This window comes from Ascaphus truei, chromosome 1 (genome assembly GCF_040206685.1).
Source record: "Ascaphus truei isolate aAscTru1 chromosome 1, aAscTru1.hap1, whole genome shotgun sequence".
Lineage (NCBI taxonomy): Eukaryota > Metazoa > Chordata > Amphibia > Anura > Ascaphidae > Ascaphus > Ascaphus truei.
This window is the reverse complement of record NC_134483.1, coordinates 343,799,012-343,870,065: the sequence shown is the minus strand read 5'-3', so window position 1 is coordinate 343,870,065 and position 71,054 is coordinate 343,799,012. Positions and strand designations below refer to the sequence as shown.

General features: G+C 44.4%; 2 protein-coding genes across 3 annotated transcripts in view; one reads left to right on the top strand and one right to left on the bottom strand.

Moving 5' to 3' along the window:
* Positions 1-10,326: 10,326 nt before the first annotated feature.
* Positions 10,327-42,271, top strand: HADH (hydroxyacyl-CoA dehydrogenase). The gene is made up of 8 exons (XM_075608468.1): positions 10,327-10,571; positions 22,414-22,542; positions 23,254-23,411; positions 24,727-24,853; positions 32,743-32,832; positions 33,561-33,633; positions 39,820-39,936; positions 41,627-42,271. The coding sequence occupies exons 1-8, from the start codon at positions 10,452-10,454 to the stop codon at positions 41,743-41,745; spliced, it is 933 nt and encodes a 310-aa protein (XP_075464583.1). The 5' UTR covers positions 10,327-10,451; the 3' UTR covers positions 41,746-42,271.
* A 28,345-nt stretch (positions 42,272-70,616) lies between these two features.
* The window catches only part of LEF1 (lymphoid enhancer binding factor 1), a 130,167-nt gene continuing 129,729 nt past the window's right edge, over positions 70,617-71,054 (bottom strand). For both annotated transcript variants that reach the window (XM_075608380.1, XM_075608391.1), the window contains one exon: positions 70,617-71,054. This exon is cut by the window's right edge and continues 143 nt beyond it. The gene's annotated coding sequence lies outside the window, so the exon portion shown is untranslated.

Genomic DNA, 71,054 nt, shown 5'->3' with positions numbered 1-71,054 from the left:
AAATAAACACACTTTGATGTGACCCTTCTTTGGGAGCCGGGCAAGCAGGGGTTACATATAGCTATATGCTATAAGTTGGGGCAGACATAGAGACCTGTTAAAGATGGCTTATACTAACACGAGTGATTATGAACAACAATAGTCAATCACCAGCTGTCCGTCACTTCCCAGCATTTAGACAATGTACAGCGGTGGATTTGGAAATCTGCCGCCCCTAGGCACTTAGCTGTGGCGGCTGTCTCCTTGCTGCCGCCCTCCTCCTGAATCGCAGCGTCAAATGATGCCGTGGACGTCACCAGTGTGACGTTGCACGGCGTTGCGTTGCCAGGATAATGAGACGCCGTGTGAGATCACGGTGGTAACATCCGCTGCGTCATTTGACGCTGCAATTCAGAAGGAGGAGAGCGGCAGCAAGGAGGCGGCCGCCACAGCTCATTGCCTTCCTATCAGGCCCAAGAGTGCGTCAAATGTAATAGGGGGGTGCACATTTTTGCAGACCCCAATTTTGCCACCCTAGGCCCGGTACCAACAGGCTTAATGGGAAATCAGCCACTGGCAATGTATTAGAAATATATTTTCCAATACTTGAACATCATCCTATGGCAGCGACAAAATGCGTAGTCAGTCTTTTTGGATTTGTGCTCTGGGAATCCTTGCAACAATGGGTATGAATGAGGATAACAATTTGATTGGCTTTTTATGCAGTTATTACTATGAAATAGGACAGTGACTTTTCAACATTTTTGTGGTTAAGGAACCCTAGAATTATATTGTGGAATTCTGGGGAACCCCAACCCTCTCTTCCTCCCGCACCCCCGCATCCGTCTTCCCCTCTTATACTCTCCCTCTCTCACTCCCCCCTCTCTCTCTTGCACTCCCCCCCCCCCTCTCTCTCTCTCTTCCACTCCTCCCCCTCTGTCTCTTACATTCCCCCCCCTCTCTTCTACACTCCCACCCCCTCTATCCCCCCCGTCTCTCTCTTAATACACACACACACACTCTCTTTAATACCTTGTACAGGACCCGCCACCAGGTCACCACTGCTGTGTGGGGTGCCACCGGTCCTGGGACAGTTGTCCCAGCTCCCCACACCCTGTCGCCCGCAGAACCCCGGTTGAAACTCCCTGAACTAGTGGTAAGACTGGGCTCCTTCTAGATAGGGAAGCTGTAATAAAAATGGCAGACAATATTAAGTATTTTAACCAATTTGGTGCTTCAGAGGTTAATGTGCTTACAGTTTGTCTTAACAATACAATATCTTTGTTTGACAGGTCAAGACCCTTCGTGTTTCTGCACTAATCTACAAAGAGAGCTTAATTGGGGGGTATCATGCATGGCTCACTAAAAGTGAAATGTGTAGTTTAGAAGGCATGGGGCGATAGCCAGATCCTGGGATGTTAGCCTCAAATAAAACTGTAACAGTCTTGAATTATCACTTGTGCATCCCAGAGAGAGGTGACAAACAGGTCACCACTTAGTTAAATATAAGAAATGATGAGCCTGACAGCATTAAATATAAGAAATGATGAGCCTGACAGCATTTCATAACTGTAACAAATGGATATATGTCACTGTTGCGATTCGACAAATCAAATGATACCACACACTGCAGGCGTAAGAGGTGCAAAAGACAGATAACTGTTTCTCCTGCAAAAATAGACGTTAGGCCTGCAAGTGGAGAGCACAGACGCAACCGTGAAGATGGCGTCTGCCTAAGTCAGCGATGCGCAAACTGGGGGCGCGCAAGATTAACTGCGGGGGGCGCTGGGTTTACAGAGGCCCTTCGCGCTTCCCGAAATCTCTTCCTGTCAATATTGCGGCGTGGCATCAAATGGCGCCACATTGCCATGACAACAAGAACGCTATATGACTTCACAGCGTCATGTGACGTCCGTTTACATGAGAACGGGACGCTACGTGACGTCACCCGGCACCGCGTTGCCATGACAACGTGACGCCTTGGCGCCATAAGGCGTCCCGTTGTCATGGCAACGCGGCACCATTTACCGCCGCACAGCCATACTGACTGGAGTTACAGTGGGAGATGCCGGGAGACGCCGCTGCCGAAGGTAATCGCTAAATGTAAACATTGTATCTCCGGGTAACCCTTCAGTAGAAGGTGGCGACCCTAATTCCTGTACCTGGACATGTCACCATATTTATGATAATATACACATACATGTCTTGATAATGACAGTACGCAGTCCTTTACTTTAAGGACAAGGTGGGTGAGGGAATATCCCTAATTGGCTCAAATTGCTCAAATACTGGTAATACTGTGGAAAATCAAGTCCTTATCATATATAATACGAGCAGGATCCAACTCCCCTACTTTATACTGACACAGTCTAATATTGCACAGTGACTGTAACCAATTTAGCAAGTGACAGGTATAGCCCATAAAATCAATGGTAATGATAATGATAAATGTGTGGTACGGAGCTCCAAAATGTCATGAAACTGTAGACCTCTGACCTGTCCGATGAGTGGTATGCTCTTCTTCGGTGGTCCCTCTCTGGGTGGGTCTTCAGTGATCCCGTGGCTCCATGTAATCTCCACAATTCTGGGGCATCCCGCACTGGCTAGGAAGTAGTCACATAAGAAAAAATGAAGTTAGAACATACTCACACTACCGGCATATGTTTCCTTCTCCGGAGTGTGATTGTTGGGGGAGGACCCTGCTCCGTCGCGTGCTTCCGTCCCGAGCAGTGTAGAGAATCGCAAGGCAGGGATGTGGGGAGTGAGCACAGCAGGAAGATCAGGCTGGAGGCAGGTGCATCGCCGAAAAACTTTATTGCGGCATATAAACCAAAAGGATTAAAAACACGTGAGGAGAATCCTCTGACGCGTTTCGTCCACAGAGGGACTTTATCAAAGAGTGATTCTAGATCATAAAACCACGCAATGTATAGCCTCCTCTCTTGAGCACAGGCGCACCGCAACTCACCTCTAATCCCGAGTAGCACCTGGTGTAAACCGACACCAGTCCAATCCAAAGGGAGAGCGCCGTGCACCTGCGCACTGCGAGCAGGCCCCTGAATCATCTATAATGTCTGCGTTCTAAATACTCTGTTCTCCTTTACATGGGCTGCCAGCATGCCACCTTGGGCCCCGCCAAAGGTAAGGCTGGCCCTGCACCATAACCATTAACCAGACCGTAACCATTTATAGGGACCTCAGGCCTATTTTCAGTTTCAATAGAATATACAACACATATCATCAATACCTTAATTATTATGTCCCTATATATTATTTTGAATAAATGACATACAGTAACGTGATACTTCAGATTCCTGTACCTCTGGATTACGGACATATTTTATTTTCTATATTTTCAGTCTTTCCTTCCTCAGTCTTGCCATATAACAATTATAAAGAACACATGAGCACATTCACAGCTTATTTTTAGGGAAATATGGCTGCTCAGGTCATTCAATAGGAAGCTGCAATGCCATGCTCGGACATACAGGTGCCCTGTGAGAGTGAGGCCTCGGTGGTGGCTATATTGATTTCCAAAATGGACTAGATCTACCAGCACATAAGAAAGAATATATTTCCAGAAGCAGGGGATCCCAGAGCTAATAAAATAACAGTCCAGCTCTGGAGAGGCACGTGGTTCAAATTCTGTATAAACTATAGATATATCATGTATATATCAACTACAACACATGGTTGGGGTTTAAATAAAGAAATGGGGTATAAAAGGCAAGTATTCGTTTAGTGCCTTTACTTTATTCATCTTCTAGGCCAGGGGTGCGCAAACTGGGGAGTGCGAGATTTTTTTGGGGGGTGGGGGCACGTGGCGGTTGCAGAGGCCCCGTGCTCTTCCCCAGGGCTATTAAATAAAATCTCAGGGGGACCGTGCGAGGCTTCTGCAACTTCACTTACCGTGACTCAGTCGGCTTTGGCGACAAATGGCGCCATGGGGTCACGTGACATTACATGACTCCCACTGCGTCATTTGACGCTTCAGACGAGGTAAGGGGGTCGCGAGCAGTGGGGGAGAGCAGGCAGGGGGGCACAAAGCAAAAAGTTTGCGCACCCCTTTTCTAGGCTTCAAGGGCCAACAACAGGTCAGGTTTTCAGGCTATCACTGCTTCAGCACAGGTGGCTCAGCCTTCGACTCAGCCACTGAATGAGCCACCTATGCTGAAGCAGTGATAACCTGAAAACCTGACCTGTTGGTATCTCTTGAGGACAGGAACAATACAGCTGACGGAGGTCACGGCTCCGGACATGCTTCATCTACTATGCACCATCCCGACTCTTGCGTTCTGCTCAAGGAAGTCTTCTCTCTACCCCCTTTGTATCTAAAGCCCTCTCCCGCCATAAACCTTTCTCACGGACTGCCCCACAAATCTGGAATGTCCTTCCCCTCAATACCCGACTAGCACCCTCTCTATTCACCTTTAAGGCCGCGTTTATAGTGCCGGCGACCCGACCGATGATGTCACCCGTCGCCACTGGCGAAAGTTAAACTTTCGTTTTAAGCGACGTCGCTGGCGGCAAGGCCAGTGACGTCATCAAGGAGGAGGGCAGCGTGATTGGTTTAGAGACAGTCACATGTAGCAACTGTCTCTAAAAAAATCAAATTTCACTGGCTTACAATTTTTTTGTCGCTCTGTCGCTGTCGCGCTTACTATAAGCGCCTGCGACGGATTCAATGGATTTGTTTTGGAGCAACGTCACGTCGCCGGGCACTATAAGCCCACCGTAAAACACACTTGCTTAAAGAAGCATATGAGTAGCACCGTGGCTAATACTATACACGATACATAAAGCTTGTCCCCCTGCAGACGCACTTACCAGAATGACCTCCTCCTGCCTCTGTACATTATACCTACCAATTAGATTGTAAGCTCTTCGGAGCAGGGACTCCTCTTCCACAATGTTACTTTTATGTCTGAAGCACTTATTCCCATGACCTGTTATTTGTATTATGTTATTAATGATTGTCACGTGTATTACTACTGTGAAGCGCTATGGGCATTAATGGCGCTATATAAATAAAGACATACAGTACATGCATACATACATACATCTACTCTGTCAGCTGCCTTTCCGGATCTCCCATTCCTCACTCGCACTTTATTTTACCAGTTGTAAGTGTAATGGTGTTTCCCGCACCCAATCGCAGATAGGGGCCATTACAGGGTGTATGGTGCATATATCTGCTGGCAACAGGAGGGCTGAGTCGTCCACCGATGGTAGTGGGGGCACTGGAACAGGCTTCTGGGGTTCAGACCCCACATATCTCCTTAGCAGTGCAGCGCCTCCATCTGCCATAGGCTCCAGGAACTGAAGGTGATCTCCCACGGTATAACTTATTACCTCTCCCCCCAGTAAGGTCATGCACCAGGCAGGATGTACAGTATATTGCAAAACAGGAACGGTTTATTACTATACTCTGCAGTAACAGGAACAAGGCAGGATCGGCCCAATACAGTCTCTCGGTATTCACTGGATGATGGTCCCTGGACCGTCACTACAGGCCAAGGGCACCCGCAGCCGTCCTAGCTCTTTCCCACCTCCCTAGCGGAGACAGAGGTAAGGTCCACACTCACTCTCCCCCAAGGGGAAGAGGGATAGAGTAGGCCCAATACCCTGCCTCTCCAATTTGTGACCTGCCTTCCTCAAATGGGGGAAGGAACACCTAATTCTAGGGTGGTCAGGCCCTTAAGTACGGCCACAAGGCGGGCACCCCATTATCCCAGCTACAACAGGATGTACCGCCCTCTGCTGTCTCTCAAATGCAGTACCAAAGGTGTGGGGGAAAACCCCATACCAACTACTGGCAACCTGATAGTACCAGGGTTTACTGCCACGCTCGCCCAAGCTTGGCGTTTGAGTAAACAAAAAAAGTGAGTTTGACGCACATTCAACTTGCCCGCAACACCCCCTACCCGCCCCACGCGCACTTGTGAAATAGCCAGGACACCCGGCGCTCATGCTTGGAGAGCTGGTGACATCACCGCTCTCAAGCAGGAGCGCGTTCAGCGCCAGCGGGGCCGCAGCCTAAGTCTATATTGATTTATTTTGTGCATATGGTGTAGTTTGCACACTTTATGTGTGGTCCCCACGCAGGACCTCTTTTAATGTATATTCCTATGTATTTTCAAAAATAGAGAGGTTTATATCGAAAACCTATCTCTGGCAAGAAGCACATCAATGGAGCACACCTAGGCTGTTAAAACGTAACATTTATTTATACCATAATTAATATAATAATTAATAATAATAATAATTAATATAATGTTACACATGCAAAATAAATTTGTCGTCAAAATATATTGTGTGTATTGTATTTTTTAAAAACTCGATATCATAGGAGGGTGCGGTGAATACACTCTGAGCTATAGATATATACCCATCTAGGGATAGGTAAAATATTTAACTGCAAACTGATAGCTGATCTAGAGTAATTCACAAGGGGGTTGGTAAAAGTCTCAATGCAGCAATACAATGATTATCAACAGTCAATAGCATAACATTTCAAATTGTTTACCAAGATAAGGTGATATATAGTTGGTTAAGTAGAGGAATAGTCAGCAACGCAGCATACCTAATGTAGCCATGCTGTAAAATGGCATACAGTTTTCTCTCATGCTGGCAGTAAGCCTGGTAAGTTACAGGGTTGCCAGCATCAATCATGGAGGTTTGTCCTCACACCCTGGTGAGGTGTCAAATGTATTGAAGGGGAGTGTTTGTCATGATAGAGGGGGTTTGGCCCGGGATTAAAGGGGTTTCACCCCATTTGGCCACCCCCTACTCTCACTTGGGAAGCAAGGGGTTAACTGGACTTCCAGTAATGTGTTTTTGCCTTACTTCAGTATCCAACTGTTTATTCCCCTGTGTAAATGTAATGTCTCATCCTGGTGTTTGCACTCACACATACACTAGGGTTGATGCAGGAGGGAAGGGAAAGGGTTAAGGTTAATTTAGTGATTATAGCCCTTTGTTCCCTTTTCCCGCCTTTTCAGGCTCCATTTTGCAGCCTTCCATAGGTCGCCATTGAGCCTCCATGCGTTCTAATGGCAGCAGTAGCGGTTTTGGACCTGTTTTCCAGCGACGACCAGCAGGTGGCGTCCGAGAGGAGGAGCGGCAGTTTCCCATTGTAAGTCAATGGGCTCATTGACTTCAATGGAGATTCCTCAACGCCGGCCTCGAGGAACAGGTTGGCAGCCATCCAAACCGCAGACCGCAAAAGCGGATACAATGTCTTTGAAAAGAGTTTAATCACTTCGGTCAAGTTCAGAGACAATTGGTGTGGGAATCTTAGGTTCTAGGGCCCCTGGGAATAAAGTTCTTTTTGTCCCTAGCTCCTAGGAACCCCCATACACGATCCACACCGGGTCCAGGAATGAGAGACCCCCGTAAGGGGTCGAGCGGAGGAGGGTCGCGCCATTGATTTCAATGGCGGAGCGGAGGTCCCATTGAATCTAATGGCGGCAGGTGCCATGCATTGTCAATAGCGGCGCCGGCCATTGATTCCAATGGGGAAAAGCCGCGTAGTGTAAAATGTTGAAATGTGTAAGTCCATATCTCCGGTTCTGGAATGCCCAGGGGGATGGGATTTGGGTGGCATGTAGCCAAGGTTCCGGGTTTAATGCATGACCCTTCCCAGCCCCCTCCGACCAACCAGACGGAGTATGGACAACAGTAAAGATTTGTGGTTTTTCTCATAGGCTTCAATGGCAGCCGTCCCCCCATTGACCTGCTATGGCGGAGAAGCCCCATAGACTCCAACGGCGGCGGATTCCCCGTTGTAAGTCTATGGCGGGAGACTCCCATAGCCGCCAATGGCGGGGATTCCCTGTTGAAAGCCTATGGCGGCGGAGCCCGTTGTTTTCAATGGGGATTTAGTGAAAAACTGATATTTCTTTTTAGCGGAGATTTTCATAATAAAATATGAAACGGTTTATATGGTATTTGTATATCTCCGGTTCCGAAGGTCGCAGCGGGCTGAAACTTGGACCCTATAGTGTACCACTTCCGGCATTAAGGTCTGGAAAGTTTGGACCCGCTGGACATACCAGAACTGGGTATTATAATATGTGTAGATATTAAAGTGTATATGGGATTTTGGATCTGCCCTGAAAATGCAGACTCCATCTGCTATGCTAAATAGGGCAGGAAGGGCATCCTGAAGAATTAGCATAGCCCTGTGATCAAAAGTTAACTGCCCTGATTGTTTATACTAGGGCCAGGAACAAAGGGATTGAGTGTTTTGCAAGTGGCCCAGTTCACACCTGCAGGGGAAGGAAAATCTCCTTCAAGGAGATTTTTCTAGCCAGTTCGGCGCCTAGGGTGTAAGAGAGGGGGTTGAAATGGTATTTAAACCAGAGTCAGGCCTTACTCACATGTCTTCATGCATGGTCTTCATGATCTTCATGTATTGTCGTGATGTCTACATCTGAACCTGAATTATGGAAGAAATGGTCCATCCTGTATCCTGATGGCTTTCTTGTCCAAACCTTTCAGTAAGTGTCCATATTTTGTCTGTTATTTGTATAATCTGTTGTGTTCACCTTTTTCAAGGCATAAATTATATTTTATCATATCTAAGCCTCGTCCAGTTCAACCAAGTTATATTTTTTTGTGTATTATTAATAGCCTGTTACAAAGTTACCGTCACATTGGTCACATACTCTGAGTCCACCATTAGTGACATCAGAGATGTGCCTGTTTCCTGAGGTATAAAAGGCACCGCACTGCCCAAAGTTAGAGGTTCTACAAGTTTGAGCAGAGCAGAAGGCCAGAGTGTACTAGTGAAGTAACTAGTGACACAGCTCTAATTCAAAGGCCAGCAGCAGCAAGGCTGGCTGGGTCTATACTATGTCCAGGAGGTGATCTCCCTGTGGGGAGAGGTGATTCCACTTCATTAAGAGAGCAGACCTTTCAAAGGAAAGTACCAGCCAAGATGAGCGGCTGAGTTGCTGGCTGTGAGGGGCAGCTTGCCCATACTAACTGCAATAAAGATGTCCAGTTCTAAATCAACTCCACTGTGTGAGGCTGAAGTTACTTTCCAGCGGAAGGCACCACCAGGAAGGAGGTCCTCACCAGGACCATCTCCATGCGGACGCAGAGATCCTGATGAGGTGGAGGCGCTGCACTGTATGTAGGTAGGACTCTAGCACACTCAGCTGCCTGTCTGGGTTGGCAATCCCCAAACACCATCATGCGGGAGACTCAGGAGTCCTGTTGCCAACAGGTGCACCACCAGACACCACCATGTAATGGGGACTTGTTAGACCACAGGGGCCAATGTGAGATTGGGTGGGTCAGCCCTAGCCAGAAAAACCGTTACACTAAGTACTCACCATAGATTGCACTATTATGTGAATACACCCAATTTGTTACTACTCTATTAACACCAGATTATTACATTAAATCCTTAACCACTTGGAATAAAGGATTACCAATACTAGTGGATGAAGTAGCCAGTGCCCTGTAGTGAGTGTATAACACAAAGCAATAGGTGGTGAGAGGCAAGTGGATTGATTCTGTGCTGCCGGCCCACTATTAAACCAGCTATTCAATGAAATATCACCATACACTCAAAGGCAAAGAATTCACCAAAGTTAACCACTCAGATAGTGTGCTATACTGATGTTACGTATTCAATGACATTTTTATACACAGTTATTGCTGCACCGTTACAGTACCCAAATGTGACAGTAATTAAGCACTGGAGACAATCGTACACTCAATGGTACTCAATATTAATATGTTGCAAGCAGCTAGTTACTGCATCAGTGTGCTTTCAAAATGTAGCAATATATAAGCACTATATTTAGTTATTAGAAAGATGACTATATTGTGTCGATCCCTCAGAAAGACTTTAGTGGCATTTACTTTATTCATCTTCTAGGCCGCCACGGGCGCTCTACTCCAGTCCTAAAGGGCCACCAACAGGTCAGGTTTTCAGGCTATCCCTGCTTCAGCACAAGTGGCTCAGTATTCAACTCAGCCACTGAATGAGCCATCTGTGCTGAAGCAGTGATATCCTGAAACCCTGACCTGTTGGTAGCGCTCGAGGATTGGAGTTCCGAACCCCCATGTTCTCTTCTAGGCAATCACAAAATTCTGTATCATACAGCTAGTGCGCGCGCTACACACTGTCCAGCACGCGCTGCTTATTGGACCAGCCAATGAGAACACTTGATTACAACAGAACGCTACATTCAACTAGCCAGACTTTGGAGGCGGCATCGCGCATTTTCGGTGGCCATTTTTGATCCTGGCATTCCATGTGTCTCCATTCACGGCACGTATAGAGTCACCAATCAGGCGGCAGGGATCCGCCTCTTTTTTTTCTCTTAAGGACTTTGAGCTTTTGACACATGGTTTGCGACGTCAGCGGCAGTCGCTCGCCCTTCAGCCCGTGAGAGCAGCGCATACACTGGACCCCCGACTCCTCGCGCCCGCTGTGTCTCTCTCTGCCTCGCGCCATGGCCTTCGTCAGCCGCCAGCTCGCGCGCTGCATGTCCTCCACCGCCGCGGCCAAGAAGCTCGCGATCAAGCACGTGACGGTGATCGGCGGGGGGCTGATGGGAGCCGGGATCGCGCAGGTGAGGGGGGGAGACTGCTGCTGCTGCTGTGTGTCACCGGCCCTGCATTGCGCGCGCGCGTGTGGCTGCAGGTCATGGGACTTCCATAGGGATTGCTTGGAAATATCTCTGTGCACCAGGGGTAGAGGAGCAACAGTGTGACCTATCCTTTACCCACAACACGTTGGCGTGCCTGAGTCTTGCTCTGATGGGAGAATCCCTCCGTACCAACATGTAACATGTGCACATGGCTCCTTGTTGGTTACTATTATTGGCATTGCGTTGCACGTAGTATATTTTGCAGAAACGGCTAGTCCTGCCTATTCAGAGCCTACAGTCTGGTTATTTTATTTTTGGGTGGCACCCTGGCAGAGATGCAGGGTGATAGTGGCCCAAGGTCACAAGGGGTTAGCATTGGGAAATGACTTGGGGTTTAACTGTCTACACGTCAGTTTTCTCCTGACAGCTACACTATGGAGGAGAGTCACAAAGCGCTGCTGTAAGGGGATCGCACCTTGATCCGGCGTTAACTGGTATTCAAGTGCAGTCCGTGGCAGGTGATGCTGGTTCAGGGTGCGATCCCTTCACACCTTGGGGAACGCCTGGCGTTTGTGCCAATAAAACTTTTCTGAATGTGACTAGGGCAAAAGCTCCAACATTTTCTGATTTCCAAGGAACCCCCGTTGCCGAAGATGTGGCTTGCACACCTATTGCTCCATTATTACAGATTTTTTTTCTCTCTCGGCAGTAGACACAATGAGTCTTTGCACCTAGTAACTTTGATATTAACGAGGGGATAAGGCCTGAAGGACTTGCCCAAGGTCACAGAGATCTGTGTTGAATCCAACCACTAACCTGCAAGCTTATATCTTTATAGCCACATTTTGTCACGTGTTGTGGTTTTGATAAACCCATTCAAAAAAGCTAGGCTCTCCTATTTTATTTTCCCCCTATGTTGAGTGATGATGCAGAGAGTAATCCCATTGTTGTGGTGTTGTAAGGGTTTTGGGCAAAGCAGTATTTTTATAGGCTCCCAGGTATCATTTTTAGTGTCGGGTGTGTTTTCCTGCAAACAGTTGGAGGGAGCAGCTTGGCTATAAAGGCTGAATTAACTTGTACTGACTTTTACCGTTGTCCATATAGCTTCTTATCAAATGAGGACTCCTTTGAGCTATCTTGTACAATATATTTTCAGAGTGTTGTGCATTCAACTCTCTATAGATCCCAGCAAATCTGGCGAAAAAACATCACTTATCAAAGTAAGGCATTGGGCATGGTCAGCGCCGTGCTGAGGCGCGCTGGTACTTACCAGTGAGCCCCTACAGCCGCAATGAGAGCGGCTTTAGTAGGGACTCGCCTACACTTCCGCTAGCGCGCGGAAGCATAGGTCTTAGGTAAATTTTAAATTCAAGCGCTTGCCGGAGCGCTGGGCCGGTCACGTGAGCGGTTCGCCCAATGAGGAAGCGTAGGTCTTAGGTAAATTTTAAATTCAAGCGCTTGCCGGAGCGCTGGGCCGATCACGTGAGCGGTTCGCCCAATGAGGGCGAACCAGCTCCGTGACGTCACTGGCCCGCCCGCCGACACGCGCCCGGACGGCGCGCTGTCTAAGGCTAAGGCCCCGGTCACGGCGCTCTAATGCGCGCCCGCGCTTTCGGCTGCGCGTTCCGGCGATTCCCCGGTCTGCAGCTCACTGCAGGAGCAGAGACCGGGGGGGCGTGCCGGAGTAGTGACGGGGGCGCAGCCATGACGTCACCCGGCAGGTTCGCCCTCATTGGCTGAACCGCCGGGGGGCGTGCCTAGCCGCTCGACGCGAGTTCCTGCTCTCAATTCTATTGAGAGCAGGAGTAGCTCTCGCGCGAGCGCTGCGGCCCCCCCTCGCAGCGGGCCCGGCGCCGTTGCGGGGAGGGCTCTGGTGAGCGCAGCGTCCGCCACAGCGGACGCTGCAGCATGCAGCGGGGGCAAGGCCTAAGGCCAGGGAAAGCATTCGCTTTCCCTCAGCCTCAGCGCGCCTCTGCCAGCAAGCAATAACCCTGGACGAGGCCTAAGAAATGCTTTTTTAAAAGCAGTGTTTTTTTTTTTTTTTTTCTTCTGTGTTAAACCTACTGCTGTTTTGCTACGTCAGTATTGTGACGGTGAGGGGGTAACCAGGCTCAATAATAAAGGTTAATCCCACTTGGTTACCCTTGGTCCATGGTTGAAGGTCCTACAGTGTCAGCTCTTGGACCTGACTGTCGTATATGCATCACTGAGACTGTGTATAAATTATGCGGCAATACAGTATTTTTGTGTTTTTTACCTTTCTAAGCGTGCTGGCCAGAGGAGCTTGCGAGTTTTAGGGTGGGTTTTGCGGAGAAACTCATGTCAGATTGTGGCTATGTTATGGGATACCCCAAAGATGTACCCAGGAATCATGTGAGATTCTCGGGCACATTAAAGCCCAGTGCTCCAGCAAAATCCTACCATGGAAAAGTTCTTGCGACTCACCACCTGGGTTCTCTGCTTCAGCACAAACAGGAAAGGTAAAAAGGGCATCAGGGATCAAGGTATCCCCAGAACGGTCCCGGGGGCCCTAGCATAAGGTGGGATGCCCAGGTCACCCTAAACCTGGTATAGGGGTTCAAGGGGTTCTCCAGCTAGGTAATGAAGCAGCAAGGATTTTATCTGTGTATTTGTAAAAGTCAGGTTTTTAGTGTGCCAGGGATAAGGCTAGTGAGAGTAGGGAACATATTCTCATTCTATCCCCGACCCCAGACCAGGAGGCTTAGGCCTTGCTCAGACGGCTGCTGCGGGACTGTGCTTGTGTTCGCGCCTCCGCCGCGCGCTCCTGCAGCCCAGCGATCTCTGCTCAAACTGCAGGCGTTGGGTCGCGGCATTTGTGGGCGAGGCAGGGGAGTGTAACGGACACATCACGGAGCTGGTTCGCCTCTATTGGCTGAACCAGCTCAAGTCACGCGACAGTAGCACCAAATTTCAATCCGGGCTGTGGCTGCAAAATGTCGCAGCGACAACGCTGCACTTTGCCGCCGGTGGGAAAACTCCCACCGAACAACCCGAAATTGCGACGGGCGCACGTCGCATCGCGTTCTGTCTGAGCTGGCCCTTAGAAATGTTCAAACGTAAAGTACAGAGTCCAGGTATATTTTATTAAAGGTTATTTGATAAATGAATATGCTTGTACCTTTTTGTAAATGTGACTGTGGGATTTCCAAGTCCGTGGTTCCGAGAGACCAGATGGCTACCCAGCTTGGTGCCACTGAGTCTGCTCGGGACCCCTGAGTTGAAAGCCTCAGGGTTGTCATGGTGTTAGCACAGGAGTAGTATTGTATTGTATGTCTTTATTTATATAGCGCCATTAATGTACATAGCGCTTACTGTAGTTATCTGAGTATCCCCGTCCTGGTCTATCAAAGGGTTATCCGGTGACCATTTGCCCAACCCCAGACTCTGCGGAGCCTGGACAGCGGGTGGGCTCGATATGCTAAGAGGCAGAGGTGCCAGGTTGGCGCAAGCCCCTTGGCAGAATCCAAATTGGTACCCACCTGGCTTCAGTATACCGGCAAATCGGTGATGGGCTGGCAGGAGAATTCCCATGTGCTGATTGGCTGTAGTAGTTTCTGAATGGGACTCCAAAACCTATAAGAAACCTTGCAGCCAATCAGGACCTTAGATTCCAAGCGCCAAACAATCGGCGGCAAATTCAAGTTACAAAAAGATGCTCTGGGAGAAATAGACGCGAGCCGGCTTCAGAGATTTTTACTCAAGAAATTTTGTAAGTCCCGCTTTTGGAGGACGTAGCGCTCGCACCTGGAATGGCATGCCAAATTGCGTTCCAGGACTTTCATGAGTACCTCAAGGTCATTGGAAAGGGCTCCTACAGATGTCGGTTGTTAACATTTCGTTCCAAGGAAGATTTATTTTGTTAGCCCCGTTCCCAGTAAGTGTGTTTTCAGTGCAAATTGTGTTACATTGTGTCTAATCGTGGAATAATTTAAAAACAGAGACATAACATAAAACACAGACAAAGCTCAGTGCACATCCAGAAAAACTTATATACGGTACAGTGCCTAAATATACATGTATCAATAACTAATAAATAAAATGGTCTTTTAGTTTAACATTTTGGCCAAATTGTTGTAAGCCCTTGAGCCAACTACACGGCAGACCACGTTTCAAGGGTCCCTACACTAATATAGATTCTTCATAACCTGTGCATTGCCAGGAAGAATGATTTATAATAAATCTGTCAATATAAGTTGCAAAAGTTCTAAGTCTGATTGAAGCTTTTATTAACCTGTACATTACCAGGAAAAGCACTCTGTAATAGATTTGTCACAATCACACTGCATGCAGGCAAGTTCCCCTGATAGTTGGAGATGCCATGGAGTGAGCTTTTAACCATTTAAATGTGGGAGGGAGGGAGCTTCAATTGGATAGGAGGTTGCCACCCTCCAATCAGCCAAGACTAGCTGAACAAGAATTATAAAACATACAGAACACCTACAAGCTCATATTGAACCCCCAAAATACAAAAATTTAGTATTTTGGGGGTTCAATATGAGCTTGTAGGTGTTCTGTATGTTTTATAATTCTTAATCGTGGAATAAATTACAATTTATTTTATTGCTTTGTCTTGCTCAATCAAATGATCCCGATATAAAAGGTGTTAATAAACTGGTCTCCCGTGACAAGTATTGCAGCCATAGAACCAGGTAAACAACTCCACCCCCCCTATATTTTGGTGTGACAGAACTGAGAAGGGGCACATGGCTCAAGTGATGAGCTGTGGATCTAGTTGTAAGATTTGCCAAGATTGTTGGGTTCAGGGTAGTGTTTGTACCGGGTAGTGTTTTAAAAAAAAAAAAAAAGGGTACCCGGCCAAAATCAATGGTTCTACCCGGTCGGTTACCCGTTTTGGCACTTACCTGCAGGGTGGCGGCGACATCTGGGACCAGCAGTAGCGGTCCTGTGGCGGTGGCAGCATCAGCGGTGTCTTCAGCCGGTGGAGCAGCTGCAGGAATCCCTTCCACAGCACTGAAGCAGGTAATGTGTGTGTGTGTGTGCGCCCCCCCGCGGGGAACCACGTGGCCGGAGACGGAGCGTTCCTATTGGATAGACGGCTGTCCAATAGGAACGCTCCTGCTCCGGTCACGTGGTTCCCCGCGGGGGGGGGGGGGGGCGCACACACACTGTTTACCTGCTCCGGTGCTGTGGAAGGGATTCCGGCAGCTCTCCCGTCGGCTGAAGACACCTCTGATGCTGCCGCAGGACCGCTGCTGCTGGTCCTAGATGTATTCCGAAAGGTAAGTAATAAGATAATTTCCAGCTGCCCTGACATTACCCGGCGCTGGGCCCACTTCTCAGTTGCCGGGTCCGGGTAGCTGGAAATGTACCGGGTAATTCCGGGTACTCGGTACACCCCTAGTTCAGGGGAATAGAAGTGAGGAGAGGTTTGAGTTCAAGATACATGCCAGAGCAGAGAAGTCAATGGAGCAAAGGTTTCGACAGCACCAAGGAGGGTGAAGTGAAAGTGATGGTGAATATGTATAGAAGTACATGGGTGTGCTTATGTTGGTTCAAATCATAGTTGTATTTTAAATGGGCTGTCTATTTTTAAATAAAATTATATTTAACTGGCTTCCTTTTGTATAGGCTACCCAGAAACACTGTATTTAAACATATCATCGTTTTATGTTTTCTTTAACTGAGGGCGTCGTAATTACTGTACTTTGCAAACCGACATCTTGGAGAACGTATCACAGAGACGGTACATAGAGATTGTACAATTATTTTGTTGGCATAATTAAATTACAAATTGTTTATAAATAATTGAGTTGGTTTTTCCCCCCGCTCCCTCAATTGATGGCATATGTCATAGATTACATTTAATGTTTTATGGTCACTTATCCTAGACATACTGCATTTTTTTTTTTTGAGATGCAGCCAACAGCTCAAGGAACATCTTGAGAATCGAGATACCCCTTGAGAAAGTGTTTGATACTGAATTGGATCTTAACCCTTTGCGGTCCAATTAATTTTCACAAAGTGCGCCATCAAGTCTAATTTATTTAAAAAAAAAAAAAACCACATACAGCTTTTTTTTTTTTACTGCGCACCCTCGCACTGCGCCCCCTCACAGCACACTGCACACCCTCGCCACGCGCCCTCAATGCACACTGCACAGCTGCTTTGTCTGCTTGTAGGGATCGGTGCGGGGCTGGGGGGGTGGTGGATTGGTGCAGGGCTGGTGGGGGGGGGGTGGATTGATGGGGGGGGGGGTGGATTGGTGCAGGGGGGGGGGGTGGATTGGTGCAGGGGGGGGGGGGTGGATTGGTGCAGGGCTGGTGGGGGGGGGGGTGGATTGGTGGGGGGGGTGGATTGGTGCAGGGCTGGTGGGGGGGGGGTGGATTGGTGCAGGGCTGGTGGGGGGGGGTGGATTGGTGCAGGGCTGGTGGGGGGGGGGGGGGTGGATTGGTGCAGGGCTGGTGGGGGGGGGGTGGATTGGTGCAGGGCTGGTGGGGGGTGGGTGGATTGGTGCAGGACTGGTGGGGGGGGGGGTGGATTGGTGCAGGGCTGGTGGGGGGGGGGGTGGATTGGTGCAGGGCTGGTGGGGGGGGGGGTGGATTGGTGCAGGGCTGGTGGGGGGGGGTGGATTGGTGCAGGGCTGGTGGGGGGGGGGTGGATTGGTGCAGGGCTGGTGGGGGGGGGGGTGGATTGGTGCAGGGCAGGTGGAGGGGGGGTGGATTGGTGCAGGGCTTGTGGGGGGGGGGGTGGATTGGTGCAGGGCTGGTGGGGGGGGGGGTGGATTGGTGCAGGGCTGGTGGGGGGGGGGGTGGATTGGTGCAGGGCTGGTGGGGGGGGGTGGATTGGTGCAGGGCTGGTGGGGGGGGGGTGGATTGGTGCAGGGCTGGTGGGGGGGGGTGGATTGGTGCAGGGCTGGTGGGGGGGGGGGTGGATTGGTGCAGGGCTGGTGGGGGGGGGGGTGGATTGGTGCAGGGCTGGTGGGGGGGGGGGTGGATTGGTGCAGGGCTGGTGGGGGGGGGGGTGGATTGGTGCAGGGCTGGTAGGGGGGGGGGTGGATTGGTGCAGGGCTGGTAGGGGGGGGGGTGGATTGGTGCAGGGCTGGTAGGGGGGGGGGTGGATTGGTGCAGGGCTGGTAGGGGGGGGGGTGGATTGGTGCAGGGCTGGTAGGGGGGGGGGTGGATTGGTGCAGGGCTGGTAGGGGGGGGGGGGTGGATTGGTGCAGGGCTGGTAGGGGGGGGGTGGATTGGTGCAGGGCTGGTAGGGGGGGGGGTGGATTGGTGCAGGGCTGGTAGGGGGGGGGTGGATTGGTGCAGGGCTGGTAGGGGGGGGGTGGATTGGTGCAGGGCTGGTAGGGGGGGGGGGTGGATTGGTGCAGGGCTGGTAGGGGGGGGGGGTGGATTGGTGCAGGGCTGGTAGGGGGGGGGGGTGGATTGGTGCAGGGCTGGTAGGGGGGGGGGTGGATTGGTGCAGGGCTGGTAGGGGGGGGTGGATTGGTGCAGGGCTGGTGGGGGGGGGGGTGGATTGGTGCAGGACTGGGGGGGGTGGATCGGTGCAGGGCTGGGGGGGGTGGATCGGTGCAGGGCTGGGGGGGGGTGGATCGGTGCAGGGCTGGGGGGGGTGGATCGGTGCAGGGCTGGGGGGGGTTGGATCGGTGCAGGGCTGGGGGGGGTGGAGGGATTGGTGCGGCTGCTGAGAAGGGGAATGCAGGGGACTTGTGCTGCAGCCGGCGCCTCACTCCACATCCTCCCTCCTCCCGATCCGACATTGGACTGCAAGTGGCAAAATATTTTGTCGGATATATTCCGACATTGGACCGGAAAGGGTTAATGGAGGCAGTGCTAAGAAGCTAGGTAGTGTCTCTTTAAAACATGTACAGGCTCTCTACAACCTACTATAAGGGTTAAGATGGGGGGGGGGTGTCCTGTCCGCACCCTTTACAATACATAATGGAACAAGGCAGGGCTGACCGGTTTCTCCTCTAATCTTTGTCCCAGTTATTGAACCACTAGCAGAAAGCATAAGATTCAATTCCCATTTATATCCAGTGTTTCCACACAATCTAAAGAGCACAAAATTGCACTATGCAGATGACATCCTGCTGCTCTTGACAAATCCCCTTATCTCCATGCCTAATGTACTGTAATGCAAAAAATCCACATTGTTGGTTAGCTTTCAATCACACATTATTTAAGTAATGGTAGGTGATAAAAACCCTCCACCGTACAGTGTACAGCAAATAGAAATATCACTTGTGAGTACATTCACATGTCTCAAGTCTGCAACGCTGCTTTTCCTCATCTGTTCGCATACAGTGCTTCCACTGCAGCCAGGGATTCTGGGAAATGACATGCAAACGAACAGTGTCACCTTTTATATCATGTCCATTTTAACATGGACTCCTATAAGCATATGCCTGCCATATTGTACAGCTTTTCGACACAGCCTCGGTTAAAGAAATGCATAGTTCGTAAACCTACACAGACAGCTGTTTCAACCTTTTTGGGTCTCTTCAATGTGAGGATGGTTATACTGGGTTTGTAATGTGACGTTGGAATAGGTTTCAACCACACGTTATTTAAGTGGGGAACTTTCAAATGTCAAAATCTTCCAAAATCAGAGGCACTGAATTTCTCACTCATGATTGGCACAGTTAATCAGCTTAAAAATAATTTCACATTTCAATGGATATCCACCTCAGTTAATTATTATTGGGTTAAAATGGAGCCCCACACATTTTCCAAGCAAATTATCCACCCCTTCTACAAGCAATTAAAAAAAGATTTAGATAACGGATTGAATATCTCATGGATTGATAGAATTAATACTATTAAAATTAACATTTTACCTAGACTTCTTTACTTATGTCAGATAATTCCAGTCAAAATCTGGCCCAAGTTTTTGAAAGATCCAGCTCTCCACGGATTTGCAAAAGTATCACATTTATTGCGCCATACACAACGACCGTTTCGACCTTAGTAGGTATTTTTCAAGTGAAAAGGCACTTTGAAAAGACCTAAGGTCGAAACGGTCATTGTGTATGGCGCAATAAATTTGATACTTTTGCAAATCCGTGGAGCGCTGGATCTTTCCTTTTCATAGTTCAAGCTTGGATATTTGTGACAGGTATCCCTCTGAGCCAGCAGCACCAGTAATACTGTTTTTGTTTGTGGCTTATGGTGTGCAGCATATCACTGTTTATTTGACCCAAGTTTTTGAGAAGCATACAGGCCTGTATTAATAAATGTATCTGGCACAGCAAGAGAGCGAGGATACAAACAGCCTTACTTTATATCCATAAAGAAAGGGCACTAGGGAGCGCAAATCGGTAGTCTGATGAACTGGCACTCCAGCAAGCAAAACAAATTGTGGGTTCAGTTGGAAAATCTTCTTTATGGGGGAGAGGAGCTGGGCCTAAGGCTTGTATTATACGAAGCAGGTGTTCCCTAGCGGCTATGAAAAATACCTGTCTCCCTATGACAGTGTATCTAGTGCCGATGCGTGCTCGGCAGACAGCGTTGGTGGAGCAGCTGTGTGGAAATACAAAGAAATTTGTATTTTCGGGCGGCTGCCGTGCCACGTGACACTGAGCCAATCACAGTGAGGCTACCCTTGTGATGTCATTTCTACGCCTCCTAGTTGCACACGTCATCGTTTGGCCTATATGCAAGAAACGCACGCGCAACGCTGTGCGGATGCGCTCAAGCGCTTGCTATAATACAGACGTTAATTGCTGGTTGCACAGATCGCAGAGAGCTGTCAACAGCAACATACCCCCTCTGGTTTGCAGTGTGATGGGTGTTTGGAACTCAGTGGCCCTCAATAAAAATCTAACCAGGCATGGTGGAGTGGGATTTGCACAGTTTGCAATCTGCTAAAATGGAGTCTCTGGTCTGCTGTTTGTGGACCAAAACCAACCATACAATCATTTTATAAATATAAGCCTGGCTGGTCGGGATGCGAATTGTGGCATTAAACCTAATTGAAACACTTTGTTGAGACGCACCCCAAGAAGTCACAAATGTTGAGACGAATCAATACATCTGAAACGTTATTCTTGTGCCTTATCAGACTGCAATTTATTCTCGATTTCTATAAACTTCTGGTACCTGCAAATCTCAAAGAAAACCCCCAAAATGTTCCTGATACCCTCTTGCTGTACGTGTGCCGCAGTGCTTTTAATTACGTTACAATTCGCTTGAATTTGCAGTGTTTTGGGATGGTCTACTTCAGGGGTACGCAAACTTTCCCCGGCGTCCCCCTGCCTGCTCTCTTTCTCCCCCCCCCCCTCCTTACTTACCTTGTCTTCGGCGTCCAAAGGCTGCTGTGGGGTCACGTGACGCCATGGCAACATGACCCTACGTGGCGACGTGTCCCTGGAGGTAAGGGACGTTGCAAAGGCCACACGATCCCCCGGCTTTTAATTTAAATGCCTTGAAGAGCGCGGGGCCTATGCAAACGCCACGCCCCCCTTGGAAAATGTTGCCCCCGCCCCAGTTTGCGCTCTCCTGATCTACATCAATAAGGGGTTGATTCCATAATCCATCTTCAAACCTGAGTTTGTAGGGTGTCAGATTTTATTTTGCAGGCGATTTTACTTTGGGGGGGGAACGCTGCCCTTTTTTGGACGCCTGTCTTGTACTACTGATCTTCTGAGCAGTCCATCTGTCCTGCTGCTTTCATTCTAGAACAAGGGATAAGGTTTGTGTCTGCTTGACTGTAGAATCCACTTGTCTAATATTTGCAGTTTGAGGGATGATTTGAAATTATTCAAATTTCTATTTCCAGGGTATTGCCAAACCCCGACCCCTTTTAAAAGGATTGTTTAGTTCATGTTCTTACCATGAAAGATTTTGCTTGCTGCTGCACGTTTCTCTGTTTTCCACCTTTGGCCTAAACAGAAAAGCTGATTGTGCCATAATGTTAATAATTTGCCCTTGATTTTTTTTATTTTTTTTAAGAAGCCAGGTCATGGCTTAAAATAAACCCTTTTTTAGTAGCTTGCACCTGCATTTCTACTTTTCTATAGACTTTCTTACTGACCTAGAGGCACCTGTAACATCAATCTGATTACGAAGATATTTTTATTTTCATTCAGCCATGCTAAAGTGCAGTGAGATAAAACAGGTGACTGTCCTTAAGTCACACAGGTATCACTGACTGAAGCATTAATTGAGTCCACAACATAGACTCCAATTACAGAGCAACAAACCCAACCTTCAAGTCCCCTTTAGCCTTCTGTTTTTTATATAGATTACAGAGTTAATTTACAGTACCACCCTTACTTGCAAGGGAAAGGAATTATTCAAGTATACTTCAAAAGCAAGAGTGTTGGTAACTTTTTTGCGTTCCTGCTAAATGGCACTTCTCAAATGTTTTAAAAACTCACAGAAATACGTGTTCAGTTTGGAGCAGTATGTCCAATTTTTAATCTTTAAAAAAAGTAAAAATGTGTCTCTTGCATTGCAAGCCTCCTAGGGGCAACACCGGTTAACTTGCCAATCAAAAGATGAGGCTTATATAGAAGGTGTCCTCAATAAGTCAGACTTGGCATGAATCTTATGCACAATAGTATCACAATGACAAATGTAATTGTGAGTCTGGTTACATTGGGTAGGATTCCCTAAACCGCAATGCGAATCTCACACCTCGATCTAGCTTTAACTGCTATTGTTGTGGCTTAGTGAATCTCGGGCATTTTACTTTATTTACTGACCGAGCTCTTGTGATGCACACTTTAAACATTCTCAAGAATAAAAGCTGATCGGTTAAATATATTGAGTGCATAAATGAGCTTATGAATGTGTATAATGATGTTTAATCTTCATTCTGTTTCTTTCCCTAGGTGGCTGCAGCTACAGGTCACACTGTAGTGTTAGTGGACCAGACTGATGACATTTTGAAGAAGTCTAGGAAAGGTATCGAGGACAGTCTGAAAAGGCTGACTAAGAAGATGTTTGCAGACAAGCCTGAGGTGACATGCTGGTATTTTATTCCCATTTCTTTACGTTCATTTTTTTTTTAATGACTCCGACTCTTAAGCCTCAGCTACAATGATCATGTAGTGACTTTGCTTAATTTTAAGTGTGTATGCTTTGAGGAATGATTTTGTCTGCGTTGGGCAGACGCACCTTGGCTAGTATTCCAGGACAGGCCCGGCTGCTCTTTTCGGAGAGGTGGAAATCTAGTTTGCTAGTTTCCCACAACTTTTAATTTTGACTTGAATGTCCTTTTACAATATCAAATAATTATTAACAAAGTAAAAATGATAGTTTGTGTGTGTGTGTGTTCTGTTAAACTAAGCGATCATTCGGTGATGGAAAATGTGTGGAAACTGAAAGACCGCAGCTGCTGCGGAATGTCTTCTGAAGCACAGCTTCAATCAGAAGTCATGTCCCACAACGCCTTTCATAGCGTTGAACAAAGCATTGTGGAGCACGACTTTGGAAAACAAGGCGGTGATTGGAAGCTCTGCAGCAGCCGCAATGCTGCACTTACTCCCACGGTGGATGAATGGCCCCCTGTGTTAGACCAGTGCAGTTAGGTGACGTTTTTCCAGCCTCGACTATCACCGGTTTATTTTTTAAATGTTGGCACATATGACTGAGTGACATCTACGCACTGGATTTCATCCTTGTAAAACTATTTTTCCGTGTATGTGACGCTGTCTTCCTCTGATTGGCAGGCTGCTTCTCAGTTCATTGAAAAAACATTAGCCAACTTCACAACCAGCTCGGACCCAGCAACCGTGGTACACAGTACTGATCTGGTGGTTGAAGCCATTGTCGAGAATTTGAATGTGAAACATGAGCTTTTCAAGAAGCTGGACAAATTTGCTCCGGAGTACGTACTTGTGTTGCCTGTTACAAAATCTACCTCCAACAAATTCTTACTTTCGGTTAGATGTAAATTTGAATTGTTAGGTGTGTCTTTCTAATTAACGAGAACATAAAGTTCCTTTTCCAGCCCACAAACACAGCTATCCTGATATTCTCAATCTTGGTTATTTCTGGAGTGAATGTAGGAGGACCATTCTTTGCATGTGGAGTAAATCTCAATTTTGAAGCAAAGAATATTACTGTTTGGTGTTAAGACTTTTTCATATAGTCTGCCATTCAGGATACAGAAAAGTATTCGTCCGAGTCTGAGAAGTGAAATCCAGACAAGTAGTCTTAATTAAGCCAGCCTAGTTCATAACGCATCATAAAATGCACTGAGATTTCTGATGAGAAATGGCAGTAAAACAGTGGCTGAGTTATAATACTGTGCATTGTAAGATGACCCCTAACCACAATTGATTGACTGCTCCTTTTGTTTCTCCATCTCATTTTCTCTATCTCATTGTAGCGGCTCAGATATTAGAAAGAAATAGGATCCCTATTTTTTAACATGACTTAGAGGGCTAAGCTACTAGTTATTTGCGCCCTTGTGTTTTCTGCAGATGATAAATTAGTGTGATGCTTTCAAATGGTTCAGTATAACAAATGAGAGAACCAAAATCATGCAATTAGCTTCTTTTTTTTTTCTTGGGAATTATGGTACTAAGGAAAAGTGACACAAATGTTTTGTGCCGTTATTCCGCAACACGAGAGCTACTTGTATTTATTTCTGTGCTTTTCTTATATTTTGTTATTACATTTAAATAGCTTTTAGTAGGCATAAGATTGCATGATTTAATTATTTCTAATGAGATCTGTAAAAAAAAAATTTTTAAGTTATATATTTTTGGCAGCATTATTGATTTTGCTTTAGAACGTTGTAACCGGGAGGGTTCTCTGGAGCTGAACTGCATTGCTTTCAGCTCCAGCAATTTCCCCCAGTTCCCGAGATGCTTACCAAAGTATGTATCTTAAGTACATTTTGCCGGTCCCGTGAGCCAATTGGAATCCACACCATTATATATATATATAATTATTTTTTTTTTTTTTTTTAAACCGTATTCAAACCAGTCAGGATTGATACTTTTTTAAAATGTTTCCAAATGGAAAGTATTTAGTTTAAATAGGTTGGAAAGATGAGACATTCCTTGTTTTGATTTGCCACAGTTGGTATTTCCAGCAGACATGGCTGGATATAGTTGTTTGTAACTTTATTCTAAATTATACAATTACATGCAGCAACTCGACTTTTAATCTCATACTTGTATTCATTCTTGCAGACATACCATATTTGCCAGCAACACCTCGTCTTTGCCAATCACAGACATAGCTAATTCCACAACAAGGCAGGACCGGTTTGGAGGGCTTCATTTCTTTAACCCTGTACCCATGATGAAGCTTGTAGAGGTAAGTGTATAGATCTTATCTGCACATATGTTCATGTGTTTAGAGAGGTGGAAGCTACCTGTGCGCTTCTTATTAATCAGTCATGGTTTACAATGATGGTGCAGATCAGGCTTGTGTAGGGATTCCTTTACACCATAACTCACAAAGTTCAGTACAACCGGGCAAACTGGAGTCACTTCAGTTTAACATCTTGCTAGGTTTATTATACAACCAATGCATGTTCATGCATTTCCCTTTGTCACGCTTTATGCTGTTTAGGCGTGTTGGAGCAGACTATTTTGGTTATTGATTTAAAACATATATATTTTTTACAGAATACATACTATGGTGTCCTGAGCTATTTTTTTACCTCCATGGCCCCTCTGGTTTGTGACACTTGTATGTTTAGTTGCCGTTTTTAACTTCCTGGATATTTAAATGGCTATTATCCCTCCTGATATGGCAGCTTCTTGATGGCCTATGGCCATTTTGATTTCTCTAGACTAGAGGGAGCAGAAACACTGGCAACTAAATTAGTAAGGATCTTGGAAACCAGGGGAATCTGATAGCTAATTAAAGCACTTTGGTTTAGCTCCTGGAGCTTTGCTCCTCAGTATGCCAACATTTAACTGCCCCAACAGTCACTGCCAGTGAAATTGCGGCATGTTACAATTGTAACACAATCTGCAACCTTCCTGGTTTCTCTGTTTCTCTTCTGGTGCCTTGTTTTTTTTTATCATTTAATCCAGGAAATTAGGTATTTTTCCAGACTGCAACAAAACCAAGAACAGGCAAACTTTTTAAAATAAATCCTTTTTAATGATGGCGTGCCCAGAAACATGCTTTTTCTTGGCTTTGTTGTGTGTTTGATTTGGGGGCACTGCCCCCAGTTAAGTGGGTGACATCACAGTAGCCTCCAAATAAAAGTTAATAGCAAAGTTTAATGATTAGTTATTTTTTTCCAGTTTATTTCGAAACAAAAATAGTTTGGTTTAAACTTGGGGCTGCATAGCTTTTAAATATGAAATTAAATAAGAGTGCTGTTACTGTACTAAACAATAAACAAAATCTCTCTATCCTATCCGTTGCTACTTTTTGCCTTAGAAAAAAAAATAATTAAGCAGCATAACTACAATAACTTCGTCATAGTGCTTTTCTCCCAATGGGACTCAAAGCGCTTCACAATTACAGTATAGTGCACATTAGGCAGCATTTAATTTATCAAATGTTTTACTAGAAGTAATACATTGAGTTCTTGCTTGTTTTTTAAAGGTTTAAAACTGTTTTTGGTGCCTGAGGCACAGGGAGATGGTTATTGCCCAAGGTCATAAATGGGCCACACCAGGTCTTGAATCAGGCTCCCCTGCCTCAAACTCAGTGACATTGTTTAGAGACAGTGTCTTTACTCACGGAGCCGCTCCTGCTTCCTTGACTTCATAGTTAAAATACAGTTGGTGCTCCCTACTTAATACAGACCTTAAACTCTTCAGCAAGATCTTAGCAAACAGACTAAACCCGATTCTCCCCAGACTTATTCATATTGACCAAGTGGGCTTTGTGTCAGGAAGACAGGCGTCTGACAACACTCGCAAAATTGTTGATATTATTGACCATGTGCATCTCAACAAACTCCAAGCCATGATATTAAGCCTCGATGCTGAAAAGGCATTTGATCAAATCAAATGGTCCTTCCTCGACCAAACTATGCTTAAATTCGGCTTTGCAGGCCCTTTCCTTGAGGGTGTTCGTGTCCTCTACCAAAACCCCACAGCATATCTTAAACTACCAGGCGGACAATTAAACCCACTCAAAAATGGAACCAGGCAAGGTTGCCCCTTGTCCCCGTTACTTTTCGCTATCTCAATCGAGCCACTAGCGGCCCAAATCAGAGCCGAACCAAGCATAAAAGGTATCCCAATCGCAGACAAGGAATATAAAATCTCCCTCTTTGCAGATGACGTAATCTTGACCCTCGCCGACCCGCATCTTTCCCTCCCTAACCTTCAAAAATTACTAGATCAATTTAGCCAGGTTTCTGACTAAGGTCAATAGGGACAAATCGGATGCGCTTAACCTTTCCCTCCCAGAACCTGTATGGAGACTACTACAGTCAAATTATAAATATAGATGGAACTCCTCCCACATAAAATATTTAGGAGTAAAGATAACCAATTCTTACAAATCTCTGTACCAAACCAACTATCCCCCCCCTATTTGACCAAATTAAATAAGATCTGGACTCATGGAACAACCACCAAATCTCCTGGTTTGGTAGAATTGTTTCCTCTAAAATGAATATCCTCCCCAACTACTTTACTTTTTCCAAACCCTCCCAGTTACGATACCATTATCAGAATTAAGAAATATACAGTCCCATATTTTCCAATTTATTTGGAAACAGCATAAATCCAGGGTCCCGAGGTCAGTTATGCTGTCCTCAAAGACAAGAGGGGGTCTAGGTGCACCTGACGTGATTAGATACTATCAAGCAGCTCAACTACGCCAGGCGGTGGTCTGGAATAATTCCCCGACTTCTAACTGCTGGTTGGCGATAGAATCTTATCACGCATCCCCCACCCCCCTCCCAGTTATCCTATGGTCCCAAGCAAACAAAGAAAAGCGATCACAGAAATTCGAACTGGGAGCAATGAGATGCACATGGTCCATCTGGCTTAAAAACAAAGGGAAGTACGGCCTATCATCATCCCCCTCTCAACTCGCCCCCATTTTCGGAAACCCAGAATTCCCGCCTGGGTGCTCCCGTAAACAATTTGATCAATTTCATGACCTAAATATTAGAATGGTTGCAGACTTGCTGAAGAAAGAGGAAATTCTGTCCTTCCAAGAGCTTCAAGATAAGGATCACTCGCCCGGCCTCCATCTCTTGAAATTTTTACAAATTAGGCTTTTCCTTCGAGCTCTATCCCAAAACTCTAAATTTCCCCCCCTGACCAAATTGGAATCTCTCTGCCTCAAAGGCGAATACCAGAGAGGATTAATTTTGGAGATTTACAGGGGGATGGAGTCGACACCCCCCCCCCCACCCCGCCCCATTCCTACATGAAAAAAATGGAAGGCTGACCTAAACCTGCAAATGGACATTGAGGACTGGGAGGATATCTGGGAATTGGCTAACAAAACTTCGATTTGTACCATAACAAAAGAAAATATCTATAAAAACCTATTCCAGTGGTACCTAACCCCGAGCAGACTGAGCCAGATCTTCCCCGGCACACCAGATCTGTGCTGGAGAGGATGTGGTCAAAGGGGACACATGGCCCACATTTGGTGGACATGTCCGGAGATCCAGAAGTTCTGGACCAGAGTTCAGAAACTCCTTTATGAAACCCTAGGACTAGAAATCCCCTTGGACCCTGTGACGTATGTGCTGGGAAAATTACTAGAGGACCTCCCCGCCCAACTATCCAGACTGATCTCCTCTATCCTGACAGCTAGAGGAGCTCAGTTGCAGCAGCTTGGAAACAAATAAAAGCACCCTCCAAAAGAACAGTTGTTAACAGAATAAATACAGTTATGAGCATGGAAAGGCTCACAGCCATGTTAAAGCAGAAGATGCCCCAATTTTACAACATCTGGGAACCATAGCCTGGCGCCCGAGCCCCAGCTCTCCTACAGATCCTGGCCCAAAATTGACCCTCCTCTGGGTGGCTGGGATTGGAGACACCCGAACTATCATCTTCCGTCAGTCTCCCCCCGCCGCTCTTCCCTTGTCTTCCCCTCAACCTACCTTCAAAAACAGAAAAAGGTTTATTGGTTTGACTTGTACTACCTGCAGTCATGTGCCTATGACCTCATTGTAGAATTGGCAATGTTATTACTTTCTGTAATTCTGCTGCAATTCTCCAATAAAGGAAAAAGATTGTTAAAACAAAACAAAAAATACAGTTGGTGAAAATGAGCGTCAATATCTTTGTTGCTTATTGGATGTAGTGATCATAGGATACACAAATCTTAGCAAGTTAGGTTCCTAAAACTAAGTCTAAATTCTTTCAAAACTAAAGCTGTCTCGCATTTTGTATTGTATGTCTTTATTTATATAGCGCCATTAATGTACATAGCGCTTCACAGCAGTAATACATGTGGTAATCCAATAAATAATATAAATAACAGATCATGGGAATAAGTGCTTTAGACATTAAGGAAGAGGAGTCCCTGCTCCGAGGAGCTTACAGTCTAATTGGTAGGTAGGGAGAACGTACAGAGACAGTGGGAGGGAGTTCTGGTAAGTGCATCTGCAGGGGGCTAATCTTTATATCATGTGTCCAGTATTATCCACAGTGCTATTCATTTGCTTGTGTGTCTTAAGGTGGGTATTAAAGGTGGATAGAGAGGGTGCTAGTCGGGTACTGAGGGGAAGGGCATTCCAGAGGTGTGGGGCAGTCAGTGAAAAAGGTTTAAGGCGGGAGAGGGCTTTAGATACAAAGTGGGTAGAAAGAAGACATCCTTGAGAAGAAAGCAAGAGTCGGGATGGTGTATAACGAGAATTTATGGCTGAGATGTAAGGAGGGGCAGACGAGTGTAAAGCTTTAAAAGTGAGGAGGAGAATAGAGTGTGAGATGCGGGATTTGATCGGAAGCCAGGAGAGGGATTTCAGGAGGTGAGACGCAGAGACAGATTTAGGAAAGAGCAGAGCGATTCTGGCAGCAGCATTTAGGATAGATTGTAGGGGAGACAGGTGAGAGGCAGGAAGGCCGGACAGCAGGAGGTTGCAGTAATCAAGACGGGAGAGAATGAGGGCCTGAGTCAGAGTTTTAGCAGTCGAGCAACAGAGGAACGGGCGTATCTTAGTGATATTGCGGAGGAAAAAGCGACAGGTTTTAGAAACGTTTTGAATGTGAGAGGAGAATGTGAGAGAGGAGTCCAGTGTGACCCCTAAGCAGCGTGCTTGGGCTACTGGGTGAATGATCGTACTTCCAACAGTAATGTGGAAGGAGGTAGTAGGGCCAGATTTGGGAGGAAGTATGAGGTGCTCTGTTTTAGCCATGTTGAGTTTAAGCCGACGGAGGGCCATCCAGGATGATATAGCAGAGAGACATTCAGAAACTTTGGTTTGTACAGCAGGTGTAAAGTCAGGTCTTGAAAAGTATATTTGTGTGTCGTCAGCATAGAGGTGATATTTAAACCCAAAAGATGTTATTAGGTCACCTAGAGAGAGTGTGTACAGAGAAAAGTGAAGAGGTCCCAGGACAGAGCCCTGGGGTACCCCCACAGAGAGATCAATAGAGGAGGAGGATGTGTTAGCAGAAGAGACACTGAAAGTACGATGGGAGAGGTAAGAGGAGATCCAGGATAGAGCTTTGTTCCGAATACCAAGAGTATGGAGAATGTGAAGAGGGTGGTCCATGGTGTCAAATGCTGCGGAGAGGTCGAGTAATATGAGCAGAGTGTAATGACCTCTGTCTTTGGCAGTATGGAGGTTGTCGGTTATTTTAGTGAGGGCTGTTTCCGTGGAGTGAGCAGTGCGGAAGCCAGATTGTAGAGGATCTAGGAGAGAATAGTTGTTGAGAAAATGAAGCAAGCGAGAGAATACAAGACGTTCAAGGAGTTTAGAGGCATGAGGGAGACAGATCGATAGTTGGACGGACAGGTAGGGTCAAGTAATGGTATAACTGTTGCATGTTTGAAGGAGGAGGGGAAAGTACCAGAATAGAGGGAGGAGTTAATGTGTGTGAGTGTAGGGATTATAGTAGGACCAAGAGGTTTTAGGAGATGGGAGGGAATGGGGTCAAGAGGGCAAGTGGTAGAGGGAGAAGAGGCGATCAACAGCGACACATCCTCCTCTGAGACAGTGGAAAAAAGAGTCAAGGAAGGCAGGAGGATAGTTAGGAAGAGGTGTAGGATGGGAGGAAGAAACAGACGGGATGTTCTGACATATGGATTCCACCTTTTCCTTAAAATCGTCAGCAAAGTCCTGAGCGGAGATGGAGGAAAGAGAGGCAGCTGAGGGCGGTTTGAGTAGAGTGTCAAAGGCAGTCGGCGTGGGTTAGACTTGTGTGTGTTGATTAGTTAAGAAAAGTAGGCTTGTTTAGCTTGCGAGAGGGTAGAGTTGAGACAGGATAGCATAAATTTGTAGTGAAGGAAGTCTGCGAGAGTATGAGATTTCCTCCAGAGGCGTTCAGAGGAACGAGTGGAGGAATGTAGCATGCGCGTGTGGGAATTTAGCCGGGTTCTTAGGTTAGAAGGGCAAGGACGGCAAAGAGAAAGCGGGGCATGTAGATCAAGAGAGGAGGATAAGGCAGAGTTCCTGACCAGGTTGTCAGGGTCTGTAGCAGAGCTGGGAGAGGAGAGGGAGGAGCGTAAAGTGGACTCAAAGTCAGGTAGGTGAATAGAGCGAATAGAGAGAAAGCGGGAAGCCCAAGGGAGAGAGGGGTCATCAATGTGGCAATTGAAGTCCCCAAGGAGAAGAACAGGGGAGTCTGAGGAGAGAAAGAAAGAGCCAGGATTCAAAGTGAGAGAGAAAGGCAGAAGGGGAATGAGTAGAGGAAGGTGGGCGATAGATGACTGCCACGTGGACAGGGAGAGAAGAGAAGATCTGGACAGTGTGAGCCTCAAAGGAGGGAAAAGCTAGAGAGGGAGGAATAGGAAGGGTTCGGTAACGGCAGAGAGAGGAGAGCAGGAGCCCTACACCTCCACCCCTGCCATCAGGGCGCAGAGTGTGGGAGAAAGAAAGGCCACCATAAGAGAGGGCAGCTTCCAGAGCAGAGTCAGACTGAGTGAGCCAGGTCTCAGTTATAGCTAATAGGAGCAGAGAGTGAGAGAAAGAAGTCATGCACAGCGAGGAACTTGTTAGAAAGGGAGCGAGCATTCCAAAGGGCACAGGAGAAAGGGAGAGAGGAGGGAGGGTGGCAGGGGATGGGTATGAGGTTGGAGGGGTTGACACCAGAAGGAGTAGAGGTTGCATTTGGCAGACTAGGACGAGAGCATGTAGGAATAAGGCAGGGACCAGGATTGGGAGGTATATCCCCAGAAGCAAGGAGGAGAAGCATGGATAGAAAGAGAATGTGTGAGGATTTGTAAGGGTGTGATTTAGTGCAGGCAATATAGCTATGCAGTGTCAGAGGGCGCAGGTAAGAAAGGAGTTCATGTGAACTCAGAAGTGGTGAAGAAAGGAGAGATGGAGATATATGAATAGAGTTAGAGACTTAATGAGCCTGGTAGAAGGAAGTGTATAATTTGAGAAGTGAGGCCACAGCAAAAATAAATGGTAAAGGCAGCATCACAGAAATAGTAAAGTTCTGGGAAGTGCAGTTTCGGATCGATTAATATCCTCCTTTCCAGCGTTGTTCAAATACAGGAATCAGGGTCAATAGGTGTTGTCCACTTCTTCACTTCTTTTGAACTTCCTTTTAAACTTGTTGTCCAGTCCTGCCACTTACAATGTGCCACTTGGACATGTGCTGCAGGCAGAATAAGCTGTTCTGTAACTGTTACATACACCTATAATATATATTATCTCCAACTGTGCATGCTATGTATTGTATATAATGTATAACCCTGCTAACTTAGGTAACTATTTGTCATCATAACTCTATGCCCAGGACATACTTGAAAATGAGAGGTAACTCTCAATGTATTACTTCCTGGTAAAACATTTTTTATAAATAAATAAAACATGCAAGTCTCAAGTACTTAAGCTAGAACACTCCAATTTGTAAAAGTGCTTTCTGCATGTGATGTTAATTCTGTTGAATCTGTTATAACACCATATATGATTAACATGATTGAGAGCAGTTCATTCTTCCTTGTTTTTTTTAATTTTTTTTATTAAGCATTGCACATCATTAGAATATTGCCATTCGAGATTGTTATTGGGATCCCCATATGAAATGAAGAGATCCAGTAGTTTAAATCCGTGTGAACAGATACCTTACTGAAATGCTCCTTTGCAGGTTATTAAAACACCAATGACCAGCCAAACAACATTTGATTCTCTCACGGATTTCAGCAAAGCACTTGGCAAGAACCCAGTGGCATGCAAGGTAAAGCGCATTAACATGTTTGACAAAAATGAATGATACACAGGTTTTCCAGTGGTAGGTACAGTAGATGTGGTGATCGGATTTTGGATTTACTGACCAACACACTCATTCGACATGACCTATGGAAACTTTTAACATTTTAGCTTTCAGCCTCAGCCAAAATATCAGACTTCATTTTGGTTGGAAGCGTATGTATAGGAGCTACACAATCTAATGACAAAATGAGATACTTATTTGTTTCTTAATTCAGGCAGAAGACCACATTTATTAATTTTTCTTCCCAAGGATTACACTGATCCTGTGTGATGTACACTGATGTGATGTATTGAGATTCATATGTAATCACTGGTGTGTGTTTTTTTGTTTTTTTTATAATTTTTTTTTTTTTTGTTTTTAAACCGTACAAACCTGTTCTCCTCCTTCCTGTTGCCTGGTGAAAAGTAGGGGTGTCAATTGACTGCTTTGTTCTAAAACTGGCAGACGCTAGAAGGATTAGTAAGAAATTATAAATAGGAAAAATGGGTACCTTACTAATTTTTAACACTTCACTTTATAGGTATTCTGGGATACACATATATATTTTAACCTCTACACTCTTAAACATTGCAGTCTGGTTAAAAGCTGGGTTGAGGTATTAATGAAAGATCATATGGTATCAAGGTGCTATGAATATATTGCTAAAGATGCATAGTCCCATGAAGGAAATAATATATGTATTGTTTCCATAGGACACCCCTGGGTTTGTTGTGAATCGCCTGCTTGTGCCCTACTTGATGGAAGCGGTCAGACTTTATGAGCGAGGTACGTAGGGGCATTCTGCACAAGTGGATCCTTAACTTACGTTTAAAACGTTTCTACCGCCAAAGGCACCTTCTACACATTGTGCTGCAATGTAATAACAAAGGTGCAGTGACCTTTTTAAAAGACCGAGAAGGGTAGAACATAGGCAAGCCGTGGACGGCAGAGAGCTAAGCTCCTCCCCCCCCGCCCGAACCTTCCGGTGAGAGAGCGTAGACAGGAGCAGGCAAAACGGCTACCCAAGAGGCTGTAAAACACCCCCCCCCCCCTCCCCAAATCATCCACAATCCCTGGGGGCCCCCCGGTCTGGCCAGGAAGGGGACAAACACTGCCAAACAGCCCCATCTCACAAATGCTGTAAACAAGCTGCCATGCAACTGGCAGGTCATCAGCCCCTCAAAAGAGTAGCCGTGCCCTCCCCGTGTTGCCATGCAACCTGTTGCCACAAAACAAGGGGCCCAATACACAATAACCAATCAAACTTAACTCTACTGTAGACTGTTTTGGGATCGTGTAATAATAGACTGGCATAAAGTGACTCGTTTAAAGTACTGCATTGTGAAATTTACTTTTACAAAACTCTTGCTTGGAGACAGATTCTCACCAGTTAATTGTTCGGTATGATATTCCTAGTAGATGGAAAACTTATTTCTATTAATTACAAAAACAATCCTCCAGAAATTGAGAAATTGTGTGTTTTTAGATATGGAATGGTACTTTGTTAAAAACAAAGCTCACAAAAGAGTTTAATAATAATAATAATATTATTATTACCATCCCGGTCTCCAACATCTCATTGTGCACTTTTTAAGTAATTTACATGTGTGCACGCACACTGCTCCATAGGGATTTTAAATCAATTTTCCTAATCTCTGAGCAAGCCTTCTTACCATTGGCTTTGTTCATCAATATGTCAGAATACGGGATCTTAATCATACTTCAGTAGTAGTAGTAGTAGTAGAAAATGTATGACTGAAGATAAAAGCTACTTTAAATAAAAAGGTTTCAAGAACTATATAGATCTGACACAAAATCGTACAGTATGTCACTCAAAACCATGTATGTATGGGGTGAACCAGGAGGTCCCTGGAGATAAATTGCAGTAGTCTGAGCTCTGGGGGGATCCCCTGGTTTAGGTGAAGTTAAAAAAAACAAACACTTTATTTGGAAGGAAATTGCTGCATTGTGTTTGAGCTACCACTGGTGATCTAGGGACTTAAATTGTTTTGCAGCCTTCTCAAGAAGTTTAGCACCATCTATTGGGCATGTCGGTGATTTTACTCCTCAATACTCTACTCAAATTAACAGCAAAAAGACAGCTAGAAGAAAAGAGCCAACATAAAGCAGGCAGCTCAAACTGTAAGAAAGCAGGTCATTAGAAGATTATCTTTAATCGAACATTAAAAATCCACTCATGTAGCCGTTGCATGATGTTTGACAGATTTGAATGCAGATACATCTTGTATTTTGTTTAACTTGTTCCCAGGGCCGCCGACATGGGGGGGACAGCTGGGACTCCTGTCACGGGCCCGGTGAGTTAGGGTGCCCCGGGCCTGGCCAGCGAGTCAGTAAAAGAAACACAAATGTTTAGTTTAGCCGTAGAACCAATCAGGGACTTCCTTGTTGGAGACTAGCTAATATGTTTGAATCGTCCCGACTGGACAGCTGCTTATTTCTACCCTGTCCCACTAACCCAGGGCCCAGCACCGTCCAGTACTCTCTCCAGTCTCCCACCCCCCGGCAAAACATCAACAGCCCTCTCCAGCACCCATAACATTTCTTCCTCCCTCCACCCTCTCCAGCCCATAACATCACACTTCTCTGGCCAATAATAAATCAACCCCCTTGCCTATTTGAGCAGAATCCACGGACCTTCATAGGGCCCCTCCATGGGCTGTTGCAGCCGTCTCAAATCCCCTCCCAGGTCCCTTGCATGTTCCTGCTTCCTCCTCCAGCACTCCACACCAAGGTAAACTCCCCTCAGCCAATACCTCTTTTCCCCTTAGCCCGTACCTTCGTGTGTCTCCCCCCCCCTACTTTTCTCTCCTCTCCCCATACCATCCTTAACTCTTTTACCCCCCCCCCCCTTACCTCCCACACACTTAAGGGAGTAGATGAGAGGGGTATATGAGGGGGAGGAGGGAGAAAAACATAGTGCAGTGTTTGGGGTTCTGTGTGTGTCTCCAGAATTTCAAAATGGAATTCTGGGGTTCCCTAACCAAAAAAAAAACCTTCAAAACCACTGATATAGGGGATGGGGGAGAGAAAGAGAGGGGAGGCTCACAAGTCTGCTGATACGGGGGGGGGGGGGGAGAGAGAAGAGAGAGGCCTGGTACAAACTTTAGTCCTGAGGCAAAAGAGCGGTCGGCTGACCTGCTTGTTCCCATCAAATATGCTCTTCATATAAAAGGATTATATCTATGGGATTACTTATTTAAAAAAAAAACTATTTTGTTTTTCTATTCATCACTTACTAGTAATTTATAATTAGTGCACAGATTGCCCTAGTGTAGACAAGGTATATTACTTTAATAGTGAAAACAAAAAAATGTCTTGCCGACTTATTTTAAAGCCAAAGTCCAAGCTGCTGTTTTTTGGTATATTTTAATTTTTTTCCCTTTAATATGTAGCGATACAATCCACACAATAAGTAATTGGCTAAGTTGCTGATCGATTGGTGAACATTTGGCTCGGGGGTTCACTAAATGGCTGCAGATGAGTATTCTGCAGTCTGAAATGCATTTGCATATTAATATGACAAAGTTCTGTGGGGAAGATCATGTGACAATTGAGCTCTGCACTGCTAGAGAGAGGGTAGGGCTCAAAAAGAGGTGTGCCAAATCCTGTTTCAGAAGCGGAAGGGGATGTGACTTTGTTAATGGTTGCTAAAGAAACAAAAAAGGCGTGTTACATTATAATAAAAAAATTAATTCAGAGTTATTTTTTTGTAAAATGCTGCAGATATTTTCTTAGTACAGAACTAATTTATTAAAAAACACATGTAGGATATTGCTTGGTCTGCAGCTTTAATGCATTCATAGCACTGTTTAGTAACTTTGCATCTGTCACTGATCTAAATGTATGCAAATGTGATTTATGATATATTGGTTATGTGAAGGAGACTTATGGGGTCCAAAAGCGTGACGGCAATATATTTGGTAACGCATTACTTTGTTGGTCTATTGAAAGGATATAACATCCTTTTGTGCAAGAGACGTTCTACAGTACATGCACATAAAGGGGATTTTTCAGGTAGTGTGAGTGGAAAAGTTAAAATTGTGCTCTTCTTGAAAAATAAGATGTGGGTAACCGGTGCATCAAAAAATTCAAGTCCCAATACTAGATGATAAATTCTTCCGTTGAGGACACTCCAATATAACAGTGAGCAGCAATAAAACACCCTAATAGGGCTAAGGGACTAGTAGACTACTAGGAGTTTAAAAATACATCTCATGGAACATCTTAGACTCATCAAAAATAAGGGTCTGAACCATCCATTCCCACTACACAGTTCCCGCTGCCACAGGGGGGATATTAGATTTATTAGGGCATCTGGTATTGAATTTGTGCCACCCCATGTGAGAGGGGGCGACCGGATCAGGAGACTTGACCAGAGGGAGGCCTATTGGATCTTTACCTTGAGAACTAGGGCCCCATTCGGTCTCAATACTGACTGGGACCGTACTCCTTTTTTGTGATCCTTGGACCTCCCTCTGGTCTCCTGTTCTCCTCTGGCATATATGCCCCCTATACCTTTCATACCTTCAGTATTTACTAGCATATACCCTTATATTGTTATGTTTTTTATAATTTATATCTTTAACATTAAAATATATATTTTTTATTTAATACTTGTATTATATAGGGATTTTGTTTGGTTTAGATGCTGTTCTGGAAAATCTTTTCTTATTTATGCCTGGTTTAAGTTTATTTAAATTTATTTAGTTTTTTATGACCCAATTTGTTGCTTTTTCTTTTCTTTTCCTTTTTTAAGGTTCTTTTGTAAAGTGATTTAGGACAAATTATCTTGCTGATGAGCTTCTTAATCATACTACTATGCCTTATTTATGACATTGTCTTATGGTGTTACCAATGGTATCGCTTGTTTCTATAGTGCATCTTTCCTCAATACAAAATTCTGTGTCTTCATGTGCCATACTAATGTCTTGTTCATTTTACCCCTCTCCTAAAGACAATTTCTTATACATTTTTATATTGTTTGAGGAGGGTGACTTGGTGTTCTGTTTTGCTTTATTATCTTAATGGGGCAATTGGTTACAGTTATGTGATTAGATGAAAACTAAGGATAAGGGGTTACTTATTTATTTATCTGTCTCCTTGTATACCTTAACACGATGTGGAAGTGAATGGGAGTCGGTGACTGGGAGTTTAGGCAGCGACTGGGAGGGGTGTGCGGGCGGGCAGGCAGGGACTGGGGTGGGTGTGAGGGGGGCAGACAGTAACTGGGGTAGGTGGGGGGGTGGGCAGGTAGTGACAGGTGGCAGGCAGTGACTGGGGTGGCTGGGGGGGGGTGGGTACGCGGGAAGGAGCCAGCATCACAATCTCCCCCTGGTGCCCTGATCCCGAGGAGGCATACCCCCCAGCTCGCCCATATATCCCTCTCTCCCCCTGCGGTTCCTCACCTCGCACCCGTTCGCGCTCCTCCTCGGGCTGCCCCCGGGTCTCTCCTCCCACCTGGCCTCCGCCGGCTACCGGGCTGATACAGAGGAGCTAGGCCGCGGCCCAACCTCCCCCCTCCGGGTACCGGCTGCACTCCACATCCACGTCGGCGGTGTCCGGCCCCCCCGGCGAGGCAGAGCGGTACGCGCACGCATCTGGAGAAGGGAGAGCGCCGGGGAGCGGGCTCAAAGGCGTGGTGTGTGCGAATGTGGGAAGGGCGTGTGCGGAGGGGTGATAGAGGGGGGGGCCTGGGGTCAAGGCCGGAGGGGTTAGAGGGGGGAGTGTTGTACTTACTTTGTTCTGTGTCGTGGTCAGCCTCAACCACTCACCCCTGGAGACGCTGTCAGTGTGGTGTGTGTTACGAATGGAATCCGCAGGGTAGGCTCACACAGTATGAGGAAGCTCAGGGGGGTTAGAGTCTGAAGCTGTATGAGTGTGGTGTGTGAGTGGAACAGTGGGTTAAAGCACACCGGCCAATGAGAGCCGTGAGGGGGCGGGACACACTGGGGTGGGCGAGACACACCGGCCAATGAGAGCTGTGGGAGGGCGGGCAGACCGACGGACCAATCAAATGGTCTCCAGACACTCACACACAAGATTTTGAGAAATATATAGATATAGATGTTATAAATTTATATATTGATATATTTCTTTATATGGAAATATCTTTTTAATGATTTGGGGGCTTGTTTAGCTAATATAGTGACATCATTGCTCTTGATTTTCACATTGTCTTTGTTTTGTTCTTTGTGTGTTACATAAAGTTTTGTTGCTCAAGGCTTTTTTTAACCAGTAACCAATCGGATGCTCCGCTTCCATACCCATAGTAGTCCCCTGACTTGTTCTTGGGGAAACAATAAAGTTTAATTGATATTCAGTTTCTTGGTCCTATCAGGACCGGGTTACGAAGGGAGAGCGTTCTGATTGGTTAACGAGCGGCGACGTCATGGATTTGGCGCGAACAGCGCTTGTATTTATGTGTTTGTCTGTTTAGTTTAGAATACACCTTGATTAAGGGCGCACAGCCCGAAACGCGTAGGTGTCCGTTTTCTGTCATCCAGGGTTTGTTTGATCCCCTTATTTAATAAATGGAATTCTTTTTGCCACCATGAGCCTCCTCCATTCTTTTTAGGCAGTGCACTGCCTTTGTTCACCCATCTTCTTGAAAAATAGACAAATGATTCCCATTGTTCAGTAAACCCAAAACTGTTCCTTTACATTCCACACTATCTGTCTTCACGGTGATGGAAACGTTACCCCCCCCCCCCCCCCCTGTTAATATTCATTTTTCCCTTCGCACATAGACGGCTACATGTTTTTTATGACAAAAGTATGTGCTACAGTAATAAAGTGTGTGTGTGTGTTTCACTTGAATTGCTATTTAAAGAAATGATTGTGTGGTGTCTGCAGCAGTAATGAACACGAGACAGACATAGAATCTCTGGTCTTGGATGTTCCTGATTGTGCCACCTCTTCAGAGGATTAACGGAATCATTGCATATTATTTAGGGCATGCATCAAAGGAAGACATTGATGTTGCAATGAAGTTGGGAGCTGGTTACCCTATGGGTCCTTTTGAACTTCTGGACTACGTTGGACTCGATACAAGTAAATACATCATTGATGGTATGCAACAAAAAAATACAAAACTTTTTTTTTCTTTCCTGTCTCGTGATTTTGAATCACAATTGATGTTTACGTATTCCTGGCTTTCCCTTACTATATCAGGCTTGATAGTTCTTAATTGGTATCACTGCACTATACACTTACTCCACCATCATGCTATTTTGTATTTGTTGTACAAACAAAATTCTATTTGAAGGAAACTGCAGCCATGCGTTAAGGTCTCAGGTGTATTATTATTTTACAGTAATTACACAACCATCCTCTAAAGGTAGATATTAAAGATGTAGCATTTTAGTATAAATGACATGCTATATAGGCCTTGCTATTTTTATTATTTTCACATTTCAGCAGTCTGCAGGAGACTGGAGTGTTAAGTGTCTTGTATCTTTCTGGTTAAAGTACGCTTTGTAATCAGTAACTATGTACAATGTGGGGAGAAGGCAGGAATACTTGGGTCACCTTGTTTGTGTCCCTTTCAATAACTTTATTGGAAGGTGTCGGCTCCAAGTTTGTGCTCATTAATGTAATGTGCCCTCCTTTCTCTGGTTTGGTCAATAGATACATATAAAGTTTTTCAGAGAACTATTCCATATTTACAGCAGACTAAAATATTGTAGGTGTCATTTACCATTTAAATCATTGCACACATCTTCTTTCTATGGTAAGCAATGTGTTAAAACAATACTTATGCAGCTGCTGCTACCTTTTCATGTAGACTTTGTGTGCGTTCTAGAATTTCTATACCTAAAAGGTGGTGCTCATTTTATTAGACACCTGGTTTAATATGGCACTTGATTATCAGCATAAGCTTTAACCACAAATGCTACTCCAAGTTTGAACTCCGAATCCCTTATAGCGGAAGGCTTTCCATTTTATGGAAATTGAAAGATGCTGCCAAGAAAAAAGCTCTTTATGAAAAATCCTATGGGGAAATGGCAGAGGGTTAACCATGGCATTACATTGCAGGGTTAGTAATTTGCCCCTAATGCATGTCCAATCACATGCCAGCAGTTTGTGTTGCCCTGTGTTTGCGGAGCTGTGCAGAATTTTTATGCATAGACATCACTTGCTATGCAGGATTTGTTACAGCAAGCTCCCCTTCACCAAAGCGTCACTTGAATAAAGTATAGTGAGAAATGCAATCACATTCTGTGACTGTGTACCAGTGGCTACTTTCTATTACATGCTGCATTGGAAGTGCAGTACCAGCCCAGGTAATCTTAACACTAGGTTCAAGATTATCTTGTTTGCATATTGACTATGCCACGTAGTCATCATATTGGGATCCGTTACCCAGTAAATATTACCCCTTTTGTGTCACATGAACAGATGTAAACAAAACTATGCAGTTTACTTTGGTTCTGAGTTGTGGCGTGGCCATATGCAGACCCAGAGAAAATTGTCTGGAAGTATAATCTCCCTGCAGTACTACAACCAGTTTTCAGTCACCATTGATAAATTGACTTTTTAGAGCATTTTATTCAAGTCTCCATCCGCAATAGGTATTTCACCTATAATCCCCAGCTAATACACTTGGAAGGCGTTAATTGAGCCTGTATTATGCTGCCATGTCAAGCATGAGGATAAAGGCTATACTGTAGCTGCTGTATTTTGACTAGAATGTCTGATGCTAGTGATTTTTATAAACGTCTAGTTTTTTCATTCATTTAATTTTCTTGTCTTTCCACAGGGTGGCACCAAATGGAACCGGACAACCCCCTGTTTTCTCCCAGTGAGTTATTAAATAAGCTGGTGGAGGAGAAAAAGCTTGGCAAGAAGACAGGAGAAGGATTTTATAAATACAGATAAATCGATCAATCTTTGACACAGCTCATGACCTGTTTCTAGAACCCATATCTTTGTAGATTCCATTCTCTGCTGGCTGTGAGATGACTATACAGGGGCAGTTCTGTTTAGCTAATTAACATGAAATCTTCACATTGCAGTAGCTGTTTGCTCTGTCTACTGTAGCTGGCCATTATAATCAGTTTTCAGTATTATGACAGTTTACACACTAGTGCCTTGGGGCAGGGATTATCCTTTCTGGTTCAAAATCCTTTTGTATAGCTGCCTATAAAAAAAAGGGGGAGGGGGGGAACTGATGTTATAATAACTAAACAAATTTTTGAAGCAAATAAAAAAAAAAAAAACATTTCTAAACTTGTAACTGTTATTTGTAACTGGATACCCTATTGGAAAAAAAAAATGCAGTTTAGTGTCTGAGCACAGTGGTTGTAATATGCATGTACTTTGATACATTGTAGTCCATCAGTTAATAATCATGTGAAATTTAAAGCACACGTTCCCAGTTAAATAAACCGTACCATTAATGTTACACTTTTTTTTTTTTTTTTTTTTACCCCAGTTTTTTTTTTGTGTAGATAGATATTCTTGATACAGTTTAAGTATTGAGGGAAGAGTTTCTGGGTGTTTTCATTACCCTTTTGATCTGTGTTGGTGATGAATACTTTCCTGTAGACATCACTGTAACAACTCCCCTGCAGCAAGGAGTCCCCAAATCCTATGTGTATGGCTTTTGTATTCGCAGAGCAAAATGTCTTTGATCATTGCATAATGCCAGTATATATTGCTGGTCTGGTGTTGTCCCCGTCCTCTAAAATTCATCTAAAGGGATGGATAGTCCATATGAAGCTTTGGGTGGTAATTCACTATAGTAAAGACGAAACCAATGCAAAAACAGCAATATTAATCAAACAAAAGGAGTTGCAGCTGGTGGTTGTCGACCGAATCACGGAACAAAATCGCGGCCAATTCTCCAAATACCCCGCGAGATGGTCCGCAGCAGATTTAATGACCCATTGGATTAACACAGCGGGGGTCCCTGCGTTTGAATAGGACTCGCGCGGTGTGAATCCTTCCGGTCTTCTGTAAGAGACGTGCAGTCCGATGAGACTGAATCAGACACTCTCCCTGTGCACCTCTAACAGGCGATCGTGGTGCCCATTGAAAAAGTATCAAGGTGGTCTATCTACTGTACGTAGAAGTTATTTCACAGTTGCAGGAACATGACAAGGCATAGCTTATAAATATGGCCACCCCGCAGGAAGTATTTTACTTCAATATGACTCCAATCTTACAGCCATTTTCAAGGCAAAACGTGAGGGTATGATGAAAAAGGACGAGTAAATGCCATTTTTTAAAGAGATTTTTTTTTATAAATGTGTATAATGTAAGGACGAGGGAGTGCCTAAAATGGGAAATTCTCAATTGTGTGTCTCGGCCCAGTTCCACCACAGAGCATGTTATTGATCTTCTGTGCTGGGGGCGGAGAATGTTAAGCTTGGAGGAGATTTTAAACTAGGATGGATGGGAATGAAACAGATGAGCTAAATAGAATAGATGAGGAAACAAGGTGGTATGGGGGCAAGTGCGAGTTTGATAAGCAGTGAGACACACACAGTACATACAGATAATACTAGAAAACTTCTAAAGACTAAACCAAGTTGACGCAGAAATCAAGGAGCAGATAAGATAATAGGCTGGAAAAAAAACTTAAATGCATGCTTGCTAATGCAAGATGCCTGACAGATAAAATGGGGGAGCTTGAATTAATAGCTGCAAGGGAGCAGTATGATACCATAGGCATTACTGAAACATGCTGGGATGAAACTCTGCACTGGGCAGTTAATTTAAAGGGTCATTCCCTTTTTCGGAAGGATCGTGCAAATAGAAGAGGAGGTGGAGTATGTTTATATGTTAAACCGGATCTAAGACCTATTATAAGGGAATGATGAAAATGTAGAGACCTTGTGGATACAAATTAGCAATGGAGGTAAAAGTATAAAGAAAATATTTGTAGGGATATGCTATAAACCACCAAATATCTGAGATTGAGGTAGCTAAAACACTTTTGCAAATGGTTAAGGCATCTAAACGAGGTCATGTTTTGCATAATGGGGGATTTTAATTATCCAGACACAGGCTGTGCTTATAGTGCCATCGACGCGATGCATTGAATCGACAAATGCATTGACTCCGTCGCATGCGCTTAAAGTAGGCACGACAGAGGGACCTAAATATCTTTAGTCAGTAGAATGTGATTTTTACAGCGACGGTCTTGCCATGTGACAGGCTATAAACCAATCAGATAGCTTCTGATGGTTGTGTGTGTGTGTATATGTATATATGTATATATGTATATATACATACACACTATATTAACAACTTTATAATAGTAAATTCTCCTGTAATTTTAAAGTAAAGTAAATTCAGCATACAAACAAATTACAACTCCTCTCCATTTCAGCCCTTCCTCCTTGCTCTTGTCTCCGCCCCTCTGCCTTCCCCTTGCCTGACGTCACTCCCCTTGTAGCAAGAGACATCTCCAAAACTCAAATTACAACTTTCGCAAGGGCTACGGAGAAGGGTCACATCATCCGTAGCCGGCACTGTAAGCGCAGCCATTGACTGGGGCAATGAGATTAGCATTACCACAAAAGCAAATAGGTTTTTGGGGGTGTTTAAAGACGACTATATGACCCAAATTATTGAGGAACCAACCAGGAGAGGGGCAATACTGGATTTGGTCATATCAAACAATGTAGAAGTAATAACAAATATTCAAGTCCTGGAACATTTGGGTAGCAGTGATCATAACATGGTCTAATCTACAAGTAATACATTTGGATGATGTTTTTGCAGGGAAAAATATAGATGAATATAAAAAAATATAGGGAAAAATATAGATTTGCAGTCTTTAACACATTGTTAGAAAGCACACTCATCAGTATATACCCTTGGGTAATAAGTATAAAAGAAATAAGTCAAAACCAATGTGGCTAAATAAACAGGTAGGGGAGGAAATGGACAAGAAGAGGAAGGCGTTTAGATTCTTTAAGTCAGAACGGACGGAGACATCGTATCAGAATTATAAGGAATGTAACAAAAATTGCAAAAGGGCAATCAAATTAGCAAAAATGGATAAGGCTAAGGCCCCGCTCCCTCAGTCAGCATGCCCGCACTGCAGACAGGCGGCGCGCTGACAGGCACAGACCGCGGTCTGTAGGGAGCCGGGAGAGGAGTGGGAGGGGGGCGTGGTTTGAGCGGAGGGACCTGCTACTACTCCTCCCCCCCCGTCCCCCTCCCTCCACGGGCTCGGTCTCCCGGGCTGCAGGATGGAGCTTCTGCGGGCTGCTGGAAGGTAAGCCGCTCCCTCCCCCTTCCCCCACAAATGCCCTCCACACACACCACCCCCTACCTTGTGGAGGAAGCTGTCTGACAGCTCCCGCCCCCGCTGCTGATAGGCTCATCAGCGCACCACGTGACGCGTCACCGCTCGGGATCACAATTTTCTTGCATCCCCTTGTGGCTGACGTGTCACAGCACGTTGTGAGCCGTGCAGCGAGGGGGGACTGGGACCGGCTAGGAAAGGATACCCCTGCTGGTGAGGAACGCGCGTGCCGCCGGACGCAGCGGGACCAAAGCCTAATGAAAAAAGAATTGCAATAGAAAGTAAGAACAACCCTAAAAAATTCTTTATCTTAATTAAAAAAATGAGAAAATAAAATTTAGGACCCTTTCAATGTGAGATGGGTAGGCAGATTATAGGAGATAAGGAAAAAGCAGAGGTATTAAACAAATTCTTTGCCTCTGTGTTTACCAGGGAAGAATCAAGTTCAATAGTAGTGCCGCAGGAGGAAGCCACAACCTCCATATTAATGAACAATTGGATAACTGAGGAAGAAGTTCATAAGCGGCTTGAAAAAATTAAAGTAAATAAGGCACCTGACCCCACTGGCATACATGCAAGATTTCTCAAGGACTTAAGCTCAGTAATAGCCAAACCATTATATTTAATATTCAAGGACTCCATTTCCACAGGCTCAGTACCACAAGATTGGCGTAAAGCAGGTGTGGTGCCTATATTTAAAAAGTGAGCTAAATCACAACCGGGGAGTTACTGACCTGTAAGCCTGACTTCAATAGTGGGGAAACTACTTTTTTAATACGGATAATATTCACGAATACCTAATGGTAAACAAAATTATTATTAATAGTCAGCATGGATTTATGAAGGATTGATCATGCCAAACTAACCTTATTTGTTTCTTTGAGGAGGTAAGTAAAGTAGGAATTTAGACCAGGGTAATGCAGTTGATGTGATCTACTTAGATTTTACAAAGGCTTTTGATACGGTTTCACACGAGGTTGGTGTACAAAATAAAGGAAATTGGACTAAGTAAAAATATATGCACCTGGATTGAAAACTTGTTGAAGGATAGACAACAGAGGGTTGTCATAAATGGAACTTTTTCAGGTTGGGCTACAGTCATGTGTGGAGTACCTCAGTGATCGGTACTGAGACCCCTGCTTTTTAACTTGTTTAATGACCTTGAGGTTGGCACCGAGAGCAAAGTTCAATCTTTGCTGATGATTCTAAATTGTGTAAGGTAGTAGAATCAGCAGGATGTAATTTCTCTCCAGAAGGACTTGGAGAGATTGGAAACTTGGGCAGGTAAATGGCAGATGAGGTTTAATACAGATAAATATAAGGTTATGCATTTGGGATGCAAGAATAAACAGGTGATTTACAAATTAAATGGAGATATATTGGTGGAATCCTTGATGGAGAAGGATTTAGGAGTGATTGCAGACAGCAGGCTTAGCAATAGTGTCCAAAGTCATGCAGTAGCTGCAAAGGCAAATAAGATCTTATCATGCATTAAACGGGCAATGGATGGAAGGGATGTAAACATAATTATGCCCCTTTACAAAGTATTAGTAAGACCACACCTTGAATATGTGGTACAATTTTGGGCACCACTCCTTAAAAAAATACATTACGGAACTAGAGAGAGTGCAGAGAAGAGCCACCAAATGAATAAAGTGTATGTACAATCTAACGTATGAGGAGAGGCTAGCGAAATTAGATTTATTTACATTAGAAAAGGGATATGATAACTATATACAAATATATTCGGGGACAGTACAAGGAGCTTTCAAATGAACAATTCATCCCAATGGCAGTACAAAGGACTCTGGTGCATCCCTGGTGCATCCCTTTTAGGTTGGTGGAAAGGAGATTTCACCAGCAACAAAGGAAAGGGTTCTTTACAGTAAGGGCAGTTAAAATGTGGAATTCATTACCCATGGAGACTGATGGCAGATACAATAGATTTGTTCAACAAAAAGGTTGGGCATCTTTTAAGAAAGGAAAAGTATACAGGGATTATTCCAAATAAGTATACATGGGAAGGATGTTGATCCAGGGATTAATCCGATTGCCAATTCTTGGAGTCAGGAAGGAATTAATTTTTCCCCTTATGAGATATCAATGGATGAAATAACACTGGGTTTTTTTTGTTTGCCTTCCTCTGGATCAATAAGGAAGTATAGATATAGGATCGAGTATCTTCTGTCTAAATGTAGCATAGGTTGAACTTGATGGACGCACGTCTTTTTTCAACCTCATCTACTATGCAACTATGTAACCACGATGCACTAACTCATTAATTGCCAACTGCCGTCTTCAAAGCTCAACAGTGTTGAGTGGCCTCTTTGGTCTGAGAGGGCATTCGGTTAACGATCGCAGACGTTGGTTCTAATGCTATGCAAAGTGCTCCCACTAACACCTTTGCATAGAGGCCTGTTCAAGTTAATGCTGGGATTTAATGAGACCTTTGTTTGATCATTCCTAAACTCTGCTTTGCTCACATCCAGACCCTAAAATAGGTCTCTTACGGGGTCTGGATGGGTGTGAAACCACAGTTTAGTATGATTTAACCAACATATTGTGATTTCTAGCAGGGGTGCGCAAGATTTTCTAAGTGGGCGCGGTAGTTACAGAGGTCCCACACTCTTCCCCAAGGCATTTAAATTAAATGCTGGGGGAGGCGTGAGGCCTCTAACTTCTTACCTGCTCTCAGCTGGCTCTTCGGCGACGCGTCAAATGATGCTGCGGGTCACGTGATGTCACATGACCTGCGGGGTCCTAGGACATGGGGGGGCGTGAGCGCTGGGGCTGTCAGGCAGGCGGATGCAGCTCATAAACTTTGTGCGCCCATGATCTACAGGGTTCTTTCACATTACTGTTTTTTTTGTTTAAATAAAACAAACACCCTTTGAGGTTTTGTATGGGAGTAAAACCACCTTTGGGTAGAACTAATGGCTGTTTTTGCATCTCATGAGCTTTGTAGATTTGCGTTAAGCTCAGGGAGGGTGACATTATTATGGTTTGCTTGGGTGCTGCCCATCTAGCTATCCGATGTCCCTAGTAAAACGGTTTAAAGCATGGTCATGCTTTACCTGGATAACAATTAGCATGTGTAAAAAAAAAATAACAATGGGCTAGAATGCGGAAAAATTAAACAAATAAAAGTTTTATTTAGCCATATGTGAAGGAGGCAACAATCCTGCTGTCCCGGAGGAGGTTACAGAGATTGCTGCTGTCCTGCTGCTCTATACTGTACCTTGGTAGGTGTTCCTGATTTACATGAACTGCAAGGATGAAGGTACAATAACTGTTAAATAAAAGAATGTATGTATATCTTTATTTGTATAGCGCCATTAATGTACATAGCTCTTCGCAGCAGTAATGGTTATAATCATATAAATAATAAGATATAAATAACACCTAATAAGATATAAATAACACCTAATAAGATATAAATAACAAAGGGAAGATGTGCTTCTGACTTAAAAGTAACACTTAGGAAGAAGAGTCCCTGCTCCGAAGAGCTTACAATCTAATTGGTTGGTAGGAAGAACGTACAGAGACAGTAGGAGCACGTTCTGGTAAGTGTGTCTGCAAGGGGCCAAGCTTTATGTAAGAGGTGTAATTATCAGCCATCGGGCTACTCATATGCTTCCTTAAGCAGGTGGGTTTTAAAGGTGGATTGAGAGGGTGCTAGTCGGATATTGAGGGAAAGGGCATTCCAGAGGTGCGGGGCAGTCAGTGAGAAAGGTTTAATTCAGGAAAGGGCTTTGGATACAAAGGGGGTAGAGAGAATAATACAAGGGGGCTCCTATTTACATAGGATGTGTATCCTATAATTGTCACCATTTCTTCTTTTGAGCACGTTGCTTTTTTTGTTATGGATGGCAATTGAAACTGATTTACCCTTTATCTTTAAAAGCCTGTCACCTCATAAGGGCTTGATACTAAAGTATAGTAAAAGCGTATTGAAGCTTAGCACCTGTATGTGGATCTGGGCATAAGTGTTTAATAAACTCCACAATAAAGCTGAGCTGCAAAAGCTGACTGAGAAATGGACGCTAGGTGGCATGTAATACTGTTTAATGATGAATAAGAGTGACTGAACGTCATCCTTATTAAATGTTATCAAAAAATAGTCATGGCTTCTCCGTTATGAACACATTTAAAAGGGCAGCTTAAGTTGAGGACCGTTGACGAACTGAATACTTCATGATGCACAGGTTAAGGTTTTAAATCGAAAAGAAACGTTCAAGGATGTTGGTATAAGCTGGGTAATTAGATTTGTCATTGTACATCTAGTTAAAGAGACCAAGAGGGGGAGCTAGTACATGCTTTATTTCCTTCTGCTATGATGAAAGCATTGGAAACGTTATATGCTAATTGTCTGTCTGTGGGTTGATACCTTTAGTTGGGAGACAGGCAGCAGAGTGGGTATTTGAAGTGCAAAACAAATATGAATGTGCTGCAGAATACAAATCTCATAACACAACATCCCCAGACTCCAGTCGAGAGAACCAACCTGGAATAGGCGATACATTATTATTCACAATATTAACCACTTAATAGCCCAAGTGACCAGCTAGTCATAGCATCCTATGACAAACTGACCACTGAGGGTTACTCAAGGGTTAGGACCTTCCTAACACTACATGAATCCCCTTCCATGGGTATGATGGGGTTATTATTAATTAACACCTTTAGTGCAAATATGGCATCCTGCGCTCTCCTTAACAGGGATTTAGGTAGCCTCATTGGCACTCAAGGGGTTAATTAACCCCTTTATATGTAGCCATGTCTTAAAAGAAGCAAGCATGTTTAAAATCAAAACATTATAGGATTGGCTAACAACTTAATAAAGGAGGGATTAGTAGGCGTTAACTCGCTTGTGTTGGCGGTAGTAAGCCATTGTCATGTAATGCCTTACTAGCTACTTAGGTAGCCAATCGGGTAAGTAGTGTTAAGATATTAACCCCGATGGTGCCTGTGGTATACATTGGTCATAGGGTTTGTAATGACCCTCATAAGCCTGTGGCAGAAGTATGATTCCCCTCCCTCGGTGCATCGCTTGCAGTAATTCACTTGAATTTACCCAGTTTATTAGCACGTCGCGGTTGCCATGTTTTATTTGCATTTTTCTTACCAAGTCTGATACCAACTCAACGGAGTTTGACTCCCAGCCAATTATTTCAGACCAAAAGGAGTGGCCACAGGATATTAAACCCCATACAAAGTCTGACAATAAAAATACTTTCAGATGTAGGTGTCAGATTTGGGTAAAAAAAAAAGGTATTAATTGCCCAAACCTCTCACTGGAAAGAGTTCACGTTGGTCCTGAAAGGGATCGCCAGTGGGACGTGCTTTACAACATGTTGCAGGCCTCTGCTGAAAAGTTCAAAGCATCTTCTATTACATTAAGAAAAAGAAAACACAGGGGTGGATGATGCTTTCATTCTGTGTACATCAGCGCCCCAATTAGTGGGGCAACTGCCTCCCTTGGAAAACTGTCTTGTACTGGCCATAGGGTGCTAAAGCCCTAAAATTGCGCAGGGCGTACACCCATTTTCTTAGACGCATCCATTTTATGTTATTTTGGTGAGCTCAGTGTTGGCTTGTAATCTTATCCCTTTCATCCATTTATTGCTCTGTCTGTTTATAATTTCTGCCTTAGATTATCTTGTTTTTCTACATCTGTATTAAACTCCTGGAATCTTTCTCATCCGTATCGCTGAGGAAGGGAGAGAACTCTTGTAGGCTTTCTTATAATATCTATTGTTAGTCCAAATAAAAAAAGGTATCGCTAAATACTAAGGCTAAGGCCCCGCTCCCTCAGTCAGTGCGGACAGCACTGCAGACAGGCGGGGCGCTGACAGGCACAGACCGCGATATGCGGTCTGTAGGGAGCGGGAGCCTGGGCTGGAGTGGGAGGGAGGGGCGTGGTTTAAGCGGAGGGACCCGCTACCCCCCCCCCCTCCACAGGCTCGGGCTCCTGGGCTGCAGGAGGGAGCTGCTGCGGGCTGCCCTACTCACACGCTGCCACTCAGGCACACACACACACTCAGGCACACACACACACAGACAGGCACTCACGCACTCAGGCACACACACACACACACAGATAGGCACTCAGACACACACATACACACACAGACAGGCACTCACGCTGCTTTCCCTCCACACTCTCCTCCCCGCTCCCCGAAGCCTCCCCTCCTCATTGGCTCACAGCCACACCACGTGACGCTTGGGATTACAATTCTCTTGAATCCCCTAGCGGCTGACGCGTCACAGCGTGTAGTGAACTGTGCCGTGAGGGTCCCAGGCCTAATGTACTCATTCACTCTGCCCTAATCTTATCACTCAAACTGATATTTTTGGGGCTTTTATCAAAGTCATTCAGATGCAAAACGTGTTAAATACTTGTACAAAAACATCACCAGATTTATAAGGGGCAAAGATTTCACTGAAAGTAGCAAGTTATTGTTCTCTGAGCAATGTGGCTCTGTTGTCATACCACTTTTGCAGCAGGGAGATAAAGGATCTCTTATTAAATAGAAACGTCAACACTTATTAACACAGGAACTCACGGGCAGATGAGGGTTGCATTCATTCAATGCTTTGTTGTACTGCAAACAGCTGCTATCTCATGTCACATACCTTTCCTGCTTAATATAATATAACCATTTGGCTTCAGATGCACTTATTACTTCAGGTTATGGATTGGTGCACTCTCACTCCATTTGGTTGCTCATCACAACATTAACCATTTATTTCTCCATATGTGCTCTGGTAACCATTTCTTAAGAATTAAGTTACACTTTCCTCTCATCATTTTAATGGGCACAGCAAAATACCTGCTATTTTCTGACTGCAGATGGAAAGAGCAGTTTGTGTAACCACATTTTGTGCATAAATGAAACAGATTGTATATAATGCTTCATCCATCTTAAATTATTGGCACCACTCCGAAATGTATTAAATAATATTTTTCTTATTTATGAAGATGGCACGGCACATTTATATTGTGCCACACAATTTGGCTATAGTCAAATGCTTTGAGGCTTTCCCAAGATGACAAGGATCTTGTGCTGGGGTTCCAACTCCTAACTCTTCTCTCGAGTGCTGATTTTTTTTTTTTTTATGTGGCATTGGCTGTAAAGCAACTTTGTGTTAAGCCAGGAAGAAGATGCTGGACCTTTTAAAACACAGGTCGGATCACAGCAACGAGCATCCTGCTGCCAAACACAGCCTAGCTGCTGTCTCCTGCAGGGAATGAAACCCTCCAAGCAGGAGGAGCAGGAAAGCACCATGCTTGGTCGTTTCTGCTTTCTAAGTCATTGATCTTTTTTTTTTCCCATACAATATAAGACAGAACTTTTTTTTTCTCCCCTAGGTATTGTGGTTGTATGTGCAGGAACTTCCTGTGATTGAAAGAAACTCAGGTGCTTTTGGCTTATCAGCACAAGTTTTAATAAGACATTCAGCCAGTCCACATCCCAGTTGAGTATCCTATTGGTAATGACAGAAGCAAAACCCGAGACTGGACTAGTCTGCCGGTGATAATCTGCAGCCATCTGGTCACGATAACTAGAGCGAAACAATTATTTGCTGATTGGATTGATTATCTTGTAACACTAATATAAAGAGCTTCCGCTCTGTGTTACCTAATTTGCTAAACCTTTACCTTCATCAGTACAGAGGCTGCACACAGCTGCAGCTGGAAGTGATATCTTATCCAGGGAAATTCCTCCAAGTCAAATGTGGTTTAAAGAAGTTCAACTGGCTTCAGTTTCTATATTCTTAACCTCAGAGCTACGTAGTTAATGTTTAACATTGGAAATTATTTTGACTAAAAATGACTTTAGTTCATGCTGAATTCAGCATCATCGTGCAGCATTTTTATAGACTTCCCACAGAAGTATCTTTCTGGATTTGCACGGTAGCATTGCATCTTGTGTAACCGCACTTATTGTCCATTGAACAAACCGTGCTCCCCATTTTGCCAGTTAACCATTTTATTTATTCTTTGGTTTTGTTTTGTTTGAGGCATTGCTAACATTTTGAGTCCCGTCACTTACCTCTCAATTGGTAAGTCAATCCATCTGTTGCCAAGGAAACGACAATGCATTGCAAAGAAGGATTCAAAAGCTGGTGCTGCAGAGCTAAGATAAAGGGGGTTACCAGTGCAAATTGTTGTTTTTTTTTTTTTTTAAAGCAACATATTTTAATCAGTTACTATTGTGAAAATAAGTAAACTATGTGGATATCTATCAAAATCACATTGGAGCTGGGAATGCAATTTAAAAAGGGCATGACTATGCCGCCATGTCCCCGTTTCAAACCAAATGATAATCATATTGTTGAATTATCCTCACTCTTTGTAAATTATTTCAAAACTTAAGCTGTCTCCCATTTTAATCTGGTCTGTAACTTACATACGCCCATAATATATATATTATCTCTAACTGCATGCAATGTCATGTATAATAATGTATACGTTGTCCATTTATGTAACTATGTACAGGCATACCCCACATTAACGTACGCAATGGGACCGGAGCATGTATGTAAAGCGAAAATGTACTTAAAGTGAAGCACTACCTTTTTTCCACTTATTGATGCATGTACTGTACTGCAATCGTCATATACGTGCATAACTGATGTAAATAACGCATTTGTAACAGGCTCTATAGTCTCCCTGCTTGCGCACAGCTTCGGTACAGGTAGGGAGCCGGTATTGCTGTTCAGGGCGTGCTGACAGGCGCATGCGCGAGCTGCCGTTTGCATATTAGGCGCAATGTACTTACTCGCGAGTGTACTTAAAGTGAGTGTCCTTAAACCGGGGTATGCCTGTATTGTAACCATGTATTATTTGTCATCGTAACTCTATGCCCAGGACATACTTGAAAACGAGAGGTAACTCTCAATGTATAGTTTATAAATAATGTTCCATAGGTATGTCATGGCTGTGGGATCAAAATTTGCATTGTATGATCGGTATGCTGTTTTATGTGCTTGCAAACAACATATTCTGAGGCACAGGCTCAAAATGCCACACAGCTTCAGACGTTGTCTGTGTTGCAACTGTACTCTAGTATGGCTACAAACCTTTTACTAAAATAAATATTGCATGAACTGCTGGTAAAAAAAAAGTGATTTTTCAAATTCTAGTAACAAGAACAGGAACCTCTGAGCAGCTCTAGAACCTGTTGAAAGTCTCTCCACCTCACAACGATTGAAAACTTATACTGTATGGAGACCCTGCCTTACACCCCAAACTGTCAGTGAAAACGCTTATTAAAGTATAAATGAACAGAAACAAATGAACAAGTTAACCTGTGTCATAAACGCCTACCCCCTGTTTAATGAACAGATGGTCCTATTTTTCTAAAGTGCTTAAAACCAGAGGCCTCCAAATAGGAAACGGATATTATCCAAAGATTAGAAAACAAAACATCTCGTAGTGTTTCCTGTGAAAAACAAAAAAGCTTGAGATATTCCCATTGTTACAGAACTGTTTATTCTCTTTTGATGTAGTAGGAGACTGTCGAAACAAGAATTTTCCTTGGCTTTCCACTTTTATCAGTTATCAGAATTTCAAAATTAGAGTTATCAACATAGAAGAGGTCAGACAAACCAACTAGGGTTGGCAGGTGTCTGGTTTTGAACCGGACAGCCAAGTATCTTGCCCCTGCGTCCGATATAAAATGAAAGGTAATACCGGACATGTATGTGTCCGGTATTATCTCTCTCCGAACGCAGGGTGGCTGTGGGGTGCGGGTGGCCGGTCAGAGAAGTTGCCGCCATGCCCGACACGCCCACCGCTGCAGGCTTCTCTCTACCTGTCTGTCCCACGCCGAGGGACTTTGCGCCGGGTCCTATGACGTCAGTGCCGGAAGTCAGTTGTGCTTCCGGTGCACGCCAGCATGAGAGGCCCGGTGTGCGTCAGCCTCAGACACCTCGGTGTGGGACAGACCGGGAGAGAGAAGCCTGCAGCAAGGGAGAACAGGCATGACGGCAACTGCTCTGACCGGCCGCTGCCCCCCTGCATCCACCGCCCCCTCTAATATCCACCGCCCCCCCTAATATCCACCGCCCCCTCTCCGCATCCACTGCCCCCCATCTGCAGCCACTGCCCCCCCCTCCGCATCTACTGCCCCACCTCTGCAGCCAAACGACTCCCTTCCTCTGCCCTTCTACAGCCACCGTGCCCGGCCTGACACCATCCCCAAGGTAAGTCTGAATTTGATTGGGGAGGTGGGGGTATTTTGTATATGTATTGGGGAGGTGGGGGTATATTTTATATGTATTGGGGGGGGGTCGCATCTTTTACCAATGTATCCAGTATTTTTGGACAAGACACCTGGCAACCCTAACCCGATCTGTAATAAAGTAAAACAGATTTATGAAGTCGACGTTTTGACAGCAGCCACTGCCTTTTTCAAGTGATGCAAAAGCAATGTGACCGTTTAATGTCTGGTTGCAATAAGCGTGGAGCGCAAACGTCCCTTCCAGGCTGCCATTTTCAAGATGGAAGTCGCTCAGAAGCAGCCACAAGTAACACGGTGAATCCTCCATTCCCAGAACAACAACACAATCCACATTTTAATACTTCAATATCTACAAATATATAGGTTAGTCTTTAAAAAAAATGTCAATTAGTTATTTAGCTGAATCTGAAGCATGGTGGTTCCACAGGTCATTACATTCATGCCCATAAACAGAAAAAAATGAAAACTGAGACACTACACAGTTAGAGACCTTTTTTTTTATTTGTTTAGGTTCTACTGGACATAATTCATTACAATTTTTGTTGATGCAGAACCTATGGTGCACATCGTGGGAAAAACAAATAAACATTGTTATTTTGAATAGAGTATTGGAGAAGAAGGTGGGAGATTACGGCTTCATCTTCTATTTCTATTAGAATCTCTGAAAACGCCTCCAAAATATTATTTATATGGTACTACAGTATATCCCCAAACTCGTCAGTCCATTGCTGGAGGGGTTGTGGATAAAGGGGCTCTATGGCTCATATTAGATGGGAATGCCTTCTCAATCAAACATTGGTTGGTAGTGTTGGAGAGAATTAAGTTAATTATGGGGATAAAAGTTCCTTGGGACCCCTGGATAATTTAACAAAACAGATAATATTCCAGGCTGTTAACTGAAAAGATACCTTATATTGCATTGCTGAACACAGCTACAGTAGATACACTGTCCTGCTCTTCTGAAAGCAATGCGGTCCCCTCTATTGCTGACATGGATATCTATTCGATGGAAAGAGTTAGTCATATACACATGGGTCCCTTGGTTCTGATAGAGATCAATGAGCACAGTGTTTCTTCATCCTCTACGATCCCAAATGAACATGGGGTATAAGGTTCCACACCCTTGTCATGAAACTTCATTTGGTACCACTGCCTCTGAGTGTTGCTGGTAAGATCTATCTTAATATAAAGATTTCACTTGTTATCCCCTTCTTTTTCTGTATCCTTATTCCCCCACCTGTATATTTAAGTTGGTTGAATGGAAGTGATTGTTTTCTTGCTTTTTTTTATCACTGTTTGCAAAATGGCTGGTTCAACATAAATTAAGATTTTACAACAACAAAAAAACCAAAGGCTTTATGTTACTAGGCAGATTCAGAGAGTCCTGTCCTCGTATGTGCTAAGAAAAGCTGGGTAAAATGATTGGATCAGAAGGGTGTTCCCTCCCACAGCAGGATGTGTTTTTTTTTTATCCTACTTGAACCGTGGGGTCCTGCAGAGCTCATCTATGGTCCCCGACATCCGGGAACCCCTTGGCTCTGGAGATATTTTTAGTTCTTTTATGCTGGTTCTTCCAAAAAAAATACAAATATGGCTGTGGACTACAAACATGGCTACCAGGGTCACCAATAGAAAGCTGCAATGTCATCCCCCAATGATGTCACTAGAGAAGTACTTTTTACAGCTAAAATTGAATGGCCTATAAATCCTCTTGTATTCTGAAGTAAATGCCAGGTCACCGGATCACACAAAAATCACTTCAATTGAAATAATATTTTGTATGTAACTCTTTATCTTGGATACTCATTAAATAGCTGATTTAAACATGTCATATTTGTGTGTTTTTTTAATCTATATTTAGCCTTAAAATAGCTGTTTTTAGAGTGGGGATGGGTGCTTTTTAACATACTCAGCCATTTTCAAGCCAAAGTGAGCTAAGCATAGCATTTTACTTCCAGTTACTATTACTTGCTTTTTTTGGATCTTATCTGACTTGTTGTAGTCTGCCTCTGATGCGGACAAATCCAATGTGTTACCATTTCCAAAGTCTTATTCATCATTCTTTCAAAACTCTGCGGGTATCATGTGACAGTCAATGAGTTGACAAGATAAGAAGCTGCCAGGTTTAATTACCACCATGCATTCATAGCGCCATTTTGGCTGCCATAGCCTGTTATTTTTACATCTATTTCCACATATTATGGAGATATGGCAAAGGGTGACATTATTTTGTAACATTTCATCTTCCAAACAACAGATTAGTGATATATGCGCTCCAACGCCGGATCCTTACAATTCATATAAGATATAATTTCCAGAGGTACAGGGTAGGACACAGGGACTAGTGAGATATGCAATGAAGTAAAGTCCCTAAAGGGGCCATTGATCCCTGAAGGGTAAGGCTGATGGTTAAACCACAGTCAAATCTTCATTGGGATGGTCCCTGGACTCACAGCAGACAATTGTAAGAATTGGAAAGTAGTGGTACTCACAAATGCACCCCGTCCTGTGTTTCCTGGTAAGCGTGCAGCCAAGTAGAGTTGCTTGTACTGGAGAAGAAAGAAAAAACCTGTGCACAGCCAATGGAGTGGGTCACCAAAGTAGTATATAAAAAATATTCCTTTATTGATCCATGTTAAAAAAGGTGAACACCCTCCTACGCGTTTCGTGTATGGAAATACACTTTATGAAGAAGTATGCGTGTGTAACAAAACATCCTTATATGTAACATTTGGATCTCTCGTTTCGCGCCAAAATTCATGACGCGGGGATGCTCCAGACTGTGATGACGTCTCGCACGCCCTGGCCTGCCTCCACCAGCTCCCCGAGCCAAACGGGAGGGGCACCAGATCCGAGACACGCCCACCGTCCCGCCCGATCACGGGGAACGGAGGCGAGCACGGCCCTCTGCTGAGGGTGACCACGCTCCCGGTCATCGGGAGCGGCACCGCAATAAGACCACCCCCCACAACCCAGGGGTGGACACACTCAGTCCGCGCCGGACTCCGACCCCACCCATATCCCATGACGGGCCATGGGCGAATCAGGGAGGAGGGCCCCTCCCTCCCAGAAACTCAGGGGCAAATGAGAGCGAACCTGGGAGGAGACCTTCCCAAACGTCGTCATCTGTCGCTAGGGAGAACCAAATGTTACACATACTGTGATTAAAAAAACCTTTATTTAACATCTAATATTTTGAGTCTTCTATACCATAAATATTTTGACACAAATTCTGGTAATTTATGAAAAACATACTGTGCCTCCTAAGTAACTAAGCAGTTAGTAATTGGTATGCATTAATGATATAAGATAATCCTTAGCATAACGCTCTTATGAAATGATGCCATATTTCAAACAATCTTAAATTATCAGCAAATCTAACATAATTCACTTTTAGGGAATATAATTTTTTAGGGAATATACATAGCATATGTGGACTAAAATGAGATATAACCTAATAGATATAAATGAGAATTTAAGAATGAATGAATTTGATAAGTTTGGAGAGTACTGAAGAGAAGAAGAAGAAGAAAATGTACTGTATATTCCCTAAAAGTGGATTATGTTAGATTTGCTGATACTTATATGATACTTATGATAAGATTGTTTGAAATATGGCATCAATTATTAAGAGCTTTATGCTAAGGATTATCTGTGAGAGCCATTTGCTCTCCTCTCTGTTGTCTCAGTCAGTCCTGCTCATGTTCTGAGGGTGTAGGGTGAGGCCTTGTCTTGTGTGTTGAACAAGCTAAATAACTCTGACTTCACTAATGATCTGTTGCTTTGGTCATCGATGATTGTGTGCTTCCTAATAGCCCTCTCAGGTTGTCTCTTGGGGTATACTGCGACAAGGCATATTTTGGAAAAGTATCTTTGGTCACATCCTTCTCCGCAAACCTCGGTGCACTGGGATGTGACGGATATTGACTTCTCTTCTTCTTCCTCCCGCCATGCTTTGCCATGGAGGAAGGGTTGTTGAGTTGGTGAAGTGTCAGCGCCTCTGGATGTGGAGATGTTACATGCTTGTCACTGTTGCATACTGTACATTTGATGGCTTCTTTACAGTCTGTGGATAGATGAGTTATGGAAGCGCAGCACCTGAAACAAACTCTAAACTCTCCGAGTAAGTTCTTGCTTTCCTCTATGGGCTTCATCCTAAACCGAAAACACTTGTTAAGTGGAAGTGGCTTCTTGTGTATCTCGATGGAGGAAGCTGCCCAGCCCACTAGCAGCAGCAACCTTGCTCTATCCCTTCCCAAGGGAAATCCCACAATTGTTTACTAAGTACAAAGACATAATACCGGATACATACACGTCCGGTATTATCTCTCATTTTTTTACCGGACACAGTAACCAAATATCGGGCTGTCCGGTTCAATACCAGACCCCTGGCAACCCTAGCAGTACTCCACAAAAAGGGGATTTTCTACCGATGGGCCTTCCCTTTCTGCCTTATAGTCAATCATGAAGGCAGACAGATCTTGCTCCGTTACCCTGAGGAATCTGCATCCATCCTATCGGCATTAACTCTGCCCCCCAGGAAGGAACCGGGTCAGCAGCGAAGATCTCAGGGATGAGAACACAGAGGACGATCGATCGCCTGAGGGGACGGTAACTCATCTCAATAGCATCACACAGAAAGAGAACAAAAATAGAGAAACAAATTTTTTTTACGGAAACAATTGTAAAATTAGAAAAATCACATAAAAAAACTTGTCGAAGAAAAATGATAAAATAATAAGTCAGGCAAGAGGAGAATTTAAGAGTTTGCAACTGGAAGATGTAGAGAAGGCCCTTAAGTGTACTAAACAGACATATTATGATAAGGGTGATAAGGCGGACTGTTTACTGGCAAATAAACTCAGAGGGATCAGGTCGAGGACTTTGGTTCCTGCTATTAGAATGAAAGGAGAAGTGATTTACAACCCCTCTTTTGTTATGGTTCATATTCCTTTTTGCTCCTGGGTGCACCACCTATAACATTTATTTTTAGGTTGGATAGGTTATTTAATTTACTTTTTACCTGGTAGTAGTCCTCTTCTCAGTTTTCTCCTCTACCTTCTAAGATAGCAGAGGAATTTGCTAAATTCTATACGGATCTTTATGATCTAGATAACTCAGCACCAAATGCTAAGATCCCGGACCCGACCCAGACTGAGAATTATTTTAGCGATTGAAACCTCCCAACGTTGAAAGAGGAAGACCATAAAATTTTAAATGCAAAAATAACCCAGATAGAGCTAGTAAGGACGGTTAGCTCAGTGAAGCCGTCAAAGGCGCTTGGCCCAGATGGTTTTTCAAATCTGTACTATAAAAATGTTATAGGAATTCTAGGACCATGGGCTCTATGCACAAAGCGCTGAAAAGTTTTTTATCGGCACAAAATGTCTTTGGTATGCAGTAAGCGCCGATAATTTGGCCAAATCTGCATTTTTTGTCCCCGATAAGCCACTTTTCGGCACCTTTCGGCACTTTTTTAAATCGGCTGTATTCTATAAGCTCCGATCCTGTTTTTGGTGCTGATCGGAGCTGATCGGCAGTCCCGAAAAGCCATTTTTTGTCGGCAAATCGTCCCGCCAACTCAAAGTTGCCGGGTCGGTGGGGAGAAGCATCGGCAAGGGCGACACTTAGAAAAATTCTGGCCTTTTTCCTGCCTGTGACTGATGCCGGGGGTCTCCGGAGCTGAACCGCTTGGGTTTTAGGTCCGGGGACCCCCTGCTTCCTGAGATACAGGCCCCTTTAGGGGGTGCCGGTATCCCTCTGCTTTGTTTACATTCCACGGTCACGTGATCGGGACCTTTAAATGCAGAGGGATACCGGCACCTCATAAAGGGGCCTGTATCTCGGGAAGCAGGGGGTCCCCGGACCTGAAACCAATGCGGTTCAGCTTCAGAGACCCCCTGCACATGTACACTATGAGTAAAAGTTGTTTTGAAATGTTTTTATTTTGCCGATGTTTGCGCAGAGAGACCGGCGGGTCTCTCTCTGCTGCAAACACATATCGGCAGGGGACGGCCTATCGACAGGTTATCAGGAGCCAAGTTTATTTATCGCCGGCTCATCGGCGTTTTGCTTTCGCACAGATTCGGCAGGGATCGGCATGGATTCGGCCCTTACTGAATACTGCGAGGGCAAATCGCCAAAATCATGCCTATCGGCAACACTTGCCGAAAATATTTTTTCGGCGCTTAGTGCATGAGGCCCCATGTTAATTGGATTTATTTAATGATTTTCTTATCAGAAAAAAATCCTCCCACAGATGACGAAATTCAATATAGTGGTGATCCCTGAAGAAGGTAAGGATCCTCTATGTTGTGGTAGCTACAGACCAATTTCATTGCTTAATACGGATCTGAAAATTTATGGTAAAATTCTGGCTAATAGGCTGAACCCAATACTTCCTAGATTAATCCATTATGACCAAGTGGGTTTTGTGAGCGAAACGCCAGGCGTCGGATAACACTAGGAAAATTATTAACGTGATTGCACAGATACATAAATATAAATTGAAAGCAGAGTTGTTGAGCCTGGATGCGGAGAACGTGTTTGATAGGATAAGATGGGATTTCTTGAATAAAATGTTAGAGGCATTTGGATTTTCATTTTCTTTTACAAGGGATCCGTGCCCTCTATGAGACACCAACAGCCACTTTGAAGATTCCAAGAGGGGAGAGGAATCTAATAACAATTAAGAATGGGACTAGACAGGGGTGCCCACTCTCCCCTTTCTTTTTTGCCTTGACAATCGAACCCCTCGTGGACACAATTAGAACTTCCCCAAATATACAAGGGATTAAAACAAAAGATGAGTGTTACAAAATATCACTCTTTGCAGATGATATTATTCTTACTGTATCTTACCCTTTGACATCTCTCCCGAATCTGCAATACGCTCTCCGGGGGTTTGGGGAGCTATCAGGTATTAAGTCAATGTAGGAAAGTTGGAAGCGCTAAATTTAACATAAACTAAAATGGAGGTTGAGGTCCTTAAACGGCACTTTGACTACAAGTGGAAAAAGACCCATCTAAAATACCTGGGGATACACCTTACTAGAGACTACAACTCACTATATAAATATAACTACCCTGAGCTTTTCTCAAAGATAAAAAAAGACCTACAAGATTGGAACTCTCATTGCATCTCATGGATAGGGCGTATAACCGCGGTTAAGATGAATATCCTCCCCAGACTTCTTTATTATTTTCGGACATTAACAATATTTGTCCCACATACAAATATAAAAGAAATTCAAAATCGAATTAAACAATTTATTTGGAAACTTAAACAACGGAGAATAGCCAGGTCAATTATGTTGGAGTCTAAGTATGGAGGTGGTATGGTAGTCCCAAATATTCTAAAATATTATATAGCCTCTCATTCGAGACAAATTGTTTACTGGCACTCCCTGAGAGGGGCTTATGCTTGGGTGGATTTGAAGAGCTCACTTAAAAGCTTGGTAGGTCTGCCTTTTTTGCTATGGTCGAGTTCCGGGGCTGGGCTTGGGAGACGATCTGAGCCGGTGGTAATAGGGTTTACTCTGAAAATCTGGCAGCTGGCAAAAAGAAGTATAAGGTTATGTCAACCCCATCTAGACTGAGGCTGCGCTGTGCGCACAAGCACCGGCCCCCCCAGTCACTCAGGGCCGAGTACATGCGTTGGTGCACATTCAGCAGCCGTGCTGTACTGCAAGATTCCACACACACAAAAAATTTGTGTGGAACTTGCGATGGAGCCGTGGCCACGCCCCAGCCGGCGGTTCAGCTAATGAGGGCGAACCAGCCGCGTGAGGTCATGGCCGTGCCCCCGCAAATGCCCCTGCCACGCCCCCTCCCATCGCAACCTCTCCCTCCCAGGACCGCGTGTGCGGGTGCAGCGCTGTGCACGCACGGCCCCCCGCCGGGCGCGCGCGCGCACTGGGACCGCAGCCTTACGCCCCTGTTCGGCAACCCAGGGTTTCTACCGGGTTACCAGGGTCAGGGTTTTAAAATCTGGAGACATAGAGGGATTCTAGAGACGGGAGATTTATTAGAAAAAGACAAGTTGATGTCATTTGAGGAAGTGATGAGGAAATACGGCCTACCTCTAATTGAGATGTTCAAATATTTTCAGGTCCGATATTTTGTTCGTCAAGGATTTTGTGAGGAGGAATTCCTTAGATTCGCACGATTTGAAGATTTATAGAAAACAAAAAAGCCTGATTTCATCTCTCTACCAAGGTTTAATCCCCCAAAAGGATACCCCAGCTTATAAATATATGGACCAGTGTGCTCTGGATTTCCAGACTGAAATAACAAGAGAGGATTAAGCAGCTATATGGGAGAAGGTGGGTAAAACCTCTATATGCACAGTGACAAAAGAGAATATTTATTTTTAAAAAAATTGTTACGCTGGTATTACACTCCCAAAAGTTTAAAGCAAATGTTTCCGGAGGTTTCTGATAGATGTTGGAGGAGATGCGGACAGATAGGGGACCTAGCACACATCTGGTGTTTTTGTCCAGTAATGCAGACATACAGGAGGAAAGTTCTGAAGCTAATAGAAGATGTGACGGGGATCAAGATTCCGCTAGACCCAATTGTAATCATTTTAGCTAAGCCCATGGAAGGTGTGAACCACTATGCAGTTAAATTGATTCTGTATATTCTAACGGCGGCTAAATGCAGCAGCAGCAGCGTGGAAGAAGCCACTCCCGACCTCCAGGAGAGAGGTTATTAGAAGGGTTAATGATGTCCAATTAATGGAGAGACTCGCCTCATTCCTGAATCATACCACAAGGAAGTTCAGTAGGGTTTGGGATCACTGGGATGTTTGATAGTGGGATGCCCTCAATAGGAAAGAGGATTTGGGAGTGAGTAGAGTAGGATATGTTGTTTATAAAATGTTGTATGTAATGTGAATGTTACATAGTTACATAGTTACATAGTAGATGAGGTTGAAAAAAGACATACGTCCATCAAATTCAACCCATGCTAAATTTAGACAACAGAAACTTTATCCTTTATCTATACTTACTTATTGATCCAGAGGATGTTGATGATTGTAAGAATTTTGTTACACAATGATTCTTCCCCCCGCTCTCCCTCCCTCTTTTTTTTGTACCCCTTCCCTTCCCATTTATATTTGAAGATCTTAATAAAAATATGTTTTAAAAAAAAAAAAAAAACAAATCTAAATTTCTCCCACTCCATTCTAAAATTGATCTCTTTAAAAAAAAATGTAAATAAAAACTGCTGGTTTGTAAACCCTCCAACGTGTTGTGGGTAAAGGATAGGTCACACTGTTGCTCCTCTACCCCTGGTGCACAGAGGTATTTGTAAACAATCCCTATGGAAGTCCCATGACCTGCAGCTTAACTCTCTCCTCTCTCTTCTTACAGGAGACATGCACACACACATATATGCAGTGTGCCTGTTAAACAGGTACAATTAGAGGGTGTGGGTTCGGCTTCTGCTGAACCCTATTTTTATTATTATTTTTAAAAGCCATGAAAATTAGGCAGTCATTAATGATACAATGGCAGCAATAACCTGCCAAAGAAACCATGCAAAAATACAAATATCTTGTTTAGGAATTAGACAACACAATATCCTACAGCCGAGACTCCCAACTCCAGTCTTTAAGGACCATTAACAGTGCAGGTTTTAACGATACCCTGGCTTGAGCACAGGTGGCCCAATCATTTTAACACAACCATCTGTGCTCAAGCCAGGGTATCCTTGAAACCTGCACTGTTACTGGTCCCTGAGGACTGGAGCCGGGAACCTCTGTCCTAGAGCATGATATGAATTTAACTCTAAATGTATGTACGTATCAGACTTCAAATGAAGGTTTTTTTAAAAATATGGTATCGTATCGACTTCCTTGCTGGACAGCCGAAGCCAGTACTGATGATTTTAGTGCAATACCAAAACATTTCAACTACAGTATGCACATTTGGGATTTTTTTTGTGGGGAACTGGAAGATCCTGTAGTTTCCACGTAATTATATATAAACAAAGCTTTAAGTTTATACCAACACTAAATAATTTGTTTGGTAAAATGACTTGATTTATATATGTCTTTAATCTTTAGCCTTCCCAGATTAGGTCCCAGGAAGCGTCATGGCGACTTGCTCGGAATTGAGTGAAACGATCACATGTTGCAGAGGTCTGGTGATATTCTGCTGCTGCCGGACCCACGGCACTGTAATGGCCTCCCAGAAGCCTCTATGATTTTAATTCATATGTTAGTAACCTGTTCCCCATCATTTCCTGTTATTTGTTGCTTTTTATAAGGGGATTTAGTGGTAAAAAACCTCTAGCATCTGAGGTTACCATGGTAACCTTTTTGACTGCACTGGGCTCTGGGGAGAGCTTCAATTTAATATTTCTCTTGTACACAGTCTTAGTAAGCTCAAAACCTAAACCCACTATATTGTGTGTGTGTGTGTGTGTGTGTGTGTGTATAATATGTATATATATCCCCCATCTTAAAGGGTTCCTAGAAGGTTGGAGAGTATTGTTCCCCACCGTGTGTTGCCATGGGATCATGATGTGACAGAGAGTATATTAGAGAGGTGAAGGTTCGGGAAGGTTAGGTTCCTGGACGCAAAGAGGAGAGGAGCCTGGGGGGGAGTAGATAAGTAATAGCAACGACCAGGCCCCCCTGTTTATTATGTTGTAGATAGGGACAGCGCCCTTTAGGTTAAGGTCTCCAAAAGAAGGAATGGAGTCGTGAATATTGAAGGCAAGGGAATATGACACTCCAGAGGGCCTCAAGAAAGAGGGCTCCCAGTTGTCGGCGAATCAGCTCTAATCGTGGATTTGCACTAATATTCCTGATCAGTCTGTATGGAAGTGGCAGTTCCCAAACAGGCCAAAGGTACTGAGTCACGTAGGAAAGACGCACCAGGATTACCGTAGGTGTCCAGAGTAATTAGATTAGTACCAATAATGATCTCAAAGCAATAAGGGGGCTTGGCCCCACATTTACATAGAGCAACAAAGTAAATGTACCTCCATTCCAGTGCTAAGAGTGGGCACTAATGGAACAACCATATTCATGTATGTTTGATATAAAATACAGTGCAACATTGTCAAAATGTGTATGAGCGGCCCCCGTGCTTGGGGACACCAATAAATTACAGTTGTACTACAAAAGTTCCCGGGGCCCATTTTTATACAACCTTGCTACCTCATCGTCCAGCTGTATGAATCTAGCCCCTGAGTCAAGGTGAACCACGTTGAGTAGTCAACCATTGCACAACGAGCCGGGCAGGGAGGGTTACATACAGATTATATATATATATATATATATATATATATATATATATATATATATATAATCTGTGTCATTTGGGGTTCTATCGGGTTTGTGACCTTATGTATATGTAGCGGTCATGTAAAATGCCTACAGTCATCTCTCCTGCTGGCAGCAAGGCCTGGTAAGTGTGGGCATGCCAGCAGTAATCATGGAGGTTTTCCCTCGCACCCTGGTGAGGTGTCCTGTGTAGCTATGGGAGTGGTCACAGACTCTGACTCCCTGGTTGGTGATGTCAGAGTTGTGTCAGCCCCCAGAGTACATAAGACACAGCACTGTGACTAACAGTTAGTTCTTGCAAGGTTTTTGCAGCGTTCCCGTTCTATCAGGAGTAGAGAAATTGCAGAGTTCGGAGAATATTTAACAGTTATGCTATAGTAGCTGATTTAGGAGTCTGTGTCCAGGGACCGGGCACAGAGCAGTGAATCCCTAATCTAGGAGACATACCTACCAAAGGGAAGCGGCTGGAAAATGATTGGCTAAGTACACCCCATTGTGGAGGGCAGCTACACTACCGACACACTTTATTAAAGTGTGGCCGGTACCGCAAGCCGGGAGATTTCCAGGCTTGCTAGTGGCCGCCCCTCGGCGTGCCGCGCGTCATAGACGCGCGGTCACGCGTCTTCGGGAGCGTGCGCCCCCTGCACGCGCGTCCAGGGGCTCCCCGAGGGAGCCCTGGTGTCCCGCGATCGCGGGACAGCGGCAGGGGGTTTCGGGGGACCCGGCGGACCCAGCAGCGGTAGGGAGAGCGCCCCGATCGGAGGGCGCTCTTCCGCTGCTTCGGCGCGCGCCCGTCACTCTCGGGCGCGCGCCAGGCTACTGCTGCGGCCAAGAACGGGCAAATGCTCGAATAAACTTGGCCGCAGCAGTATGCCCACCAGTACAATAAAGATGGAGCTGATCAGAAAGACCCCTGTGTGTGAGAGTATGATTACACAGGAGGTTGCACCACCGAGGAGTTCCTCACCAGGACCATCCCCATGCGGACGCAGGGACCCTGATGAGGTGGAGGCGCTGCACTGGAACTAGGTAGGACTCAGCACACTACCTCAGCTGCCTGTCTGGACGGGTCCTCCCCACACACCATCATGCGGGAGACTCAGGAGTCCTGTAGCCAACAGGTGCACCACCAGACACTACCACACTGTAATGGGGACCGGTTAGACCACAGGGGCCCATGTGAGATTGGGTGGGTCAGGCCGGGCCAGAAATACCGTTACATATACAACAAGAGACAAAAGGGCCAAAGAGCTACATCGAACTTGACAAATCATTTAGTAAATACATTTAGTACGTATAAACGTACTAAATGATTTGTCCAGTTGGATGTGGCGTTGGGGCCCTTTTGTCTCTTAATATTTCACTTGAACAAAGAATCAGATTGTAAATTATTTCGAGCTAGGCAGGTCCCCAGAGCTGAAAATAGCACGATTCACTACCAGAGCACGCCCTGGTTCCAATTAAGTAAAAAAAATAAAAAATGAATTTATATATATATTCCCCAGGATTGTTGCTTTCACTTCTACTCAAATGAAAAACCCCCGTTCTAAAAATGAGAAGAAAGTCTGTCACGTGGCTGAGTACTTCAACTCCACTGCAACTCATGTCCAAATCAGTAAGGCAAGGGAAGACAATCGATGAGATATTTTGTGGTCGGTGCCAAACCAAAGTGAACTGAAGACCAAGCTGACCAAATAATAAACTAGATGATTGATGTCAAGTACAAATATTTTATCAAAGATAATCCTGACACTATGCATACACATTATGACCTGAAGTTTGGGATTGATGTTACGTCTGCCATATCTGCCTTCTTTCTCCCATGTTATCCGTTTGCTAAATGACCATCAAACATAGAGAAGCTGTCCATAAATCTGCGTATCTTACCGTTAGGGAGCACCTCACAAGACTGACACTCTCTCCAACCCAGTTCAGTGCACAAGTTTCAGATGTCACCTAGTTGCGATCTGCCCTTCCTTTTACAGTGTAAGGTACTTGAAGCAGGGCCTACTTACATACTCTACCAGTGTATGTTAAGTTGTATGGCTGAGTTTTTTTATTAAAGATTTCATCCCAGTACTGTACAGCATCTGTTTTCAACTCTACATTTTCCCTGGTCGCTTTATTTATTTTTTTAACTTGCATTTTATAAAACCAGGCCAGCAACCTAAATTAAAATGGCTGCTAAGCCCCACTCACATAGTGACATTATTATACCGCAAAGAACCTTGTCTGAGACGATTAATATAAGACATTTAGGCTGGAATTCAGCCAGCCAGAATGCAGGGTCTCACACCACCATACCACTAGAACTGCCATTCAAATCAATATCTGTTATCGCTGGATCATAGTGCGATGACCCACATCATGACTTGATGAATCCTTATTTTGATTAGACCCTTTAAAGCAGCAGAACTGGTGATACTTTTTGTGTTTTTTTAAAATAGGTTTGAAGCTGGGGGTCTCAGGTACTGAACCGCGTCAATTTCTGCTTCGGTGACCCCCTGCTTCCCGAGATACAGACTTCCGTAGGGGTGCCGGTAGCAGCTCTGGCTGGACTAATTGGAGTTATCAAAATGGCGGCTTAAATGTACCGCATCACGTGGGCCAATAGGAAGCCGTGATGTCATACCTTACAAGCTTCCCATTGGCCAGTGTGACATAGGACATTAAAACTGCAGAGAGATACCGGCACCCCATACGGAGGCAAGTATCTCGGGAAGCAGGGGGTCCCCAGAGCTGAAATCAACACGGTTCATCTCCCCAGTTTCAAACCTATTAAAAAAAACACTAAAAAAAAATACGTTTGGTAATCTGCTTGCAAGGGCTTCACCTTCAGCTTGGAATGGGACGAGTGGACATGGCCATTTTGCACAGACTTCTAGACCGCCTTCAGCTCGCCTTTACTGCACATTTAATGTTGTAATTGTATTGTTCGTGTCCTCACACCCCCCATTGTACCGCACTGCAGAATATGTTGGTGTGTTATCAGTACATAATAATAATAATAATAATAACAACAGCAGCCGAATAACATTGTCTGCTCTCGGGGGTTTGCAATTAGCTTATTTCCTGACAGCTACCCCCTCACGTTAAGGTTTTGTTAGAATATCTCCTGATGTTATAAAAAGTGAAGACCAACGCATCAGACTTTATCAAACAAATGTACTGACATTTTTTTTTGTTTTATTACAAAGCTTTTTCCTTTAAAAAAAAAAGAAAAGAAAAAAACGTATGCTCAGCACATTAACTCAAATTGGAATGAACAAAAAAAAGAGTTTAGTTGACAATTTTCTTTTGGCAAAGTCTGTGCCTTACTATTAAAAAGAGGGATACATCAAAATGCTGATTTCAACAACTGGCACCAAATCCCACTCTCGGCTAGCAGAAGAAAAAAATACAAAAACAAATACAATACAGTACAATTTACAATGTATCCAAGTGCTGGTCTTTCTATACAATGTATGGAGGGGAGGAATACATTGGAACCTCAGTGCCCTTCTGTTGTTTTGGGGTATGGTGTATGTTTATAAATGGGCAAAAGATAGGACTCCAAACGTTTTCCTGCAAGATTACTTTTTTTTTTTTTGGCGCTTAATATGTATGTGACATAAGTCAAAAGAAATAAACCACAGAGGGTCGGTCTTCTTTTGCTGTTAGAGGTACTGCAGCGTGTTGAAGACCCCTTTATCAGCAAAGGGGTGAAGGGCCAACGAATTATACAACTTCAACAAAATGGACACAATTTGCACCATTTATGAGATGTGATGCTAACTTGCACCTTCTAATTGTGTTAAATTTTGTGCAAAAGCCTCAGACGATTTTGACAGAATGAGGGCACGGCCTACAAGGTTCTTGCAATGTGCCAGTCAAGACCCGAGATAAAATGAAAAAAGAGGGCTTTCTTTTATGCCTCAGGTTAATAAAATATACACCAATCCACCTTTAAATCTGATACAAAAGCATTCAAGTTTTATGGAGAAGAAACGATACAATGGTAAAAAATAAAAACAAACAATTGATCCTTTTGCTCCATTTTTTTTTAAATAAAAGGTTTGTCAGAGACAGACGGTCTCCTCCATGTATTATGTCCAGGGTCAGCACTTGGGTTGGTCTGGACCCGTTGGGGGAACTCTGGTGGGCTTCACAAACACACTGATCTCCACGGGTAGGAAGGCAAGATATGAAAGGTGATCACGGACTGAAAAACAATGGATGATGCTCCTCTGTTGACAACCCTACGTCTTCCTATCTTGGGGATATGGATATCTAGTGGTATCCTGTGAAGGCCGGGAGGGTACGGGGGGCCAGACTTCAGGCAGTGATTGTCTATACGGTACAGTGTCTCTAGCAGTGACATCGGGGTGGCATATTGATG

Excerpts from the sequence above, each read along its gene's own strand:
- HADH (XM_075608468.1), top strand. The coding sequence starts at position 10,452 with ATGGCCTTCGTCAGCCGCCAGCTCGCGCGCTGCATGTCCTCCACCGCC. Across the intron at positions 10,572-22,413 it reads TGGGAGCCGGGATCGCGCAG|GTGGCTGCAGCTACAGGTCA; the intron begins GTGAGGGGGGGA and ends TTCTTTCCCTAG. Across the intron at positions 24,854-32,742 it reads CCATGATGAAGCTTGTAGAG|GTTATTAAAACACCAATGAC; the intron begins GTAAGTGTATAG and ends GCTCCTTTGCAG.